At 38.2% G+C, this 62,427-nt stretch overlaps 1 protein-coding gene and 1 pseudogene across 1 annotated transcript; both read right to left on the reverse strand.

The window, feature by feature from the left end:
* Positions 1-17,300: 17,300 nt before the first annotated feature.
* Positions 17,301-21,351, reverse strand: LOC120106869 (protein SUPPRESSOR OF MAX2 1-like). Its single transcript, XM_039119968.1, has 3 exons — positions 20,038-21,351; positions 19,261-19,534; positions 17,301-19,175 (listed from the first exon to the last, which is right to left on the reverse strand). The coding sequence occupies exons 1-3, from the start codon at positions 21,282-21,284 to the stop codon at positions 17,541-17,543; spliced, it is 3,156 nt and encodes a 1,051-aa protein (XP_038975896.1). The 5' UTR covers positions 21,285-21,351; the 3' UTR covers positions 17,301-17,540.
* Positions 21,352-37,272: 15,921 nt separating this feature from the next.
* On the reverse strand, positions 37,273-59,519 carry LOC120103990 (annotated as a pseudogene).
* Positions 59,520-62,427: the final 2,908 nt, after the last annotated feature.

Below are 62,427 nucleotides of genomic sequence, written 5' to 3' on the forward strand. Positions count from 1 at the left end.
GATTTTGAGTCATGGGAAGCCTAAGGTGGGTCTGAAGTCTTGGAAGCGTCTCAACTTCCCCTTTGGCTTGTCACAAAGCTTAGCTTGTCTTTTTTTGGGTGGACAGGGAATGCAAGGAAAGGATGTCCGTTGAATCTTCCCCAAAAAAAGCGTGAGTGGGGTGAAGACCGCCCACTGTTAAAACACGGAGAAGGCCGAAAGTTTAGAGTTTGAGGCTTGGCGTAGACGCAAACTTTCTTTCCTTTTTTCCATTGCGTGTCCGAGAGGCAATAACCAGTAAAGAACTTTAATCCAATTTTAAAGAGGCAGCTCTAGTGAAAACTGACCTCCCAACATGTCCTGAACATTCTAGAGTAGCATGAAATGTTACCATTCCAATGGACTCACTTCATACCTTACTTATTTTAAAAGTGCTTTTGCAATTCAATACTGACCTCCCAACATGTCCTGAACGTTCTAGAGCAGCCTGAATCTTTATTTTGATAGAAGCGGCTCCTAAGACGAACTCACTAAGGGCCTTTTTTTAACCCACTGTAGAGAAGGCTACTATAGAATGTTCAGTCGCCTAAGGGTTGGGTCGGCTCTGCACAAAGATATATAGTAAGTGGACTGTTAATATTTTTGCATTTCATTTGTTCAATTATCTCATGATATATACATATATAGTTGGTTCGTACAGGAAACACATTTTTCCATAGTTGGAGTGAACTTGAATATAGCGACTCCAACAAGCTAAGATCCAGACCAAATCGGTAAAGAGTTGGGTTAAAGTTTACGGCCAAAATTTTGGATCCAGATCCCAATTCTGCACATCAACAAACCTAGTGGCAAAAGGAACTATCATTAATGCCCAAGCTAAACCCGAACTCAAATATAACCATGCCATAGATTATAAACTAAACTCCTAAATTAGTGGGCCAAGCCTAGGAGAATGTGAAAGCTGGCCCAATTCATTGCCACTCCTGACTCCAGGCCAAGCCATTCATGAAGGCGTTAAGGTGGAAATGCGCCTTTACGCTTTTAATGGCCTGAGAGGCATGAAGAACAGCATGCAGGATTAAAAAGCCGAACGAGACACGAGAATAGTGGGGAGGAGAAGCTCAAAACTAGCCAAACAAAGGCATCGTACCGTAAAAGATAGATAGATAAAAAGCTGAGCACCTCGGCCCCGTTAAACGTGCCCCCCCCCCCACCCTCCTTAAGATTCTCTCCCCTGCTCTACTCGGACGCTTCTCCTTTTTAGGCTACATCCCTCTTGTCTCCACATGCTGTGGGTTCGGGACTTGTATTTCGATAAAATATTCTATCCTTTCTGTAGCACTCGAGGAGAGCAGAGATAGATTTCCTGAGGATAGATTCGTGCCCTCCCTTGCCGCTTTCCCAACCCAAGTTGCTGCAGCCTTGCAGGGAGAAAAGGTTGGAGCAACATTGTTATGTTCCTTTCTCTGTCCTTGCCTGTGTATGGTTCGGCCAAAAGCTACTTTCTCTCACTTTTTTTTCTTTCTTTCCTTTTACTTTCTCGTGCCACCTTTTCTTGTACCCTTCCGTGGCCTGAAGTCCTCCGTCCTAATCAATATCACAAGAAAATGGAGCTCTGCAGATAATTAAGTGGGTAGCTTAACTTGAACAGCACTGTACAGCTATGGTAATTGCGACCCTTGATGCTGATTTAAATAGAAGAAAAATCCCATCTGAAGTTTAAACTGAAATGTATCTATCGATTCACATGAATAAAAATCTTAGAGTCGTAACACAAACACATTAATCTTCTGTATCTCTTAAGTAATTATTTGGATGAGGCGTTTACACTGTATATAAGCTAGGATCGGTTCTTATATTCACAAGCCAGATTTATCTTTGCTATATAAAATATATGGTTGACAATTAGCTGAAGAATCCTAGCAAAGGTTGTATCAGTACAGGAGGCATGCCTTTTGTCTTTTAGGAGGTAGTAAAACAGACTGCTACCTTAACTTTTAGGTTGAGGTAGCGTGGCTATAGACTTGTCTGAATCACAGAATAAATTGACTTAAGGTAAAAAGAAAGTACATGATAATTTCTATCTTAACGTTATCAGTAACTATATACATACATACATACATACATACATATATACATACATACATACATACATATATATATATATATATATATATATATATATATATATATATGTATGTATGTATGTATGTATGTATGTATGTATGTATGTATGTATGTATGCATGCATGCATGCATGTATGTATGTATGTATGTATTATATACATGCATATGCGGACACACGCATACATTTGTATTTAGAGCCTATTTGACATTCTTCCAATTCATGCTTTTTAGTTTTCATTTTTTAAAACATGGAAACTGTGCCAAAAACTTGTTTGATTACCCATCCTGTTTTTTTATTTTTAAAATATTTTTCATATTTTTTCAAAAAAAAAGTGAAAACTCTCTCATTTTTTTGAAAATCGCCACCGTCCTTATTGGCCCTGCCACCACTTGTTGCTATACTGTTGCAACAGTTAAACAATTATTGTCAGCTGTTCACACCATCATCCATTGCTGCTACAATCAAAATGAATACCAAACAAGTTTTGAATTTTAGTTTCAAAAGAAAAGAAACTAATTTTGGTTTTCATGAAAATTGAAGACCGAGATTTTAAAACTAAAACTGATGCCAAATAGAATCTTATTTATTTATTTTGAGTAATACCTAAAATTTAAACCCTAAAAATATTTATTTATTTATTGATTTAATTGGTTATAAAATACTTATACATATTAATTTACATGCATAGATAATTAGTCTCGTCCAAGAAAAGAAGTATCCATCATTTGTAGACCACTTGATATACCCCGGGGTTCTCTGTTTTTTGTTTTAATTTTTCAAGAACTTTTGTCGACTCCAGACAAAGATTCGTGAATAAATTGTAAAAAACTGATACTTGATAATAATTTTGTTGATTGCTTAACTATCAATACACACCCTCCAAGAGTCATTCTTCTTGGAGTAAAGGCGCACAAGGACACCACATGGGAGCTCATTGGGTAGGTCCTCAAGGACCTTGTCCTCAAAAAGTTGGATATAATTGCCAAGCGCTTCCGTTTGGCTTTAATTGAAAGATGCCTGACTTTTTTGGCCACCAAGCCAAAGGCAAAACTGCGGGTGGAAAGAACTTAGAGATTGGTATGCTTCTTTGATTTAGGCTTTGCCTTTTTCTTCAACTCTTCATGGTTCTTGTAATGAGCACAATCTTTTTCTTATTCAGAGTAAGTGCAATTGTTGTCCAAACAATGGTAGGTGACATCATCATCATAGAGCCAAGGGTGATCAAGGCAATGAGTTGTACCATGCTTTATCCTACTACCCCACAATATTCTATCTAATGGACATGGGGCACTTCGATTGACCAGGATAGGTCGGTCGTTGGCCCAAGCGACTCGGTAGGGTTAAGGGTGTAGGAAGATCTTGCGAACAAATTTGTCCATAAGCCTTTTGAGGCCACACTCATGGTGCTACTATTGATTAAAATATTTGCAAAAGAAAAGAAAAACAAAAAAAGAAAAAAATAATTTTATTTTTCTATTTCGTCATATTCGGTACATCTCAAGAGTTATATATACTCGTATATATACTCCATAGGCCGATATAATATCATGCTAATAAAAAAAATAATACTCACTGATACAAGTTGTTATGTGATTCCTAAAATTACTATAACAAGATCATGCTAACAAAGAAAAATAATACTAATCGATACAGGATCATGCTAACAAAGAAAAATAATATGAGATGATACTGGTTGTTACGTAATTTCTAAAATTATTTTAACATCTCTTCTCAAACTCAAGATGGTACTATAAGTGTCAACTTGAGTTTGGAAACTAGATCACGAATGTATCTAAAAACTGACGTACTAGATCAAAAGATGAAGTAGCAGCTTAGAAGCTGAAGTGGCAGACTGATGTGTTTGACTAATTTGATAGATTGACTGCCTGATAGATGCAGCGAGAAGACACATAGAAGATGACAGTTGCAGTGAGTACAGAGATCAAAGAGAAGGCAACCGAAGGTCAACGATTCTTGTAAATGAAGGCACCATTGAAGAGGAGCAATCGGCTTCGAATTGGAGGATGAAGGAGCCGAAAGCAGCAAATAAAATCGAAGATGGAGAGAATGGGGCCGAGCGACGGTGAGGAGAGACGACCGTAGATCCAAAGCTGAGGAGAAAAGTAGTAGAGAGGAGTTGCAGATCCATAGAAAATAAAGGATCTTTGGGTAGTAATCTACCAGAAATAGAGGATATGCAGAACTACTAATGAGATCAATATTGATTCATTAGAAAATAAAGGATTTGCAAAGAAATAGAGGATCTGCGGAATCCACCAAAAAATAGAGGATTTTTGGCTGTTAATTTACACAAAAATAGAGATCGATAGATCGGCAATATGGGTCTTCAAAGCTTCTAGACATAGCAACGACGACCACAACAAAGGTGGAAGAGATGGTGGCAGTAGATTAGGTGATCGGTGGCTCTGATAGCAAGTTAAAATATTTGTAGAAGAAGAAAAAAATAAAAAAAGAGAGAAAAATAATTTTATTTCTCTGTTCTATCACATTCGGTACATCACAAGGATTATATATACTCGTATACATACCCCATAGGCTGATATAAATAATACTCACTGATATAAGTTGTTATATGATTCCTAAAATTACTCTAACAAGATCATGTTAATAAAGAAAAATAATTTTGACTGATACAAGGTTACGCTAACAAAAAAAAAAAAATACGGCGATCCCTAAAATTATTCTAACACTACTCCACAATATGCTATCTAAATGACATGGGGCACTTCGATTGACCAGGATAGGTTGGTTGTTAGCCCAAGCGACTCGGTAGGGTTAAGGGTGTGGGAAGATCTTGAGTATATATTTGTCCATGAGCCTTTTAAGGCCACATTCATGGTGCTACTATTGATGATGATTATGATTGAGCATTTTAGATATTAGTATAATTTTAGAGATCACGTAACAACCTGTATCATCCATAATATTTTTTTATTATCGCGATCCTATATCAACCTATATTATTTTAGAAATTACGTAACAACGTGTATCACCCATAATATTTTTCTTTGTTAGTGCGATCCTATATCAGCCTATATTATTTTTTTATATAAAGTCTGCACATGAGTATATATAACTCCTGAGATGTATCAAATGTGACGGAACAGAAAAATATTTTTTTTTCACTTCTTTTTTTTGTTTTCTTTTTTCTGTAAATATTTTAACATAGTATCAGAGCTACCGATCATCTAATCTGTCACCACTATGTCTTCCATCTTTGTTATGGTCGTCGTTGCTATGTCTAAAAGCTTTGAAGACCTCCATTGTCGATCTATCGATCTTTATTCTCGAGTGAACAATATTCGAAGATCTTCTGTTTTTCGGTGGATCTGCAGATCCTCTATTTTTTACAGATCCTTTATTTTCTAGTGAATCAACATTCGAAGATCTCATTAGTAAATATGCATATCGTCTATTTATGATAGATTAATACTCGAAGATCATTTATTTTCTAATAGATCCACAGCTCCTTTTTACCACTTTTCTTCTTAGCATTAGATCTCCGGTCGTCTCTTCTCACTGTCACTCGGCCCCTTTATCTCTATCTCTGATTTCATTTGCTATCTCCAGTTCTTTCACTATCTAGTTCGAGATCTCTTGATCCTTTTTCATGGTGCCACCATTCACGAGAATCGTCGATCTTCGGTTGCCTTCTCTTTGAGCTTCGTCCTCGCTGCAACTATCATTTTCTATATATTTTCTCGTTGCCACATCATCAGACAAGCCAATCAGCTGCATCGTCTGTCGCGTTAGTCAAACACATCGATATGCATATTAGTTTGTTATGTTAGTCGGTCATGTTAATGGACACATTAGTCTATTGCGCCAGTTAACTATGCCAGCATTGCCAAACACATCAATTTGTTGTGTTAGATTCATGATCTGTCATATCAGTTTCTAAGCTGCTATATCAGCTTTTGTTCTGCCATATCAAATTTTTTATTGTCACATCAGTTTGACATATCAGTCTGCCATATTGGATTTTGAGTTGTTATGTCAACTCCTAATCTGCTATATCAGCTTATGAGCTGCTATAACAGCTTATGTTCTGCCACATCGGGCTTTATGCTGCCATATCAGCTCTTGATCTATCACCACATTAGCTTCTGAGCTACTATGTTAGCTCCTAGTCTATCACATCAGCTTCCGAGTTGCTATTTCAGCTCTTAATTTAATACATCAATTTTTGGGTACATTCGTGATCTAGTTTTCAAACTCAAGTTGGTACCTACAATACTATTTAAGTTTGAAGGAGGATGTTAACATAATTTTAGGGATCACGCAACAACCTGCATCGCCCATAATATTTTTTTTATTAGCGTGATCCTATATTAACCTATATTACTTTTTCTTGTTAGCATGATCCTATTAGAGTAATTTTAGGAGTCAAGTAATAACTTGTATTACCCATAGTATTTTTCTTTGTTAGCATGATCCTATATCAGCCTATATTATTTTTCTTATATGATGTCTATGCATGAGTATATATAACCCTTGAGATGTACCGAATGTGATTGAATAGAGGAATAAAATTCTTTCTCTTTTTTTTTCTTTTTTTTCTTTTTTTTATTTTTCTCTTCTTCTACATATATATTAATACTGGTAGACAACATAAAGGTAGGAGATGATGTTATGCCTCCAATCTATCTTCTGTTCTTCCCGAGGGGCAGCTAGGACTTGATGGAGAACAAGGCTGTAGAAGCCATCCTAGTTTGCATCATTAATATGAAATCTATCTTGTGGCTCATTAGGTTTTTGCTAGCTAGAGTAGACTCAGGTTCTTTATCTTCTTTATGACCTTGACGTATCTCGTTATGCTCTTCACAACCTGGTCGATAGTAGCCAGTTGAGAGTTCAGGTTGGACACTGCAGAACAATGTGACCAAACACTTGATACTTGAAAAATTGGATCTTGCTTGGTGGGGCCCGTTGTGACCGGGTCTTCCATGCTTTTAGCAATAGGCTTAGAGGCACCATTTTTGCTGAAAGGTGGTGTCGTGGGCTTGGGGTGAATTGAGGGTGTTCACTTTGGCTATGTTAGTTCAAGTGCATAGAGTAGCGAACATTGGGTTCCCGGTCATTGTTGGCCTGAACTAGGGTTGTTGCTGCAGGTGGCACAATATGTTGTGTCTACTATTGATCGATAATTTTGTTGGAGCCGTCTCAAGACTTCAAGCTAATCGACGTTGAAGTTGGCATTTTTGCTGGTTGGATTCATGGTTGGTGAGGTTAATTTGTTGCTGAGGCCAAGCTCTTGTAAGATATAGGGCACTTTGGAGGTGCATGCATGAATCACAATTCACAGACACTCGATCGAGGTAGCTTTCCTTGCTTGTTGGGAGCTGCTAGCTACTGCATGCTAGCTTTTGATGGTGGAACTGGGGCTGTCAAAAGGTTATGATGGTGAGCTCATGGCATTAGAAAAATTGCCGATGGTGAACTCCCAAGCGTCGGGTTGACTACTGCTGTTCATGAGGTTGATGCCTGCAAGGTTATGCCAGTCAGGGGCGGCCCAAGCCTTAGGCGACCTAGGCGGTCGCCCAAGGCCCCGGCTCGAGAGAAGGCCCCCACGCGACGGCATCCTAGGCTTCTAGCCTCCCAGCTCCCGCTCCTAGCTACAGTGTCCGTAGAGCAGAGGTAAGGCCGCAGGAGCCAACGGCTACCTCGACAAGATGCGGGTGCTCCACTCCTCAATCCTGATCCCATATGCCCATCGGACATCGCCCATCATTCCTCTCTGGCTCTCTTTAAAATCCTCATCGTGCTCCACTCCTCCTCCACTCCTCAATCCTCTTCTATTCTGTTTCGTGACTGCCGGGGTGGCTGGGTCGTCTCCTCCGCGGCTCGTGCCTCCGCCAGTCCGCTTCCCCGGCCCCCGGCATCCCACGACGGTCCCTGCATCCAGGCGGTCCCGCCGCCCACGACCTCCTCGCCTCCCTCCCGGGCCCCCGGCTTCCGTGAGGCCGTGACCCCGTCGGCCCGTCCGGCTCAATCCAGCGAGCCAGCGAGGTCGTCTCCTCCGCCTAAGCGCCTCCCCGGCCGCCGCCTCCCCGGCATTCCGGCGATCCTGCGAGGCTACGACCTCCTCGCCTCCCTCCCGGGCCCTCGGCCCCCGGCTCTCGCCTCCCGTGGGCCGTGACGAGTGAGGCAGTGCCGCAGTGACCTCCACATCTCCACCTTCTCGCTAGTCGTCTCCCTCCCCAGCCCCGGCTCCCGTGACCCCGTCAGGCCGTCACTCCCGTGACCTCCTCCGCTCCTCGCCCCCGGCCCCGACTCCCGTGAGGCCGTGACCTCCTTGCCTCCCTCCCCGGCCCTGGCTCCCGTAGTCCCGTGACCCCGGTGGGCCCGGCCGTCCCCTCACCGCCTCACGTCTGTCTTACTGTCTATGAGACCAGTCTGTCAGTCTGTGATACAGTGACAGTGAGTCAGTGGCACGACATACGGTGTGATTCTTCTAATCCCCCTTTGTTGTTTGATTATATTTCAACATCCAGCGTTTAATTCCCCTAATTCTGTTACAATTTCTATAATTTTGTTTTTTCTCTTTTATAATTTTGCATCGCAAAAAGCTAGATGGATTATTTTTAAATAAATTTTTAAAATATTTTATACTAATTAAAAATTTATTATTATTATTATTATTATTATTATTATTATTTTAAAAAAGTCCTCAGAGTTCATCCTAGGCCCCCAAATGCATTGGGCCACCCCGGATGCCAGGGAGTTGGGATTGTTGGATGATGCTGATGATGGTGGCCAGTCTGCCATCAGTAGGGTTCTGATAATCACTATTCGACCGTCAATACCCTCGGGATACATGTAAAACCTGATTGAAAGGAAACCAAGTTGGTAGCAGAAATATTGAACCACTTTATCTTGGCTGGGCATGGCTGCAAGATCAAGTTTGCAGCCAGGGCAGTGGGTGCGTGGTGAGGGATACCTACGAGTGCATGGAAAGCTGAGGTATCATAAATCCAAGGGGGACCCAAACAAGCCCTCAAACTACCTTAGATATGACAAGAAGTTATAATTGCTCTCAACTTGCGGAAGAATAAAGTTCGACTCCAAGCAGTACACCTTATCACACTTGAAGCTGGAATTGAAAGTTTTGAAAAAAAAAAAAAAAAAAAGTTTTGAAAACAATTTGGATTAATTCGAAGGCAGATAGAAGTTTGAAAGCAAAGTAGGTTTTATAATAACTAATTATTACTTATCCAATAATAAGAATTTGATACAAACTGGAAATTATAAATACTAACTAAGCGTGCCAGCATTACAAAATAATCAAGGCCTTAAAAGAAAAAAATGCTACCAAGAAGAGACTAAAAGTGATCTCAGTCTAATACCAGAAGGCTAACATAGATTGGAGGGCGTGGTTCAAGCTTCGGAGTTTCTTAGCGGAAGACTAAGTAAGCATATATAATTAAAACAAAACTTAAACATAGAATTTTGAAAGCGATTTCAAATTTGTAAATCAAAGGATAAGGCTTTATATGCTAGAAACGAAACTAGAAAAATTGATAATTAATAGTATATAATAATTAATATGCACATATATTCAGTATTCTGTTTCCAACTTCTTGGTTTGATCTATTAAAGTGATAATAATGAAGGTCACCCTACTTAGCATGGCTGCCACCATCATGTCTACCAATCAGTTCCGATCACAATCAGGGGTGGACCCTTGCATTTAAATCAACCAAGATATGGGTGATCTATGCTACAGGCGGGATGAAAAGTCCTCTCCAGGAGATACAACGCATATGGACTTCAGGAGTCATTATATAAATCATAGTACATCATAATTTAAGCTAGGTCAAGCAACATGTAGGGTTTGAGCTTGGACATCAAGCATCCTCCAATCTAGACCCAAGAAGAAATAGTTAATTTCTAAGAGCTTTCTAGGCCAAGAAATATACAACTCAATCCTGGACAAGTTACACCCATACTGATAGAAGCGACCATACATGTCAATAGCATGTAGAGTCTGGGCCTTGCATGATTGTAACTAATCACAGCATGGTTTTTCTATCGAAAAAAAAAGAAAAAAAATCACAGCAAATGTTGGTTCATTGGAAGAAAATTTTCAGCAGTACTAACTTCCCACTTTGTTTCACTTGCATATCTAGTAACATTGCTTCATTCTCTCATAGTTAACTCCCCCACCAATATGAAGAAGCTAATTAAGAGAAAGTGACAATTAGATCAAGCTCAGCAACCATCACATGGGCATCGATCGACCAGGCTAGAAGTCAAGGTTGCCGAGTACTAAATTCCAAGTCATTTTGGTGTGACGTCCATTTGATCCACTCAACATTTTTGCCATTGTCCCAGTCACTGATGGGTGATTCATATTCCAAACAAATATTTACTCATAGGTTTGTACCATGTTATCCCACACAGAACAAACATGTTGATGTTTACCGATCGAACATGGCAGTAGAAGTCTCCAAGTTAAAAGATCGAAATGTGAAAGGAGGAAGGAGAAATAGGGAGAGGAGAAAAGGCAATGAATGGAAGCACATGGAAAGTGGTTGTGGATGGGTCCCTTCGCTTTTTGGTTTGATAAAGCCTTGGAGAGTGGCTTGTCTTGTTTGATAGCTCCGACCTTTTACACTGTTGGGTGAGTGGTCGCGCTCTCTCTCTCTCTCTCTCTCTCTCTCTCTCTCTCTCTCTCTCTCTCTCTCTCTCTCTCTCTCTCTGTGTGTGTGTGTGTGTGGGGCGGGGGGTTGGCCCAAGCTTCACGGCGGAGTGATGGCTGGTGCCCCCATTTCAAGCATTCATGGTAGTGAAAAGGAAGGGGATGTAAACCTCCAGACGCATCCTGACTTCCGCTTGCTTCGCTCAGATATTTACGTACATGAACATGACTCTTGTTGCTGAAAATTGCCTGTGAAATTTAAAAGGGTACCTTGGAAGGAGAGGTTCATTCAAATGCCAGCCACAATGTACCACAAGTTGTGTGGAAATATGAGGTCAAAAAAATTGAATAAACTAAACCATACGAGCGTAAATATAACCATGAGAGTTAGCAAATAAAATATTTAATAATAGACCAGAAAGATTTATTGTAAAGCCTTATAAAGTAGTTTTGGTATAATTGGCCACATAGAACACTGGCTGTGCTGCACTATTGGCTTTCCTACATATATATTCTTTTCTTTTAGGTTCAATTCTTGCATGCCCCATTCACCTTGACAGTTCTTCCACCATCATCTCCCATACCACATTTTTATACAAGGAAGTGGTTCTGGTATTTGAGCTAAGCAACTATTTCGTCATGCAGATTTGGAAGCTGCGTCCATTAAAAGTCAGTGAGAACTGGTATATATAGATCCTTTTGAAGAAATGCAGTCAATCAGTGTTTGAATTGTAGACATGAACTGCAATTTGGAGGGGATCAGAAACACCATGGAATCATCAACAGGTTCTATCAAAGCAGGACAACTGATTTTGATGTTTGAACTACATATCGACATCATGATTTGCAAGAGAAGTGGCTACAGCAAAATATGATGGGAACCTCACCGGATCCGTGAGCAAAGTAAATTATCCAATCTATATGACCAAGCTCCAAAGCCCAAGCAATGATTAATCAGTGGAATACATACTAATGGATTGGCATATATTTCACTTCATCCAAGTTCCAACATGCTGCTAAGGTGAAACAAGTCTGAACCAAAATGACTAACTTGTCAAAATTGACCACGTTCCGTTAGCAATTTTCAATTTAAGATTGGCATATATGGATGTCATGATAGAGTTGTGGACAATAGGTTTGGATCTTTAGAACTAGCTATCTCAATGGTTTGCAACCTCTTGATATAGGGTTCCAACCTTGAAATGAAGAAGATGATGGGAATGATCTCAACGCAATGTTTAAGTGGCATTAAGGGAACATTCAATGTCTTCAACAGACGTCCAAGAGAGGCTGACCGTGACAACTTTCTACTTCCCAAACTTGAACAACATATTAACTCTTGAAACCCCACCCTAGAAACAACATTGAAATGCCCAAAACGCCATCTCTTAGTTGTAGCATCCTCACATATTTTTTACGTCCCTCTCCCTCTCTCTCTTTCTATATGGCCGGTGATGTATACTCGCCGACTTCCTAATATATATGTTTAGCTTATTTGATACATACTGAACACTGATATAATACACACCTCTAGGTAAATCGATACATCATTTCTAGCATATGCGTTTTATTAGCACATACTATAAGGTCAGATGATACACACTAAGGCCCTGTTTGGGGGAGCTGTTGGCAGTAGAGCTGTTGGAAGTAGAGCTGTTGGAAGTAGAGCTGTCTGAAGTAGAGCTGTTATAAAAAGCTGTTTGCTGTTTGGTAACTACATTCGTAAAGTGCTGTGGTACTTTGTTTTATGTTGGGTAAACAAACTGAGAAAGTACTTTTGTATGACAAAATTACCATAAAGGACATTGCATAGTATTATACAACATAACATAATAAAACATAACCTAAATTAATACATAAATATACGATATAGTATAATATTATTGTAATATAAAATAATATTATGTTAATATAGCATAATAGTAATATAATTATTAGAGTAAATTAATATTTGGTAATATAACATAATATTAAATTATTTAACATAACATATTAATGTATTATGATATAATGTAATATATATTATATTTATAGTATAATACAATAATAAAAGTATAAATTATTATAATTATTAGTATAAATTAATTTCTCATAATATAACATAATATTAAATTATTTAAAATAACATATTAATGTATTATAATGTAATGTAATATAATACAATATTTATAGTATAATACAATAATAAAGGTATAAAATATTATAATTATTATTATAAATTAATTTTTCATAATATAACATAATATTAAATTATTTAAAATAACATATTAATGTATTATAATGTAATGTAAAATAATATAATATTTATAGTATAATACAATAATAAAGGTATAAAATATTATAATTATTAGTATAAATTAATTTTCTATAATATAACATAATATTAAATTATTTAACATAACATATTAATGTATTATGATATAATATAATATGATATTATATTTATAGTATAATAAAAAAATAAAGGTATAAAATATTATAATTATTAGTATAAATTAATTTTTCATAATATAACATAATATTAAATTATTTAATATAACATATTAATGTATTATGATATAATATAATATGATATTATATTTATAGTATAATAAAAAATAAAGGTATAAAATATTATAATTATTAGTATAAAATAATTTTCCATAATAATTTCCCATAAAATAATTTTCTGCGGTCCAGGGGCTCTTCTTCGTGGTCCACGCTCGAGGAGAACCTCAGCGCGGGCCGCGAGGTTGATGATAAAAAAAAAAAACAATAGATTGATTTTGGAAGGTATGGAAAAGGATTAAAATTTTTTTCTTCTAAAATATGGTTCAAGAGATGCATACAAAAATTGAAAAGAAAAATACTTTTTCTTACGGAAGGGAGTCTGACGGCTAGGGTTCTTGGCTACAGCAGATTTTTAGATTTATAAAGGGACAAACTATGTAATTATGTTATTTTAATATGGGTATTTTTGTCAAAAATACAGCTTTCCGAAAAAGCTGAAACAGCTTCCTTCCAAAAGCTTCAAATTGGAGCTTCCTCCTAAAAGCTGTTTTCAGCTTCCCGCAAAAGCTGAAACAGCTTTTTGAAAAATTTACCAAACACAGTTTTTCATCTAAAAGTACTTTTGGAGGGCCAGAAAGTGCTTTCTGGCCCTCCAAAAGCTCCCCCAAACAGGGCCTAAGCAAATTAGTTATCTAACAAGCCAATACATATTTCTAGGCAAATTGATATATAGTTTTCAGAACATGGTGTTCATCGGTACATGTACACAGTTTTCTAGCTTTATCTAATAAAACAAATTATAAGCATACGATTTTTTGGATTCTATGAATTTGTAAGTGCAAAGATCCTAAAAAAGATAAGAAGGATTTGGAGGAGGAGAAAGAGACTCAAAAAGAGAAGGAAAATCTCAAGGGTGGGATGTCGACTTGATAAGGAAGAGGATAGATGAAGAGACTTGACGGGGAAAAAAAAGGATGTGGATGGTCTTTTTTTGCGGGCGACTCTCTTGGCACATGTATTTTTTTTTTCTTTTTTATTTTTTTAAGTTATAGGATTGACGGATCACCTTAGTAAAAGGAGTCATGTTCTTATTTGACTTTTGGATTTCCGCTTTAAAGATGAACGCTAGAGAAAATATGGCAGCATGAGAGTGCGGACCCATTTGATATTCTATAGTGCCCGTCTCATATGATTTTTGTTCGGATACCCTCCTTAACAAATATTAATTGCTATGTATGTGGAGAGAATGTGCAAAAAGGCAATGGTGTCTGACGCAGTGGTGTTTGCATGCCAAAAGGTTTTTGTGGGGAAAGTTTGTTGCATTTTACCTAACCAATAGTGCACCCATTTTGGCCCTGTTTTTACTCCCTAAACATCCCTAAACCCTGAAGAATGGTGCTATCACAACCCAACACTCTGCCTTTCTCTTAATGCTTGTCCTACATGAAGCCAAGGGCCAACTTAATGGACTTCCTTTCGTGCTCTTCTGTAGAGCCCACAACATGCTATTCACTGTCTTACACTAACATTTCATTAATAACATATTAGTTGGGTCACCAAACCCTACTTACCCGTATAATATAATCCTACATTACTCACGAATGCGTCTGTTGCAGTTGGAATAACTCAAGGGGAGGGAAAGGAGACACTCTCCCATGTTTGAGGCCTGAAAGATAAACATTGGAGCTGATATAATGTAGTCACTTGGTTTGAGAGGAAAAGGTGAATCTTTAAAGGCGACTCCAGCCAGTGGGAAGAGAGAGATAGGATTAGTTAGTGCCCTTCTCCACGCGGGTCCGTACCCGCAAAAAGAAGAGACGCATGCATTGCAAGCGCTCCCTTTTTGGCTAGGTGTGGAAGAGCTAAGCACTTTTTGTCTTGGCTTCATCATTGTTGATTTGTTTTTAATTTAAAGATGGCATTAGGTTCATGCTTTGGGCTAACAGCCAGTCAACTTTTTTTTAAAAACAAGAATTGATATTTTACTTGCAATAGCTGGTGGGTAGAGGATATATGGATACCTTAAGAAGAATGTTAAGTCAGGCTAAGGAAGTGGCTCTTGTAAAGAGGTGAGTGGTGAAGATCTAGGGCTCGTTTGGTTCGCAGGAAAAGGAGGGGGAAAAGTGTGGTCAACGGAAAAGTAATGAAATGCTTCTTGTTTGGTTGGAGTTTTCAAAGGAGAGAGATGGAAAAGTTGTATTCCCATGGAAATATGATTTCCACATTTCATGGGAAAGTCTTTCCCATGAGAAACATGGGAAAGTTACTTTCCCATGAGGTGGGAATCACTCCTTTTTTATTTTTTTCCAAAAAGACCCTTCAGCATTAAAGAAGCATTAAAGACCTAATTTTTATTAAGGGCATAATAGGAATTATACTTAACTTTCCTAGGAAAGTGGATGGTCAACCAAATATAAGCACTTTGGAAATTTGTCACTTTCCCATGGTTAACCAAACATGCCAAAAGTACTTTCCTAGGTATCCTCTTCCTAGGAATCTGATTCCCAGGAATCATATTCCTAGGAGGGAAAATACTTTCCGCGAACCAAACGAGCCTCTAATGACTTTGAGAGAGGAAATTGGGCTTCCATTATGCAGTTTATAGATGGGGAATGTCACAAATAAAAACTGCATAAAAGTCATCCTCCTCCACACCATCTAATCCATGTTAAAGCATGACAAGTAGGATGTCCAAAAGAACATTGTTAACCATCTGTCCTCAATTTTTTTATCATCTGACACTATATGTTTGGTTAGTAGTTGAAAATCAGAATCGAAATGGATTGAAATGAGAATCGGAATGACCATATTCTCCGATACATTTGATTTGTGATTGGAATCAGAAGTGAAATGGCCGATAGAAATATTTTTGGAAAATCAACTAGATTGAGGGATATTTTTAAGTAAACTTAGTAAAATAGGATCCGAGAGGAAAGCTAGGATCGGGGTATATTTCTATTCTATCCAGAATGAGAATGGATATGGGACTTTTCTCAATCAAACGGTTGGAGTGGTAGTCATTTATTCCTATTTTTATTTCAGAGTCTAACTCTTTCAATCAAATATGTTCTATATTAACTCAGTATTTATGCTAAGTTTAGAAGTCTAGTTTTCTTGTTATGCATTTTGCTGTCAATATCTTGTACCAGTTTAAAAATATTGATTTATGAGTGCATGGGTTAGAATATACTGTACATTGTCTTATTTATGAAAAACTAATGGGTATATCCTCTCAAAACAAGAAAAAGCAGTGGACATAGCTTCAAGTAGTGATAGATCGCGCGCGAGCGAGAGAGAGAGATTTCTCACAGATTGGTTTGGAAGATGGGTGATCTTTAGGTAGTATATATTTTTCGGAAGGCGAACCGGCCAGCAGACTGGGTTGCTTCCTTCGTCGTCCGGCACTTTGGAAAGTTCCTCTCGACTTTTATAGGAGATATTCCTTATCTATTGTACTCTTTACTTTCTATTGATTTGGCAGGATGTATTCACATTAAAGTTATATAAATTGCCGCTTTTATAAAAAAGAAAGAAAAAAAAAAGAAAAGAAAAGAAGAAGAGGAGGAGGAGGAGAAGGAGGAGGAGGAGGAGGAGAGAGAGAGAGAGAGAGAGAGAGAGAGAGAGAGAGATGGTTGGGGTTTTAAAATGAGTTAGAAGCACGGACGTCAAAGAATATTTTGATGGGCCCAAATGGGAATAATTAGCTCCAAGGCTCTACTAATCAATCCATAACAAGAGTATCCATTTGGTTAGGATGTCACCATTAATACTGTTGAGGGCACATGACGACAGTTTTCATGATTGATTGATCCCAACCATCTAATCAATCAAAAATTTCCTTGAGGACCATTCATATCCCAATCAAAGTACCACGAATAGAGAGAGAGAAAGAGAGAGATGTTCTCTAAATAATCCAACAACCCAGCATGGGATCTTGCACCAGCTTTACTCGACTTACATCCACGTAAATACCTACGTGTCAGACAGGAGGATCCCTCTGTATCCAAAGTGCATGAGACACGGGTATAGTTAAAAGTCGTATAGTTAAAAGTCGTTCCATTTTATTATTAACCATCAGCACAATCACTATAACATTGGACCAGTGATGTTTAAAATAAATAATGCACATAAAAATAAGTTTCCTCTAATCTATATTCTTATTTTAAACTATATGACTTAAAATTTCCCCTTCCCAACCTATCGCTGGTTAGCACTCGGATTTCTACCCTCATATATTTACAAATCGCTCCCTGACAAACTTTTGTGCCTCAATCATGCCCTCTACAGCCCATCTACATTGACCATCACTGAGCTCGGTAGCAAATCTCCGGCAGCATTACCCCTCTGCATTCGAGCACCAGTCTTCACCGACGATAACCGCACGGTAGCTCCGTCGTTCGAACTGTTCTTCAATTGTTGAATGCTGGGAACCAACACCCTCTCCGCCCACTCCTCGAATGCAGCGGTGGTGGCTCCGCCAAGCCAAACTCCGCCGACCAACTGATCGAGCGCGTCTTCATCGACCTGCATGGATCGCCCATCGCCCATGATCTCCCTGAATTTTTTGGTGATAGATTCTGAGATCCTCCTCCTCATTGGGCTGAAGTCAACAGGCTTGAACACGATGGCATTGTCGACCAATTCCATCAGCTCTGTGGCATTTGATGGCGTCGAACACCTGACGGCCAGCCGTTCTGCCTCGTTCTCATGCTCCACCGTGAGGTCGCTAGAGTTCCGGGAGCCCTCACAAGCATCATCATCAATGCCAACGCCCAAGTTCAAGTCGAGCGACAGGACAAGTCCAGCAGACTCCTTCCTCGCTTTGGTGTTCCGCTCATCCTTCAGCGACCAATCCGCTCGACGCTTTCCGGTCTTCTCCCCTGGGGAGAACTCCAGTTGCCGTCCTGAATTTACCGAGTCCAATACCTTCTCCTCGCACCGGAGAAGGAAATCCTGCGACCTCTTGAGTTCTTCGGGCAACCAATTGGAGGTGAGGAGAAAGATCCCACCACCCAAACTGACCTCCCGGCCGTAGGAGTCCGGGAGCCGGCCTCTTTCAATTGCTCTCTGGATGGTTCCCCGAGCCAGTGTATCAGCATAGTCGATGTCCTCGAGCACAAAGACGGCGAATGGATTCCGCTGGATGGCTTCAGCGAGCCGGTCCGGCGCTGTCTTACCTCGGAGTTTCGCGTTGGATTCTCCATCACCGCCTTCAGTTCGTGGGCTGCCGAGACCAATGGTGATCGGTCCGGTGCCATATAATAGTTCGGACAGGGCATAAGCCATCTTCCTCTTCCCAACCTTGTCAGGGCCGAGAAACAGTAGCCATGTATCGGCCTTGGGTCCAAGGCCACGCCGTTTTCCATTGCCAGACCTGCACTGCATCACAGTACTGGCGACTGAAGAGGCCGCCTCAGGCTGCCATTCAGTACTCTCCATTAGGCCCTTGAAGAGCCTCTTGAGAGAATCGGTCTCGGAATTGCCTACTGTTTTATCTCTCGGTTGGTCGGGGATCGGACCCTGCATGCACCCTGGGAAGCCTTTGACACGCTCTCTATGAGTTTTCTCCAATGAGTTACCGAGAGCCTTCGACTGCCCGAGAACTAGGTCAGTCTTCACCGGGCTGCCGGGCGGGCTCATAGGGCGCTCCGACGATGAGTTTATCTGAAGGCCGTGATCGCGGCTCATCTGAACGGGGGCGATGCTTCGAGGAGAAAGCGTTGATCCTGTCTGGAAAGTTTGTTGGGGACGAACACTAGGGGTATTTGCGCTTAGCAATGGAAAAGTGGGAGCCAAAGGCTTCTCGGAGGAGGCGGCCGGCGGGTGGGAGTTCCGGTGGAGGCGGACGCATGTCATCCGCCATTTATTCAGCAATTCTTCTGTCCTCTGCTTCCACCTGAGCTCTTGCGCCCTGGTCTGTAGATAAAAAACTGCAGCTTTAGAAATATTTTAGGAGATGCGATTCATAAACATGGATTAGAGTGTGGCAATGCATGAAAACCTGAGGCTGGTCTGATGTCGGCTTTGTGCAGCTGGGTGTCCCAAGCTGCAACCAATGAGGCAATGCCTGCCTGCTTTCTGGTCTGGATTCAGTTGAGGACTTCTCGACCTCACTGGCTCCGAGCTTGGCGAGCTCACGCTCGTAATTCTCTCTGCAAAGTTTGCAGAGGCTTATTTGGTGGGAGGAATTGGTGCGCTCCAGGCTCATGGGCTGGAAACCCTTCAATGGCGAGAGAGACTCGACTGAGCTGCTTAGAATTCCATTGCCTCCAAATCTAAGACGTCACAGTTGAACGATAGATCAGTGCCGCTAAGCTTTGTAAGCATCATGCTTCTCTTGGAATCAAATGAGTAACAAAAAAACAGGGGAAGAGAAGCAGAGCAGCAAAGCAGTCTGAAAATTTGTATCCTACAATTGACCCATGAACAGTAAATTGTTTCCTAATACCATTAGCTTCATATCAACGAGCAAATTTCGAAAGAACCTGCACTGATTCTGGTCGTCTTTCTTCTTTTTTTTTTCAAAAAAACAAAAAGTCCCGACAATGAAGCAAGCCCCTATATGTTTTTGATTTTCCTTTTCCTTCTCTTATATAGGATTTCTTGTTCCTTCTTTTAGATTGAGTCAAAAAAGCATCAGCTAGCAACTGAATCCATTCGACAAAAAATCCTGCTACGTTTCAAGCAGCAATAAAGTAGAGATGAAAACCAAAACCATGCATGAACTAAAGGCTAATGAAGAAGATCAAAACAGGGAGCGAGTGCAGGCGATTCACACCTCGGGAACAAACCGGTAAGCGGCGATCTTGGTGCGACGGGCACGGCCTGGAGGTCCCATTCAACCTCCATGGAGGGGAAGTAGACCTGGCACCTCAGGTATGTTGCGCAAGTCGCCGTCCCGACAACCCACAACCGTCCGCCATTACTGCTACCCTCTCCAAACCTCTGCAGAAGCCTCCCCATCTCCGCCACCACCTCCCGGCCTATCTCCGAGACGACCTGCCGCTGCTGCAGCTGAATTGGGCCTGAGCTGACTGACTCCCCGTACCCACCGGGGCCCTCCACCAGCCATTTCAGGTCCCCCAGATCAAGAATCACACCTCCCCCGCCATTAATGGCGGAAGCCTGGATCCGGGATTCGACCAAGCCGCCCAATTCCCTGATCTTGGAGGGGATCAGGGACCGATCCGAGGAGGAGAATTCCCTCTCCAAGGTGACGACGTGGGCCAGCTGAAGAGCCGGCAGGGCATGGCTGCCGAGTTCCCGCCTTTCGATCATCAGCAGAACCTCTCTCTTCGCGGCATCCGGGTCGGAGTCCCCAACGAGGACCGGATTGTGCTTGTTGGTTCTTGTCAGTATCTCCAGCACCTTCTTCACCTCCCCCCTCCTCTGTGGCTGCTGCTGCTGCTGCTGGAGGCGGGGGCTGACATAGAGGTTCCGGGAGGGGGGGCGGGGGCCGGGACTCAATCCAAGGCCGGCCGGGGTAGCGGCGGAGGAAGGGAAATTGGCGACGGGGGACAGGGAGGCGAGGGACTGCTCGATGGCAGCCTTGACGGCGGGGCTGGAGAAGCTGGCCTCGCGCATGACGCGGCTGACGGAGGGATCGTCGAGGATGGAGACGACGAGCTGCTCAAGCTCGACCTTGACGGCGAGGAGGGGAGGCTGCTGCTGCTCGGGGCACCCGCGGCGCTGGTGGGCCTGGGCGCGCTTGAGGGCGGCCATGAGGGCATTGGAGAGCGGCGGGTCCGGGACGGGATCGGCGCCAGAGGAGGCTGGGAGGCGGTCGAGGGCGACGGAGAAGCAGAGCTCGAGGGCGCGGCACTGTAGCGGGTGGGAGGAGAGCGGGTGGGAGCGGGCGCAGGCCTGGCGGAGGAGCCCAGAGGGGGCAGCCAGGAGGGTGGCGGCGACATGCAGCGGCGTCGTCTGGCCGTGCCTCCGCCGGGACGCCTCCGCGATGGCCCGGTTGAGCACCGCCGCCGCCTCCGTCGTCAGCGTCTGCTGGATCGTCGCCAGCCCCGCCCTCATCTTTCTTTCTACTTCTCTCTCTCTACTTCTTCAAAGAAGGAAAACTAAATACATATATATATATATATATATATATATATATATAAATATATATATATATTAGATTTTAAGGCTGTAGAGAAAGAAAGCTGGTGAAAGATATGGAAGGATTCATTCATTCATTTTGCTGGGGGTTTTCTTTTCTTTGTTTCCGTTATTCGAAGAGGAGGAAATAGAGAGGAGGGTAGGAGAGTGGGCGTCCACAGGAAGAAGAACAAGAAACGCGTTTTTTCTTTTGATTTTTTTTTTTTTCCACCTTCGTTTTGGAGAGTTTCGGTGGGGATTTGTGGGCAGAGAGAGGGGAGTGGGGTTGGGATGGTTTGATCGTGAGCTGGTGAGAAAAGGAGAGGGAGGAAGGAATTAGGCTGTGGAAAGAGAGATGCAAGAATATCTGCTTGGCTATTTATGAGATAGCAAGGCGTTCTCCCATTTCTCCGCCTCGGTTTACCCTGCCAAGAGTTTTATTTAAAACCTTCTAATATTTTAAAAAATAAGTTTTTATATTTTCTATGAACACCTTATTTAAAGCAAGTTCTAGCTAACTGCTCTTGTTTTCTTAGACCGTACTTTCAAAAAAATCTAATCTGAGAGATAAATTCTCAATTTCGCTTATTTATTAAATTAATGAGCCTTTTTTTCCAAAATGTTAGTCTCTCCCAACCTTATCAATCAGTCACTCAAAGCTGACCCACAATTGACTACGAATATCTGCTTTTTGCTGCCTGAAAAAACGTCACCACATCGCCCTTTTCCCACTTCCAATCTGCCTTTCTTTCCTGATGCCTTCTCCTGGGGTTAGCTTTTATCATTACTTTACTAGTTTTCAATACTATATTATTGTTATATTAACTTTTCTTGTCCAACAAATTGTTTAACTTTACTGCCTCATTTCTCTGTACCTTTTTTTATATTTCAAATCTAATATATATATATATATATATATATATATTTGTATGTGTTACATTTTTTTCGTACTTTCAAGTTTTCACTAAAGTTGGCCAAAGACAAAGCTAGGGGAAAGAAATCATCAGCATCATTATTCGCAGTCCCACAGCACCATAACGCGCACGCCCGCCCGCTTTTTGCTCTCTTTCCTCCCTCCTACGCGTCTCTCGAGTCGTTGGGTGGTGTGTAAAGGCAGCAGCGAGTTCAACCGGCTCTTTTATTCTTTACTACAAACCCCTCACCTTCTTCATTACCACTTTCCCTTCTTCCTCGGCCTATTTACTCTGTCCCTGCGAAAAGTTCCACTTTTCTAGTCATCTACTAACCAGACCTAACAACTTAATTAGCTGCTGTAATAGCTATTAATTAGGATGGATGATGACATTTCCTATGAGCAAGGTAACTAGGAGAAAATGGTTGCTGGACTCATAATTAGGCTAGTTGATTTGACCCTTCTGGCACCATAGAAGATTGCATGTCTTGAAGCTCAAATGGTATTGTTGAGTATACATTTGATCTTTTAATTTGGATTTTGGATGGAACCGCTTGATTAGTTGTTTTGCTATTAGCAAAGAGTACGGGTGGATTCGAATATGACAACTCCTGTAAAGTTCCCCGACCAATATCTACCATTTGCATTGCATAGATAGATAGGATTCCGCAAGTGGCCCCAAGAAGGGATGACACCTAGATTTGCATGAATCACTACCTAGAGGGAGCAGGGCAAGTGGCAGAAAATTTCAAATGCAACGGAATGATGCCTTGGAAATACCAAGTTATATTTCATAGTAGATAAAAGATAAGTGATATTGTCTCAATTCTTTCAAAAAAAAAGGTCCAGTAATACTCTGATAAATGCTCCAACAAGTTGGTAGGACACCTTGTTACAAAGAATAAAAAAAGTTAATGCCACACCTACTCAATATGGTATGCTGTAGAGTAGTTCACATCATCAAGATGCTACGAAGGATCACATGCAGTTGCATATCTTGAAGTCCAAATAACATTAAAATTTGATATCCATTTAAAATATCTAAATTGAAATACGGCTTTGTTAAATTATTTATGGAAATGCATTTATTGCCATTGCAAAGAATGATGGCTTCAACCCCAAAAAATACAGGTCGTTTTGCATTTAGAAAGGGATAAGATTCCACAAGTCCAGGTGGAGGCACCACATCAAAATGAACTTTTCTGATTCTTTTCCACCAAATTTCGAAGCGGTGATAAAATTGGTCGATGCTTTTTTATAATGACGGATGAAATTCAAATTAGACGACACTTTAAAGCATAATAGAGAAAAAAAAAAAAAGGGAATAAAGCCAATCCTCTGCCTTTTTCCTCCCTAATCCCCCTGCCTTTCTCTCTCTCTCGCACGCGGAGAACAAAGCCCAACCCTTTCACCCAGCCGCCATCATCCCAGCCCACCCCATCCCCCCTCTTTCCTCTTCGATCCAACTTGGCTACCCCTTTCCCCCCAAAGCCCCCACCGAGCTTCGGATCCCCCTCCCCCTTCGAGCTTCGAGGATAACCCCGTGCCTTCGGGAAAGGTGTTCTATCCCTCCGAGCTGAGGATACGGTGGTGGCGGGCGGACTATGGTCCGACGAGATGAGCGACCATGGATGCAGGCAGATGGAGGCAGAGTTCGTGAGTTTCAAGGCCCTGCCCATCTCGTAAGTTTCATCTCCTCCTCTCCTCTCCATCCACCCTTGCAGCCCCATCTCCCTCCAAGAACTCCTCCTCCTTTGACCCTCCCCTCATCGGAGGCCCAGGCTGCGGCTCGTGGCAGAGGAGAAACTGGATCAGGCCGTGGCCCATCGCAAGAAAGGAAAGAGCAGGGCTACTGCTTCCACTGCGTCCCCGAGGAACGATCGAAGGGCTTGGAGGCGGCTACAGAAGGAGATCATGAGAGAGCAGAGGGAGTTGGGTCCTCCGGAAGACGACGTTGGGAGGGCAAGAAAGTGGAGGCTGAGCCGGCCAAAGGTTACCCACAAGGAGAGGTTGAGTTTCGTGGCTTCCATCCCTTCTCCCGGTTCATTACCAAGTATGTTCTGATTCTTTAATTTTTCCTTCTAGTTCTTGAGTTTTGATCATGGGTGGGTATGCATCAAGATATAAAATCTGAAGCTCGTGGATGCATCATCGATCAAATGATTGATGGGTTGTTGAACAATAGAAATTTTATATTCCGCTAATGTAGATGTGGATGTCCCTCTTCCCTCTTCCCTCTTGCCCTAAATCATAGAAAATAATTTTTTTAAAAAAAGTTTAAGGCTAAAGCCGTCACTTATAAGCGTCGGCTTTGAGGCTTTTAGTGATGCTTTTAAGCGTTGCTAGAAAGCGTCGCTAAAAACCGACCTTTTACAACGTTTTTTAAAAGTATTGGAAAAAAAATTTTCCACTTAGAAATCGCCGACGCTTCGGCAACGCTTTATATAGGGTCGGGCGGATCTTTGCCGACGCTTATAAGCATCGGTAAAGGATGTAAAAAATGCCCAAAAAAATCGCTTTTTTTGTAGTGAGGTAATCATGTGTAGTCTTATATATGACTACCTAGAGACCGTAGGATGAGTGGTATAGGGTATGTTTCCTTTTTTTCTTGTTAATCCCTCAAAAGTACTAAATAACATTTATGAGAAATACTGAATAAAAGATATGTGATATTTTTCTAAAATTTTTAAAAGTTAAATTGTTTTATGATACTTTGAGAATGCTAAAGCAGAATATGCCAATACCAACTCTTCAACATAATTACTCGATTTAGTTCCTCAAGAATAGTTTGCAGCATCACATAACACTAAGAGTGACCAGGTCACTTATAACTGCATATGTGCGAGTCCATATATACATAGCATCATTACAAATGCCATAAATTAAACTTTGATATTTATTTGCAAAAATATAAAAAGAAGATATTTTGTTGAATTATTGATGGAAATGAATAACTATTGCAAAGCTTATTGGTTTGAATAAGAGAGTCCTATAAAGTCCGTCTATCAATATTTCCCATTCTATGTTAATTTTCACATTTATGGAGGAATATAATTTGTCAAGGTACAGTGGACTTGCATGGGTTTTTCCTCATCAAGTAGGCTAAGACAATAAGTGGCAAAGTGGCTTGCCATACAACAGGGAACATGTTTTTTTTGTGCTAATCACCTTCTTTCTCCTTTTCTTTATTTTTTTTATTGAAGTTCTAACACCTCAAAAATATGAGTCGTACTTATTAATATTATTAGATAAAAAAGGATATATGTTTTTGCTAATTTTTAAGAAAATAAAAAGTAGTTGCTTTCGTAAGCTTATATAGAGACTGAGCACTTTAGAGCTATCTATTAATGCTCCCTAATATTTCTCATAGAATAATCAATTTAGCTTCATTCCCAATATCAAGTGTTGTTTGATTAGCTTTATTTTCTTTTAATGAAAGATTAATTCGGCTTGTTTACCTGCAAATTATTAATGTAAGATAAAATTCATTGGCAAATAGCAACATGAATTATTTCAAGGAAACAATGAAAGAATTATCCATGAGAAATATTTTAGAAAAGCATCGTCCAGAATTTGAATGCAAAACCTCTTCTCAATGGGAGAAACATTGGACACTGGGCTATTGCCTGTTTGCAAAATCCAACAAAATATTAGCCACAAATGATAATTTGATCCTATAAATTCCATTGGAGTATATTACCGATACATAGCCTACATGGTAAAGGAGAGAAAGTTTCTTCTCGACACACAAAGTATTTTGTGTGAATTATATTCCTGACTTGGACCATTTTTATATTGTGATATGGTCTGTCTATTATCACCAATTGGAACCAGTCTTGGGTCACTATATTGGGAGTCACCATTTCTTCATAGCATCTTTGGACTGTATACAATTGGTAATTAGCCTACAAGAAGTTATTGTCTTTATACTATAAACACTAAGATATTGGAATATAGCATTTTTAGAACTTAGAAGTGGGATTCTTTTTTTAATTAAAAGAAACTTTAGCTAGCATGCATAGAACATAAAACCATTTTTTTTTAAAATTTCTACATTTCTGACATGCTAATATAATATTGGTTCATGATACACTTTTTTGGAGTTGCCTTGCTCGTCGTACAAATTGAACAAAATGTCCAAAAAGAGGAATGGAAAAAAGTAAAAATAATTCTTCTACATTTAAAGTAATGATTCCATGTACTTACAAGCATGACTTGCCAGCACGATGACAAAACCCTAATGGAATTACATGCACCTCACCATCTTTGTTGTTATTAACTCTTCATTTCTTTATCTCTTAAGGCTTTGAGAGAAACTTCTGTCTAAATACATCCTACTTGCTTTTTACTATACTATTAAACAAAGAGAAATAGGAAAAGTGCAAACATAAAAATAAGAGTCTATTTATTAACTTCCATATTTGATTAAAAAAAATATTTGATATAAGAGATCACAACGATCTATGCATCTCCTCACTTGTTTAGAATTAGTAGAGAGGTTTCGCTAATAAAAAAAAAAATATAAATAAGATAAAAGTTAATAGAGCTGGTAAGTAATCAAAATGTTACAAATGACACCAATTGTTGCGATAAATAGCATAACATTATTTACAAGCATGACTTGCCACCATGATGATAAAACCCTAAGGGATAGAATTGTACCCCACCATGTTTGTTGTTATTAACTCTTCATCTCTTTATCTCTTATGGCTTTGAGAGAAACTTCTGTCTAAATACATCCTACTTGCTTTTTACCATTAAACAAAGAGAAATAGGAAAAGTGAAAACATAAAAATAGGAGATCACAACAATCTATTCATCTCCTCACTTTACTTGTTTAGAATTAGTAGAGTGGTTTCACTAAAAATAAAAAATAAAAATAATATAAAAGTTAATAGAGCTGGTAAGTAATCAAAATGTTACAAATGGCACCAATTGTTACAATAAATAGCATAACATTATGTTAAGAAAAATACCAGCATTTACATCTGTTCTATCTTTTCTCCTCAAGTGTGAATATAGTGTCAAGAATACATAGTGATAATTAAAAAAATGATAATATTTATGATACATGATCAATAGAAATCTCATAATACTTATAATTACAGAGCCTTGAGAGAGAGAGAGAGAGAGATTTTATTATTATTCCCTAGCCCAATCTCCTTGCATTCTACCATTTATCTAATTTTCTTGTTTTTATTAAATTATTAACCATTTAGCTGATTGACTAGTCATTGTAATATTAACTGAATATACATTGATCAGCCAAGGATTAAGTAGTTGAGATACAGAAATCTATTAGAGTCATGTGGCTTAGTTCATGAAGTTAGGGTTAGGGTACACAAATATATTAGCTAGTAGTTGTAGAATGGCACGCTATGTAGAATAGATCGACCGTGCCGGCCCAAAATCTAGCACGAAAACCAAACAAATAATAGAAAAGAATCAGCCACACGAAAAAGCTCTCTCTCACTCCTCACCAAGAAGAACAACTCTCATTCTCTCATTTTCTCTCTTTTCTCACATCCCTCTCCTTTTCTCAAGCCACTCTTCTTTTCTGAAGCCAAACCAAAGGTGACACCAAAGGTCCTTTTAAATAGAGTGGAATATTTGATTCATACTCAAATTCAATACCCACTAAAAGATAAGACTTATCACTACTAAATGATAAGGATAAGACCTGTCACTACTAAAGGATAAGGATAAGGATAAGATTTATTACTACTAAAGAATAATGATAAGACTTATCACTACTAAAGAATAAGAAATCTAGTAGAATAAAACTAGCAATGATTCTCAATACTTCTCCTTATTAGGAAGTCCATATTGACAACATTGAACTTATCAATGTCGTCCCCCTCATTGCAAAGTCCATACTGACAATGTTGAACTTATCAATGTTGTGAAATGCCACAGCAGTCATTGCCAATATTGCTGCAGTAATAATAATATGTAATAACTTGTCAAACCAATAATTGAATAGTAAAACTCCTTGGCCGGTTTGTCTTTTTCGATGCATATGTTGAAATCAATGGTGTCTTTCAACATGTCTCAGGGGCATAAACTCCATGATCACTATATCGAGATTTTATAGAACGTCTAGCTTATGCCAACGAACATCAAATTACTATTTGCAAGCAATGTAAGCATCTACCATTACCTCCTCTTGAGCAGTTTCAAGTATCTACGTATAAATTACTCCTACATATAAAATCAAATCTATGCATAGTCCTCTAATAGCTCGAACTTTGGAGCAGCTTCAAAATCAATTGGTATACTAAAAACTTGTCGAGGTATAACATGAATCATCTCCATCAAGCATATCTTCTTCCTGCTTTATTATTAAAACTATTCAAAATTAGTTAGCTTTTCAACCTCATGGCTAACCAAATCTCTATAAAAAATGCACATATCTTGGATAGCTTCGACACAAGACTCTTTTGCATTATTTGATTTCTTAGTACAGATATCTATAGATGGATAAGCTGTAGTATCCTTTGACTCTTTCTAAGCAATTTCAGAAACAACTGGTTCTTCATTCATAACCTCTTTTTAAACTTGATATAATATCTACCTGATCAAGCTCTTTCTATTCCATATTTTCTTCTTGATCTGGTTGATTTTTGTGCTGATCAATTTTGTCATACTTTGAGTCTTCCGAACTTGAACCAGACTCTAATTGATCAAGCTCTCTCTGATTCAAATCTTCATCTTTAAACCAATTATGATCTTCTTCTGAATTTCTAGGAAAGCCTGGAACCAAAATTCACTCTTCAGGTAATCTTTTTTTAAAGATGTCTCACCTTGCTTGAATTTAAATGGAAGGCTGCAAGAATATCCCACACTTTCTTTGGCTTTTGTATATCTTAAATATGGAGATAATTTTTTGTATCAACTGAAACTTGAATAATCTATAACACCTTTTTTGATTTTAGATTCTACTTTCTTCTTGCAACCTCATTGTTGAGAATATCTGTTGGCATAATCTTTGACTTATCCAAGATATCCCATAAATCTTATTCTATCAAATGAGACTTGACAATAGCCTTCCAAATTGGATAATAGGTATTGTTCAACTTTTTTATCCAATTGCTAGAGATGATAGTAGCTTCAGCCATAATGATATATCTCTGAAATCACTAAATAGGAGTTCACATGCTTGCACCGCTGCATAGCGAATTACTAGAAGCTCTTCAACTATGCCGAGCTACAAACATACGAATAACCAATCTCAAAGCCTATGACTCTGATACCATATAGAACGTCATATTATGCGAAGTAGATTGACCGTGCCGATCTAAGATCTAGAATAAATACCAAATAAATAGCAGAAAAGATATGCTAGAAGAAAAATAATTAGGAGAGAGAAAAAATACTTTATTAAAAAAATGAGCCACACAAAAAAGTTCTCGCTCACTTCTCACCAAGAAGGACAACTCTCACTCTCTTTTTATCTCTCTTTTCTCACGCCACTCTCCTTTTCTCAAGCCATAGCAAATGAGACACCAACAGTCCCCTTAAATAGAAGAGAATATTTAATTCCTACTCAAATTCAACACCTACTAAAAGATAAGACTTATCACTACTAAATGATAAGGATGTGACTTATCACTATTAGAGAATAAGGATATGACTTATCATTACTAAAGGATAAAAATTTTTGTAGAACAAAATTAGCAATGATTCTTAATAGTAGTGCTGGGGTTAAAGTACAGTAATAGAGGTAGATATAGAGTAGATCAGAGGTGACCTTGAAGTCGAATACCTTGAAAGCTCCAAATTAAAGGAACAAGGCCTTGGTGCGTGAGATGAGGGCATCATTAGGGTTTAGAACCCAGCTTTTAGGGTAGGGTTTAGGGTCTTAGCCTTGAAACAAAGGAGCAAGATATCATAAAACTAAATAGGTATGCAAAGGCAAAGGAGCAGGAGCAAACATTGACTGAGAAGAAATGATGGATGGGTTTGAGAAAGGAATGAGAAGGTGAGAGGAAAGGTGGGGAGGAGAGGAGAGATGAACTAAAGCTCAAGAGGTGGAAGCAAACCTTATAACTCAACCATAAATCTATTACCACTTACATGGGCCCCACAACAACTACACCAAAAGCATGATTTTGGCTAACTCCTTCAGCTGGGGTTCACTTACACCAAGTCGTAGGTAACCAAATAGGCCCTCAAAAAAATTCCTTAGGCACATTGTGCCTATTGATTCCTTAAAAAAAGTGCTGATACGTACTAACCAGCTATACCTACATCTTTTTACAAAGTCATGGTGTTTATAATTGATAAATATATAGTAATCAAAAGCATCATGCCATCTATACTAGGTTACTAATGTCGACTGGCACTTCTATTAGTTAGTAGGGCCGTCAAAGTTATGATTTTTAGTTAATCAACTTTGCTTTCAGTGGACATGGCCAGCAAGCCGAAGGAAATATATCTGTTGGCACTGAGAGAGCTCTGATTATTGGCTGAACTATGACTACTTAAAATATTTTTCTGGGCAACATCATCTGGAATAAAAAAGATATAGTGAAGAGCATGATTATTCTAGGGCTAATCAGATACTATGCGGCTAATAGCTTGAGATACAAAGGGACTAGTTTTAACTAAGAATGATTGTAAAATTCTATGAACAAGAATGCCAAACGCTCAAAAATCGTATAGAGATCATGATTAAGAATAGACGCAGCGTACTCCCACTATAAGTTCTTGAATTCAAAAGATAAGAAGGCATCCACAACTAGAGCCATAGAGAAAAAGCTCATGTAGGCCTCCCTTTACAAAAGTAGTAGTTGCAGTCGTTGCTTTGAAGGGGGGGGATGGGAACTTCCCTTGAGAATTCTCTTTCCCTTGTCCTCCTCTACCAAACCATATCCAAACCATCATATTTTAGTGATTCCTTTCCCATCCCAAAAGCCATGACTGACCTCACCATTCCAACTCCCACCACCTTTAGTGATCCTTGAAGGACCACACTTCTCTAACCATCATTTATCCCCTTAACCTTCTTGTCCTATCTCTCTTTGCCATCCTCATGGTAGCTGATGATTGAATGAGCAGGACCAATGCCTGGTGGACACAATTGGAGGAATTCTCAACAAGGATTATGAGATTGTTGAGAAAGCAGGAAAGCAAAGCAATGGAACAAATTATATGCATGGGCTTGACTTGAGGTGCAACATGCCTAGTTGATTGGATATCATTAGACATGAGGGTCCCTCAAGGCTTTTCACTATTATAAGTAACCACCTCCACCACCACAAACCCTATAATCATCATGCACAAATCAAGGCCAAGCTTTAAGCAACATGCACAATCTATTGTGAGAAGGGCTGAAGGGGGCTTGAATAGGTTTTGATATCCTCTTGCACCCACAGAGTGGCTGGAATTGAGAAAGTAGATTTGCTTTAAGAAACATAATTAGTTTGGCACTTCGAAACGCCAATCAAGCAACGAGAAAACCATTCGTTCCTTTTGGGAATAAAGGAGCTGCATTAATTCATTAAAACTCGTATGAAAAGTGGTCTTGGACACGGACAATTGCAAAGTGGAATGCACCCCAAAAGGCTTGCTTTTTCACGCAAAGGCAACCCCCTTCCATGTGGCTTTTGTGTCTTGGGATTCCTTAAAACTCGCCGGCAAAAGAAACCCCCCACTTGCACAGAAGAAGATTTTTCGGCTGACGTAGAAAGCTTATAGGAACACTACGTTAGACCATATCTTAAACTAATGGAACAGCAATTGCCCCTCCACTGAGGTTTAGAGCTTGGAAAAGTTATACGAGATATATGAGATATTTCATCTATCAAATGCTCTTAAACGATTTGAACAGAACAAGACTAGTTTAAGAAGTTATGGTCACCCTTTTGGTTTGTATATTTTCTAACAAAAATATGCTACAGAAGTTAAGAAAACATCAAATTTACTACGAAATGATATACTTGAAATCTTTTTTTTTTTTTTTTTTTTTTGGGGGGGGGGGGGGGGGGGGGGGGGGGGGGGGCACTTATGGATGATGTGTATCCTGATAGATGATGTGAGCCATTGTTTAAAATGTTTCACCATCATTAAATGTTAGTTATTTCTCTCGGACAAAAAATTCTCTTAGTTATTCCTTAGGAATATCTGGTCATCCTCTCTAGATAGATAGATAGATAGACACACGTGCATAATGTTTACATGCACACATGCATAATGTTTACATGCACACATGCATGCAAGAGATTGTGATTATCTGGAACATGATTCAATCTATTATGGAAACAACAAGATCTTGTAACATGTCAAAGAACATTAATAACAATTGTTGGACATGGTCCCTAATCTATACCAAGACTTTGGGTGGGACTTGCAAAAGTTATGTGAATCCAAATTCAGCAGTATGCATGCAAAATTCAAGAAAAGATTAGCTTCAAGCAACATCGAGCATCAACATACCACTTGATCTACCCTTTAGGAAGTTGATATTATGTTCTTAAATACTTCTAAAATTCAATCATATTCTTTCCTTTCAGCTATTCCTATCATGAGTTATGATTTGATGAAACATTAGATTAAAGGATCGCGCAATGGGACAAGGTAGAAAGTGAATCATGAGATGATAAGAGAAAAAGATTGACTAAAAACATGCAGACAGAAAAAGTTGGTGAATGGTTCTTTTCCATATTTCATATGTGAACAAACTTTATGGGGTGTAAAAAATGAAAAACCGATTTTGTATAGCTGACTCAAAATAGGAGATAGTCAAGCACCACTCTGGTCAAAGGGCAAGCCTTAGCACAACATTAAGATTGCTCCATATGTTCTATGTATCATAAGTTCGAAACACAAAAATAGCCCCTCCATACATAGGGTTACGGATGCATGTATCTGACCCTCGTCAAATTCTATAGTGGCGGGAGGAATGCCCAATTTTAGGGGCGCCGGTCACAGTCAAAGGCCTTTCTTCTTTTGGAGGAAGAAAATATCAAATTTCATATCTTTCTATGTCCCACCCTACCATTGGGGACTCCAGACTTCCTCAAAGGTTCAAACCAACCCATGGACATTTGACTGGGCAAACCCTATTCCTAGTAGATACGCATGTATTCATGTAGTTAGGAGGCCTATGAATGAAAGTCATTTCCAAGTAATTGCTTCTCCAAAAAACCCATAGGCCTAATCTGAGAAAAGAAGAAGCATAGCATATGTTTAAAAACATATTTGCCGATCCAGAATTGCTACAAAATTATGGGCAAATGCACATTGTCATAAGAGAGATTTTTTTTAATATGGTCATATGGTGCGGCGTTTTAAACGTCCTTCTTTACTTGGAGGGATGCTCATAAATTATATATACAATAATGCAAGGAATCCAACACTAGGTCAAGGAGAAGAAATCAGGTTTGAGTACCTGATCTACAGCTTCTCTAAGCTTTGGTAGATCATAATCTCCCTACATAGATAGGATAACGAATGCAGGGGGAAAGATTTGGTAATCATCCCCTGTACTAAGAAGCAAAATGCCTCTAGGACCAGTTTTTACATGGTTGGATCTCCCGGTATAAGTTATATATCTTTATATCTCTTGCCGAAAGAAATAGATGAAAAAAAAAGAGAATTGGAAAGGCCAAAGCAATTACAAATCATCTAAAAGACCGAGAAATGTAGCTCAGTCAGAGACGAGCTAGGGATCCGGCCCACAGGCGTGACGCTGTACCATGGGCTGCCCCTTGTCGTGATCTTCTTGGAGAATCCCGCGGTACGCCCTCCTTTCTCTCCAAAGGAGAGACTTGAGAATCCATTAGGTTTGAGGGGGGAAAAATAAAGAAAAGGAAAATTGCAGCCAGGAGTGGCTCAATGCATTTGGAGACCTAAGGCGAACTCAAAAGCCCCAACATAAATACATTTGGAGGCCTCAATACATAAATAAGGAAAGAGATAATAAATTTCTTTAGATAAAAAATACGTCCTAACATAAATGCATTTGGGGCCTCAATGTATTTAAACGTTTGCCTTAGAACTTACTCTAATAAATGCATGTAGGGGCTGGGGCCTAAGGTGACCGCTTCAATTGCCTATGGGTTGAGCCAGTTCTAATTACCGCCTACCCTCTGTGCGCCAACGTGGTCGAGCCCATCACGGCCATTGGTTCATATAATGGTATATCGAGATACATGTTTGATAAATGGAGCTCACTGAAGAAATTATTATGTGTACTGTGTATATCGGCATGATTGTGCATGCAGCCAATTATGACAGCTGATTTCTATAATGATTCCTCGAGATTTCTGCTCCGTGAATGAGATCCATAGAAATCAGTGGTCATTGCATGCACGGCCATATGATTGATACAATGTGGACAATAATTTCTAAAAATCAGCAGCCGTGTGCACGGCCATGGGATGAATGCAGTGCAAACAACAAATTCTTCAAAAGTAGAGAGGACGAATGGTGCCATTGTCCTACGGCCAACGCCTTATATGGCTAGATGAGGTACTATGTGGCCCTCTTCCCCACCATGTCCACGGTCCACGGATTTGAGGGATGGAAGGAGAGCACCAATCAATCGTACGGTGGAGACTTATTGATAGGCTCAGTGTATTTGCACCCCCATTAACCTAGGATGCTCTTTCTGATCCCAACTATTTTTGGCGAACTCTAATTATTTTGAGGGGAGGAGCTAGAGTTCCAGTATCCAGGTACGCTGTTCGCATGATATCCTGTGCTGGGTCGGAAATGTAAAGGCTGCCCCATTGCATGGTTAACATATTTGTGTAGTCACATACCTTTAATATCCAGATACTCTATGCGTACGATAGATATCCTGTGTACAGCGAATGGAAATGTTAGGCCTGCACGGATAGCTGGTAACGTAGTACTTCACATTCAATTGAAAAGGTGCTGCTATATATAGAAAAAAGAAGAAGCCATACATCCAATAATCTCCAGATTTCCAAGAGGTCAGAAGAAATTTAACAGTGATTTCTCATATCTGAAGATCATGTGATATCGGGATCAACAGCCTCTCCCACTTCCTCTTGCCTCTGTTTTTGTGTTTTATTTCTTAACCTAGTGTTCAGTATTGGAATAATATGATGGCCGTCCCATTAGAATCTTCCTTTTATATTCAGTGTTTCATGTGCACATCATATTCAAGCATGGATCATGTTTAAGATGGTTGCTGCCGCGGGTGTTGTACCTCGGTGGGAGCTAAAGAGAGCAAAAGGGATTATGGACAGGCACTGGGATGAACCAGCCCATCAATCCTACATTTTTTGGACCATAGAACGAGGATTTTGTCGAGTTACAAAACAGATCTCTCTATTCGTTTTTGCATAAAAAGGAGACACGTTTTATTTTTGACAAAAACAAATCATTCAAAATCATTATACGCCTATTCCTAAATGAATGCATATATTTTCAAAGCATGCGAGTTGAGAATGGATGCACACATATTGTTTGCACATGTAGCAATGTTCTTGTATTGGTTGAAGAGGCTTACATGCAATAGTCACATAAAGTCCAAAGTCACCATATCTAGGAAAAATCAATGGATTTTTCTTGCAAAATTTTTCAGATAATAACAATAGAAACAATAATAACAAATATTACAGTAATGTCACTGTTGCAAGGTCAAAGGCTGCCACAGTACTTGCTACCTCTCCCCACCTCTTCTGCCTTAGCCAATTCCTTCTTACTCTCAAAATAAAGGGGAAAAAAAAAACATTATCCAAAAGATGATGATTTCCAGTGTCTAAATCTGATGTGCAGCAATAATCTCTGCTTTTTTTTTTCTTCCTCTTAGAGACCTATCAATCCACATGACAAGTGTGTGCATAAATGAACCTCCTAATTCATGAAGCTCCTGCTGTTGCGAGGCCTAGAGAGCGTCAAATATATCAAACATCAACCTAGCTTGCGAAGAAGCTGTTTTCATATGTCAAACCCTTGAACCCCGGTCACAATGGAGCCTTACTATTGCACCAATACTTGCCCTCATACAATGTACCTTAGAATTCTTGGATTTACCCAGAACTGCAAGATTATGGACCTCCTAGAGCTCGAGGACAGCAATCTGGGATCAAACAAAGTAGACTGCAAATGAAAAAAATCAAGCTCCAGAAGTTCCAACGCAGGTCAAGAGGATTGCAAATAAAAATGCAAGCTTGTAGATCAGCAACCTGGGATCAAACAAAGTGGATTGCAAATAAAAAAGCAAGCTTAAGGAGTACCAAATCAAGTCAGGGCGATTAACCTGACCTATCATAAGGGAATGAGGAAGGACAAATCTTCAACAATTAATCAGAAGAGTTGTGAGATTCACATGCTCATTGAATGTATCCATGTTTTCCATGGACATTGGTCAATTAATGACAAACAAGGGAAACTAGAAGGAAAGCCATTAGTTATTGACAAAGGCTATGAATCTTTCAGAGGTTGGCTTTTCCATTCATAAAAAGTTCCTCCTCCTTCCAATTATTGGTTGCAAACTCAAACGTCATCCACAAAATAATGCTAGAATATAAAATATTTTATTTCAACTCTCTCTTCAAAGGAATGACTCCAACGACGTCACCTTCCATATGTAAAATTAGGCTTGCATGAAAAAAATTGTTACAGAATGAAAATGAGCGCATCAACACATTACTAATCTTGGGTAAAAACTCCTAGTCGTTGAACAAGAACAACAATCACGGCCCACCGAATGACACAAACTAATTCAAAAACGAAGCACCAACTAGACTGATTAGGCATAAAAAGATCAGATTATGATCGCTTCAAATAATATATGCTATGTTTTCACGTCAGAGCTCCCTCCATCTCAGGATTTTACAAATAATAAAATTGCAACATATGACTACTTGTTTCTCTAAAACCCCTTTTATGGTGTAAATTCATAAATGAAACCCAAGTACAAAAATGTTTAAAATTTCCAAAGATCTTCCTCTGCTGATAAGAGCAATCAACTCATAACATTTTTTAAAAAAAGAAATTTAAGACACTAGCAACATCAAGAAAGCAGAGAAAAGGAAAAAAAAAAGAAAGCTACACAATATGTGAATTTCAGAAACCAACTTCTAATTATTTATGTCACAAACTCTATAGTTTAGCATTATCTATTTCATCTCTCATCCTTTTACATAATAAAAAGGCCAACAGTGCCATATATTTTATGATGCCCTTGCCAAGACATCAAGCAGACAGTTATTCAACCCAAATTTAATTGAAACGGCTGAAGTATCTACTGCAGTAGCTGCTTCTGAAAGCTTTCACCTCAATAGCTACTTGTGATCTGTGTTATTGAAGAATACGTTCCTATGGCTGCACTGACAATGCCCAATGCAACAATTGCAATGCTCACAATGACCTGAAATTCATGAGCATGCAGAAAGATGAATAGAAGCATTATCACAGCATACATTTTTCTCCACCTATGCTCCAAACAATCTTATAACTGACAAGGTTTGAAAACTTGGTTTTGAATTCAATTCGGAAGTTTCGGTGGTTTTGGCAGAACTAGCTCCAGCATTTGGAGTTCCAGTCATCAAAATCAGAAAAATCTCAAAAATGTTGAAAAAAGTAGAAAAAGAAGTCAAGAAAAATATAGCATAGCAATTTATGATATGTAAATTCATTATTTGTGTGGTTTCAATAGTTTTGAGTTGCATATGATTAAAACTACATGGGTATATGGGTATCTTGTATTGCCATATATTATAGAGCAATTACTTCTTGAGCTTCAATTGTTAAAAAATTATTATATTTAGCAATGCAAAAGTTTTTCAATGCCGAGTGCATTGAAATTTCTTCATCATCATTTTTTTAGTATAATTCATAAATTTATTGAATTTGGATTTTCCCTCACATTTTTAAGGTTAATTGACTATTTAATTTAAGTAATTATAAATAAAATACTTATTTTATTTTAAAAAAAAGTCATTAATATGAATGGTGGTGTCTCCTGTCTAGTTGTTTGTATTGGTCCTTTTATTAATAATAAGGTCCTTTTCAAGGGTAATGCCCATGTTCAGGGTTACAGTTATTATCTGTATCCTCGTTAAAATCAAGAAAAAGATGAAAACTACCAAAAGTTGACACTTGATAGTCTATATGCCTAAAGAAATAAATAAATAACCCTATTTTAATGATAAACATCAAAAAAGGACATTAGCAAAGCATCCAGTCAAAACCACCTAAAAAAGTGGACCAAAACCAATCGGTTTTAACCAAAACTAATTGAAACTATTGAAACTGAAACTCAAAACTAGGGGTCGATGTAGGTTCGTTTCAGCGAAAACCGATTAAAGAGGACCAAACATTAAGTTAATGAATCCCTTTAATCTACCGATCATTCACTCTGAAAGCATCTTAGCATGACAAAAATATTAATGTGATAACATGTCTACTACTATTGAAACTGAAACTCAAAACTAGGGGTCGATGTAGGTTCATTTCAGCGAAAACCGATTAAAGAGGACCAAACATTAAGTTAATGAATCCCTTTAATCTACAGATCATTCACTCTGAAAGCATCTTAGCATGACAAAAATATTAATGTGATAACATGTCTACTTTGAAAAGGTCCCAAAGTTTTCCTCCATAGGGGGGAACTCTCGTGAAGGCTCAAACCAAAATAACTCCATACCTACCTGCAAATGGGTAGCTTTGTTCCTTGCAATCTTTAAGAAGCAGAGAGCTGGCATTATGACTGCCTGCAAAGAATACATTATTAGATTGCTTATGCTCTCGCTAGACTCTTGTTTCTTCCGGTATAACAAAGGTGACGATTTATGATCCTTTCACTAAATCTGATTGATTTTTTGATAATAAACATTGTCATGATTGCTTGTTCATTAAAGAATTCTTTCCCACAAAGCTGAAAAGATGTAGGAAAAAGAGTCATAGAGAAGAAGAAATAATATAATACAGAAGACTACCCAAACAATGTATTAGCTATGAATGTAGCTTAGGTTTTTGCACATATATAAATGGAAAATGCTAGATAGTCTTTACGCTGATTCAGTTGGACATAGACTGGCGTTATTATAAATTTCGTGCCGAACAACGATAAGTCATATACAATTTACAGTAGAAAACAGATACTATCCAGTCAATTCATAATAATGACCAACATGAATTATACTACTACTCACAGTCTGCCTTTTAAAACCTTCTTCCGAATCAAAATAAGCATTATGATATCCTCTATAACAACTTCTGCGATTTTTTTTCTCCAAAATATAACCATTTGCAGGTTGGCCCTGACATATCCTTGTTTTCCCGTTCATTTATATGAGATGTTACAGTTTTTATTAAAAATAATCTTTAAGAAATCAAGTATCACAATTTATGTCAAAGTACAAGTTGCCACTAGTGCAGCTAAGACCCAACCTTATTCCACCAAAAAAAAACAAAAAAAGAGCCAAGTCTTAAAAAAATGCAGTACAGTTCTAGCACATATTATCATTTGTATTTAAGCAGAATGACATATTTGCAGTTTCTCAACATGCATTGTCATGCATATGATGTAGTCTCCAAAAATTGCTTCCAAAAAAAACTGCATACTCATCCTGCATGACTATTTACATAAAGATAAAGTTAAAAGAAATACCACAAGTATACTAAGGAGGGATCCAATCAAAGCCATCACAAGTCCTGCACAAAACGGCATGATCGACTGCAACTGAGATAGTGAGAAACAAAATTTATGGAACGCAAAAAAGAAATCAACTAAAAAAAGGCAGCCTATCAACTACAGTTAATAATAAACCGAAACAAAACTATGCCCTGGTACAACCATTAATCATAATAGAATGATCAGCAAATTGATAATCTGATTAACATATACTACAATAACCTTTGCATAGCATGAAAATGTAAGCAACAGGACAGGCATATAGAATGATAAAAATAACCAATTGACGGAGATAAGAATGCATCATTTTGAACTGTTCCACATCCAAATCAAGCGCCATACACCTATGGGTTAGGCATGGTTCCAGAGATAGACCCACATAATTTTTCGGATTTAGATCTACCAAAGGTTTGGCCAACTGAACCTTACCCAGTCTGGTCATTTAAAAGTAAGGGTGTAGGTTTGATTTTCATGGACCCTGATGGGGGAAATATGGGACATCTTGACCTCGGTTTAAACGGACTTCTTTGACCTCGGTATTAACGGAGGTGAATAATTTGGTGAAAACCGAGATGCCACCCTGCTCGTGCTAATAAAGACCAGCAGTTATAGCGATACTGCAGTCAACGTATGATCAGTATAATTGCTGCCACGTGCTACTCACACAGAACGATTACCACGTTGGTAATGTGCAGCCAACCGTTACTCTGCAGTTAAGGCACAACACGCCAAATCAGATAACAGATCAGTATTCTAACCATATATAAAAGGATGGCCTGGGATCCTCAGGTAAGCTTATTTTGGATATTACTTTCTATAAAATTTCTCCCTTCTATACTGTTGCTCTACTATTCTGACTTAAGCATCGGAGGGTCCATTGCTAGAAACTTTCCGACAAGTAGACTTCTTGCAGGTTAGCCTCGAAGGCGACCAAATCTTCTTCACCTCGGTCTCATCCAACCTCATTCAGATTGGTTCTTACCGACCTCAAAGTGGGCCGAGCAAAGTCCTGGCCTCGGCTCAGAAGTTAGCGGCAACAAACCCTACTCAACCTGAGCCCAACCCAATTCATGTGTGACAGTTTACACTATAGATAATATATATTTTACATTACCTTTCTTATAGAACTTATCAATTATACTTTTGACTTTATCTCATCATTGAATAATTTACAAGCATGAAGAGAATTGAGCTTTCCAAAAAAAAATTGTTACCTGCTCATGACACAAATCTGGTCCTGATCCATACCCAATCCAACCCAGACCTTGTCCAACTCAGACCCAATCTCTAGCCGATCCGATCCCTACCTAATTCCACCTTAACCCAACCCAATCCTATTAATGGATGGAGAGTGGATGGATCCAAATGTAGACCCAAACCCCTCAACAACTTGTTTCTAGATGAGACAATATCCGAACCTGACTTGACCCAATAGCACTCCTAATCCCATCTGCCTCTTGTTGAAGCCTCTCAAAAGCCCACCATGGTTGCAACTTAATCCCCAAGCCTCCTTTCTCTTTGAACCACCCACCTCCTAAGAATTCCAGTTACTTATGAAGAAGAAACCCCCTGCTTTCAATGATCATGTTCCATCATTTCTTTTTTTCCCTCAGAACCACCAACTGCATTCAACACTATATCAGACTTGTAGCCCTCTCTTCTTACCCTCCAACAACCTTTCCTATCCCCACCCCTTCCCAACACCGCACTTTGAAGTTTGAACCCAATTTCTTATTAGGCACAGGACTAGGCTTGGGTCCTCTCTACCTCATGAAACTGAATTTCAGGTTCAGAACTTATAAGATATACACAACTAGGTTCATGATGATTTAGTACACAATTCAAACGCAATTACCCCTGTTCACAGGAAGCAGCAGGTCAGCTACTATGATATGTGATTGGATCCACCTAGCTAGTCAATAGGTCAGCGCATAAGCTTTATCAAATATTCTTTTGAACATTTAGTCAAACATCTGGCTGGCAAAAATGTTTGATAGCATTCATTGAAAAAAAGTGTTTGCCAAGGAAAAAGGTCACATGAGAGGTCAAGCTACAACTAGCTGATCACAACAGCCTAAAGCAAGCAGGCCATGTTGAAAACAAGGCAGTAAATTATATTAATAACCATCCACTGAAAGCAGAAAAGAACGTCTTAAGGTTCTTCTTTCTCAAAAGTGTAACTACTGGATTGTTCACTTTTGACCTCAAACATTACTTATAGAAATTAGTTGAACTCAACGAAGCTTAATTGAAAAAATTAGGTGATAATTTCTGGGAGCTACAAAGGATATGACAGAGGTCAAGTTCATATATTACATACTTTGAAAACCATGAAAATCATACTTAGAGGCCCTTTATACATTCACCCTGCTGAAATGCCTTAGGGACCTTTTTGCGTAATCCAGCAGGATTTGGCCGGATTTTCCAGGCTAGATTTGTGGATTCGCCAGCCTACGAGGTTGAGTTGCTATCAACCCAAAATCCCCCATCCCAAAGAAAAAAAAGAGAGAGAGAGACCTATGTGGGTCTTTTTTCTTCCTGCAATTTTCGACATTTTCCCTCATCATTGCCAATCCACCACCCTCTTCCTCTCTTCCCTTCTTCCTTCCCCCCTGCATCCGTTCTCTCTCAAATTCCTGCATGTTATTCCTACAGGAATACCCAACAGGTCCTTTATGGTATGTACATGCCCAAGGATTGAATATCATGGCTATACGCAAGGGCAAGGCAATGGAATTGCCCTGAGCTGGGTCGTTTCAAGTTCTGATTTGTTTCAAATTCAAGTTTGGTCAAAAACCCATCAACTTGGATCTAGCTCATTTCTAATCAGGTTGAAAAATGTAAGCCCAAAGTCAATCCCTTTATTTCATATGGACCCATATTAGACCCAAAAACCCAATGAAGAAAATTGCTAAACTTAAACTGTAATGCAAGATAAATAAAAATACTGAAATAATAAAAACATAAAAGTATCATAGAAAAAACCATATCTAAAGAGATCTAAACAGTCATTTTCCTAACAATAATCAATGGAATATTCATATCCTTTAAAAACAAAACCACAAGTATCACAGTATACAAGGGAATAGTCATATAATAAGAGGCTAAACTACCGGACAAATCACGATATTGGTAGAAAAAAAAAATTTAAAAAAAAGACCAATCAATATAAGGGGAGGGAGTCATGGAGGTGGAGCCTATTCCCTTTGATATAGACATGTGGAAGAACTGCTTGATGCTAGGATTTATGTGTGGAGATATGGGCATGTGTCTTCTCCTTTGTGTTTTGTCTCAATCCTATGGCTTAAAATTGGGTCCGAGATGCTAGTTTTAATGCAGCCAAGAGAAAGAGGGGTAAATTTAAGGCTGGCTGAATGAACTAGAATAACAGGGTAGAGAGAACCCAATGACACTACAAATCCCTAATCTGACTCCCCTTTCCTTATTCCATGGTCCAGCCTTTTGAGTTTTCCATCTTGTCTGTCCCCTTTATCTGAAGCAAATCGAGCCTTTCTGTCATTAGAGGTGCTCTGACACCCTGGACTAAAAAGGGCTTGCCAATTGGGTCCTAAAGCTAATTCACCCATGGTAACCCAAAAGCTCTGCAGGCTAATCTCATATTCTACCAGATTATAAAAGAACTCCGCCCTAGCCCATCTTGGATTAGTGCTGGAGGGTTGGCAGGCCTTGGCTGAATTTCCATCCTTTCACCTATTTGTACACCCTTTCACCTAAGCCATTCATGATTAAGCCATCTATTTGTATACCCTTTCACCTAAGCCATTCAGGATTCCTGATGTGTAATGTTTTCACCCCTCTTATTTGCAACTTCTCCCAAAATACCCACATGAAAGCATATGCATAAAATATCAATATGCAAGCATACAAGACAAATACTAGCATGCATCTAAATGGGGGCACCAAAATGGGACCTTGCCTCGTCCTTCAAACGTCTCGGACTTAAATTCCCATAATGAAACATGTCCATTTTCTTAGTAGTAGCCCTAAAGTGGCAATCCGAGTGGAGTCGGGTCAATGCGAGTTGGGTCAATGCAGGGCGGGGTCACAAAATTTGTCAAACCAAACCTAACTTGTTTATTAAACATGTCATAAATTCAGATCTGAACCCGATCTGCATAACCTGTTTATTAACAAGTCGAATTAGGTTAAATAGGTTAATCGGGTTATGTGAGTTTTTAATAGATTAAATGGATTTAAACGAGTTAAATAGGTTAAGAAGGTCAGGTTAACAGAAAGAAACAAGTTAAATAGATTTTAAATGGATTAAATAGGTCTTAACATGTTAATGGGTCATGTCATGACCTGACCTAATATTAAATAGGTCAAAATGAGTTAAACAGGTCAAATGTTTAAACCTAAACTTGACCTATTTAATAAATAGGTCAAGGCAAATTGACCCATTTATGACCCAAACCCATTTATGTCAAACCAGAACATGCTTAAAATGGGTCATTTGCAGCAGGTCAAAAATTGCCACCCCTAAGTGGCCCTTCTAAGGGTGTTCTTGCATGAGTTGCTCTCTAGTAACATTGATTAAAATTATGCAACTAACAAGATATGTCTCCCTTTCGGAGAGCTACGAGGCGGGCTCTTCTCTTGTCCAAAGTTGCCTTATTTAGGATTTCATTCTTATCACACAAAGCTGATTTTTAGGATGATAGCCAGTAATATAGGATCATCAAAACTTCGATTTGACACCTTTCCATCTGCAAATCTAGCCCAGTATGCTTGGGACCAAAGACTGTTGTGTCGGAACCGAGGTCCGACGCTTGCCCAACAGCACGGATTGGTGCAGCCCGTGCCGTTCCATGTCGAGGCCAATACCGACATGTAGAGGGGGCAAAGGAGAGGGAGAATGCGAGAGGCAAAGAGAGAAAAGGGGAAGAGGAGGGTGGCAGAGGCCGAGAAGGCAACAGAGGGTTGGCGAGCCGTGCGGAGGAGGCGCAAGAAGGGCACCGCCTCAGGAAGGAGGTTTGCGACTTCACTTTTTTTTTTAATCAGCAAGAGATTTGCCGACTTCACTTAAAATTGCAAAAATAAAATGGCCCCCTCTAAAAGCCGTGTTTCAAACGAAATAAGAAAACTGAAAGCGAAGCCCTCCTTCGCCTCTCTGCACGCTCCTAGCCTTCGTTGGCCGGCCTCCACCTCCCTCTCTCTTCCTTCCTCTCCCTCTCCTTCCGCCCATGCTCTCTTTTTCTTTTCCACTCTTTTTCTCCTTCTCCTCCATCGCCGGTTTCTCGTTTTGGTTTGCCGAAACCGTCAGATTTTGCAGCGATACGCCCCAAACCAGGCGGTTCCGTCGACCATGCCTGGGACACATGTTGCAGGTCATGGTTGAAGTATAATGGTCGCAAGTGCTGACATGTATTTTTGATAGCTTGCAAAATAAAAAATGCAAAAGGAAGATAAAAGAATTTGTTTGCTTCAATATACTTTCTTGTAAACACATCCTAGAAGCCGTGTCATAGGGACTCAATTTTGCAACAACTCCCAAAAGGAGGCATTTTAAGTGTATCAGATTCATGTGAACTAAAATAATTAAATATTATTGACCATTTCATAAAACCACGTCTCATGCATTACATGCATTTTAGACTCCTACACCAGATGGATTAAAAATTATTTTATGTAGTACACAACAGGAAAAACTAATTATCCTACCTTTGTTAATTGTTATGACATTATTTTGAACTTTCTAATGAAAAGCACATGGAAAGAAAATAATCTGAGAACTTGATGCGTGAAGCAAGTTAGTTGCATGTTGAGAAGCAAAGATAAAAGATAACTGCAATATAAGAGTATCTACGTGATAACAAAGAAGGCTTAGACAAAGAATACTCTGTACTTTCATGTTAGATCCCACTCCTGGCTATCTATATATAAAAACAGTAGAATAACAATATCATACTCATAATTATTTCATAATGCTTTTAAATATTTCAGATAGATAATAAAAAATAAGAGCCTATTAAGCATGCTATTATTATTAACGAGGCCATATAGGCAAGGTTCGCCGTCTCGATACAGACCCTGTACTGGTGTCACACTAGCATAGTGTCGGTACAGTACATGGTTTTTTGGTTGTACCAATGTCGCTACGCACGGTAACGTCCGATTCAATACGGTACGGCATACCATGCTTGCAGGTCTTAGATGGTCACTAAGGTCCCTTGGAATTCCCATAAATTGAAAACATTTCAAGGCATTACAAACTATAGATATCAAAAATACAAAAGGAAGTGCAAGAAGAAGAATCCGTAACAAGGACTGCCAGTTCATGGGGGCATCAGTTTGAATGAGACATTCTTATTGCCTCAAAAGAATGAAATAAAGTATTTCATCTAATTAATATCGCCTTTGGTTTCAACTTTATTCTGTATGATGTTAACTATAAGATCAACAGCTAACATAAGCCTTTTTATAATCAAATATCGTAAGAATAAACAAGAACACAAAAGCAAAATGATCCTCAAACCTTTCTATTTCAAATGTCTTAATAATAAGCATAAACCAAAAGAATCCCCAGCTGTGATAATAATTTATTAGGAAGCATAGAAACTAATGTATTGCATGTATCTTGCAGCACAGACATGTTGAATGTACCAGATCTAAAGCATGGCATGTACCTGCATGCAAAATTTGGTTTCTACTCATAGGCTGTGTGAGGTTCATGTCCTAGGGAATATTGCAGTCAAATACTTGCTCCTGATGTCTGGTACTATCATAGCAACCAATCAAAAATTCAAGTCCTAGGGAGAATATGATTATTCTTCTATCTGTGCAACAATGTACCTAACCAACATCTACATCAGCAGCCTTTGTCCTTCCTACCTAGAGATCCACGCAAACTCTTACACAGCTTGGGGCATAAGATTTGTCATTGTATAAAACCTGATCTTCTCAAGATCGTTACTGTTACATATTGAATATCATCTCATTTCACTCTGCAAATTCAGCATGTCTGCTTCTTCTTGTCTATAGATATAACTTTGTTACTATACCCCTTTCCATTTGTTTTCACTTCCAGTCAGCAGATAAAATATATATTTTGTGGTCAAAAAAGAAAAACTCTCTAGAATAGGATACATGTGATTGAGGGAACAGATCTTTAGAAAAAGGCTTATAATAAGGTATTGCTTGTCATTCCTTTGCTACTTGTTAAGTGTGCTGTCATATGTCTCTTATTTATATTAGTTGCAAATGGACTCCCCGTACATGTGTTAACCTGTACACAGAGTGATTCCATTTTGACTATATGTATATGGCCCATGCTTCATCTCAATTTTTATATTTCACTTATAAATAACAAGAATATTGTCCAAACTCGAACAAAATAACTGCCAAGCAATATAGCCTTTATATTCTAGAGACCGATACAGGTATGAGTAGAAATCAGATCTTTGTTCAAACACTAACTGAAATAACATACCAAAGAAGGGCAGAAGGAAGGCAATGCATACTGTTGAAATGACAGAGCAGTTTCTAAGTAACATGGAGCACCAAACTTCATTTGCAGGTTCCCACAGGAAGCAGCTCCTCTAAACTCCTGGCTAGTGGATTTAGCAATTAGCCGCATATTGTTCATAGCTAAGGATAAAATAGCTGTAGAGATATAACGTAACAGAGACAGGCAACCAAACACAAAGCATGCATGTTTGCAAAACATGCACAGACCAAAAAATAACAAAGAGTAGATGCTTTATGGTTCAAATTCTTGAAGCCAGAAAGGATACTTGGTCAAAGGATTGACCACCTGATAATGAGGATAGAATTAGATTGTTAGGATAAAATTTGTATAAAGAAAAATTTAGAAACAAGATAAATTTACACTAATCGACCAGACATTTTACCGTTGTCCATAAGGCAACTTTTGCAAAAAGGAATGTTTTGGCAAATTCAAAGTTATTTGAGAGAGTATGCTTTCACCAAAGATGAGATATCCGATGGTGGCAAAAGAGCCGTAGATTGCTGCGCACAGAGTGAAACTGTTTCCCAGTAGACAGAAAGAAGAATTTTCAGGAAATGAACAGCGCACATATACCTACATAGTCTCAACCACTTAATGCCCTGATTCTAAAATTTTATGATGCCATACCTTATTAACAATGCCTTGTTGAATTTTGTGCGATCAGACATTGACCAGTAAATATTGGGAACACTGCATGTCCGGAGAAACAAAACCATATACACCAATAGCAAAGGAAGACCACTCCACTTCACCGCATTACCAGTCAGATGGAACCCAGTTCCTTCCGTGGTACCATAAGGAGTACTGAGAGGAAAATCAGCATAGTGACAAACACACCACCAGCTGCAGAGAAATTATTTGTAAAAAATTTATAGATATTACAATACAGAATAACTTAACAGTACATGTCCATGAAACATGATAAGTTGGACCTGAAAGGTAAGAGATGACTCTAAGATCTCGCAGCCAAACAGTTGGTAAAACAAGCAAAGCAGCCAACATTCCAAAAAGTGCAAAGAGTCAACGTGTATCCCAGCCAAATCAAACCGCACCAGGAAAGATCCTTGTGAGATTATCACCTTCTAATATAATAAATTCCACGCAATATGACTGCATTCATGGAATAAGAAAAATATGGTAAATTTGCAGATTGGTTCATAAATCTGACCATCAACAGATAGCAGAAATCAAATGATTTGCTCTCCTAGGATCAGAATTTGATCTCCACTTACATATAATTCTGTGTATAATGCAACCTGCATCATGAACATAAGAGCATTAAGACACTACAAACAAAATACGGGAAACAATTATAGTAGTTCCCTCAGTTACAGATGCTATTGCTGTAATCTTATAGCAAAACACTTGATATGCAAAGGGCAGAAATCACCAACTATAACCACAAGAAACACAAAGACTGATTTTAAGTCAGAAGAAAACTGAATTGATAGTCTGCAATTTATTATTAATTGTGCAGTTCAAATTTGCAAGATCCCCCAAAGACTAACAGATTGTTTTTCGCAATGATTATAGCTCTCACCTTTTGGTATTACTTGCCAAAATCTTGATGCATTAATTCTTCCAAGATAAAAACTAAGGGTCGGTGTATTACAGGCACAAATAAATACTGAAATGCATAGTGCCTCTTTTATCTTCAAGCTGCAGTCCATGACTAATCCATCATATTTTTGCTGCTTCACTTTTCTTTTAGATAAAAATAAATACCAATCAAAAGAACTAAGTTAAACCAACATGGAATTCCCTCAGGTAAGGTGGGGTTAAGTAGGAGAATATGCCAACTTCCAAAGAACGACATCAATAGATCTGAACATTTTGATGAACCATTCTAGAGACAGATAGTATTTCTAAACATTTACTAGGGTCAGGATAAACATGGAACAATCTCCATTGTGAAGTTAGTAAGAATGAGAACTAGAATGACTATAATACTATTTGCACCAAACCTTTCAGCACTATAGTAAACATGTGACTACCATGCCTGGTGATAGTTTTCAAGCTTTTGTAATCTCTAGATGCAATTTTTCACATTTTTATCCAAATTTTTATACTGACTTATATGAGAAGGCTAACTTTGGAACATTGAAGGACCTCCATGAATAATCAACATTTTCGTTATACTCTTCAAAAAGTTTCCATTGGCTGAATTCAACCAGTTCATGAAGAACCTTTTACAATGCTGGATGTTCACAATTCATTTTCTCTTCTAACTTATTTTCAATCTATTAATCTGTTTCCAAATTAATTTTTCCTATTTCTGCATCACCATTTTTGTGGGCAAGCAATCTTTAAACATGATTGCCACTAATACTATTCCCAAAATTAGCAATATTTTATATATGCCTATTTTATAAGTTGCAAGGTCAATACTATTCAGTTTGTACCATAATGCATCATTGGGTATATACCATGCTACAGACTCATCAGCTATGTTGACTAACCACTAGAACCCAACAGCTTAATCTATTAGGAAAGGGTTCAGCAATGTATACCAAGCCTTAACATCCCACCTTCATGTGTGGCTCCAACCACGCACATTAGACATGAATGAGTCACAAATAATTCAAGATAACAAATCGAGAATGATTTAAGTAACAAGCAGGAATGAGTCGAGAAGAAATGACTCAAGATAATAAATGGGTGGTATTAACAAAATTATCCTATAAATAGGGATTTGAATTCATGACCTTTGGCTCTAATATCATTTTAACCACTGAACCCAAAAGTTTAAGCTATTAGTGAAGGGATCAAAAATGTATATCGGGCTTTAACAAGATGATGTACAGCCTCCTCATCATAGGGAATGTATATATCAATGTTATTGCATATTTGATCAAGGCACTAGTATACACATTTACCTATTATAGGGAATGCATATGTGAAAACACAGTAGCCATCAAAGAAATTGTTCTCATCATTGTCGTCATCAAAGCCCTTTTCCCATCAAATATAGGATTCATATAGCAGAAACAATAAGTTGAGAAGGGCTACATGGGCGAGTCAAAAAAAATCTAATCCAAGACAAATTTAGATGAGAGAAGAATCTATCAAGCCAAAAAGTAGGCAAGGGAGGGGAACTACTCTATTGGCCATAATTTAAACTCATGCAATTAAGAAACCACATTCAAAATTCCAATAGAATTTGGAAGAGCTTAAATAAAGGAGGGAAAAAGATGTGGTAACCTTTGATATACAAACATATATCTATATCTAAGACCATGGATAGCGGAGATGGACCGAACTGCCCAGTTCGGCCCGAACCGAGCTGACCCGATGGGAAACCGGGGTCGAGTTCGAACATCGAGATTGGTTCTGGCCATGAACCAGTCCAAACCGACTGAAAAACGTCCAAACCAGACCGTACTGGCTGGAAGTCTGGAACTGTTCAGAACCGGCTAGTTCCGTTTGAACTCGGTGCGAACTGGAACCGAGTCGACCCAGTTCTGAATCGGGCTCTCTCCCTTCTCCTTTGTACTGATGATAAAATAATGTTGGAAAGGCCTCGCCGCCCTTCTCCTTTGTATTGGGGATAAAATGATGTTGGAAAGGCCTCGGGCTTTCCCAACATCATTTCTAAGTGCTAGGAGAGGCGGAAAAAATTTCTTCCTTCCCCTCACGGCAAACTTCACACTAATTCAGCACTTCAAAGGAAGATCCAAGCCTAAATAAGGTGTGCTTCCTCTTTTCTATCTTATTTTCTCAAATTTTTTTGGGGAAGGATTAAAAAAATAGCTCGAAATTTGCAAATAAGGAGAGATCATGCCAAAATTTTCGATTTGGATTTGATTTTATTATATGTTGTAGGTCTATGCACATCTCCACGATGAAATTTAATTTTTAATTATATATATTTTTTAAAATTAGAAATATATTTTGGATTAAAAAATAAAAAATATATAAAAAGTAAAAAATAAAATAATATAAATCAGAAATGTATTTTGAGGCATGCAAGATCTCTATAGCAAAATTTGGTGTCCATTTATTTAAATTTTGATGCGGTCATGCGCATAGTGGCCTAGGCCTAAATTTGAAAAAAATTGAGAAATTAGTAGCCTTTGATATATGCCCACAAGCCTAGAAATATATATGTAGCATCCATTATTAGGTTCTACATGGATCTGAGCTGAAATTATTTTTTTAAAATACGTATTTAAAATTTATTTTTAAATTTTAAAAATAATTAAATATATAAATAATATTAAAATTAAGAAAATTAGTAGTACATATTACATAATTCAGAAGTAATTTCTGAAGTAGAAAACATATTTTTTTGAATTTATGATATTTAAACATATTTAAAAATTTAAAATTATTAAAATATATAAATAAATAATATAATATAAAAATTTAGATTATGTATTAGATATATAAGATGCATTTTCTGGGCTAAAAATATCTTCAGCGTAATAAAATTCTGCTATTTTTAAATAATTGATAAACTGACGTCATTGATAAAACTGCGAGAATGAAACCATCAAGAAAAAAGAAGTCAGAGCGTAACATTGGTTGGGATCATTGCTGCTCGCGGGTCACTATTGGAAGTGCAACTGGTATAACACAAAATTCGTGGGAGGGATAACCAGATTGTTACTCCGACATATCTATGTATCAAAAATGTCCACAGAAGATTCGGCAGTGATGAAGAAGCACTTGGTTGATTTCATAGCAGCGAAAGAGAGAGTTTCCAAAAAGAAAGCAAAGGTGGACCTCCATGCGACAAGCAATATTCCTATAACTCCATGGAGTTAGAGAAGATGTCCACTCCAGATGACGAGGCACAGATTTAGGTGTCATGCAGGCGAGCCTGAATGATCAGTGCAGCAGGATGAGGTAGCCAGGCATAGGGCTCGATTTGGGCCCCATATTATGAGTCGAGCTCCAGTTCTGCGATCAGCAGGGTCCAGAATTTAGGAGGACCTCAGTCAGGAAGGTCGTCAGCAGAGGCGGTGGCGGTATTGCATCTATGCTAGGAGCTTTTGGTAGCAAAGAGAAGCCATCTAGAGAGATTCCACCAGGAGCAGCAATTCATGATTTAGATCTACGTGGCTTCTCCAGTAGAAATTCAAAGCAGCAGAGGGTTGACACATTGCTGAAGAAAGATATGTGGCAAGCTTTTGGATTCTGGTTCCACTTCAACCACATTTCAGTGAATGTGGCAGACAATACATATATAGGTCTACCATTTTTGCCATACAAGCTGCCAGTCCCGGTGTAAATCCTCCAAATCCAAATAATATCTACGATAAGCTTCTTGATAGTAATAAGGAGCTAAAAAAATGAATTGCCTCATTACAAGGGCAAGTGGCCCATATGGACTGACGATGATATGTGATGGTTGGATCGATCCTATCAGACGGAGCATTATCAACTTTCTGACATATTGTGATACGAAGACTTCTTCCATAAGTCGTTTGATACTTCTGATCAAGTGCACAATGCCATGTACATCCTCAAACTGATAGAAGAGGTGATTAATTAGGTAAGAGAGAAGAATATCGTGCAGATTATCACTGATAATGGGCCACAATATAAGGCCACCGAAGAGATCTTAATGGAGCGGCGACCACCATATTTCTCTGGACCCTATGTGCTGCACATTGTATTGATATTATGTTGATGGACATTGCGATTCTTTGGACTGTAGCAAACAATGGAGACAACCTAAATCATCATTAATATATTTATAACCATATATAGGTCCTTTATCACTGATGAAGGGATATGCAGGAGAAGAGATCTTGAGACCCAAGAGCCTCACGATTTGCTACCCAAACTTGTTGCACTTGATAGTCTTCTTGAAAAGAAAGTAGCCCTATGTTAGATATTTATTAGTTTCGAAGTGGAAAAAAAGTAGTTATACGAGGGGTTGGCACTAAAGGGAGCATTGTTGAGGACTTGGTGATGAGACAGACATTCTGGCAACGGACCACTATGATAGTGAAGGCTATCAGACCATTCTAGCGGCAGACAGTGAGAATACCCTCAAATGGGTTTCTTGTATCACATGATGGAGAGGGCAAAAATTCATATCATGGATGTAAATCTAACATATGCCCACGAGTACATCGACATCATTGAGTGGCGGTGGAACTACCAAATGGATAGGACTTGCATTTAGCAGGTAAGAAAGAATATTAAATTAGACTGCTCCTATACTTGTACAATTTTACTAAGACAATATAATTGTATCGGCAGCATATTATCCGAACCCTCGATTTCAGTAGACCGTAGCTGAAATTGATATGGATGACGAGCTTCTAGCCGCTCTTTGTAATATGATTTACAAGATGGAGCTTGATCTAGAAATCCCGGCTTATGTCTAGGAGAGGTTAGTTAACTTAAGTGACATGTGTAAGTTAATCGGTATCTTCAATTATTAATATATAATAATACGGTTCTTTTTCACACACCAAATATTTAGAAAGGCACCGACAGTTGTTGTAAGAAAAGTATGAATCCAGATATGTTATACATCAGGAGGATATTAACCTAACGGTTACTAATATGGTACTATCTTATATATAATTTTCTTCAATATTTTTTGCAACCGAATGGTGGATTCATTTTGGTTTGTCTGTGTAAAATCTTAAGCGACTAGCTATCTGGATCCTCTTCCAGACGGTCTCCTCGAGTGGTTGTGAGCGTAACTAGTCTACCTTCGCCCTCATCCACGACAAGCAGAAGAACCGTTTGACACAGAAGCACCTCAACGATCTTGAAAATGTTCACCACAATCTGAGGTTGAGGCTGAAGTGCATTCAGGAGGAAGTAGAACTAAAGTACACACATCCTATCCATAGTGCTTTCGTTGATGATGAGAATGATCCTATATCGGATGACTTGTAGGCTAGCAGCAGGAACCGGAGCTTGATGGGCGAGGATCACCTCCACGACCAGCCAGTTTCGTAGCCAGCGAGGCTAAGATTAATGGAGAGCAATGGGCAGAGATCAACATTCTACGCATCTTTTCAATTGATCAGCCACAACCACGGGGGAGCTGGTCACCACATGACTCTTTGTCTGAGATATCCTCTCAAAATATGATCGAGAGATGCTTAGACAAGGCCACTACGCTATCTAGTCGACTCGATCAGGAGGAAGACATATATCCTCCTAACATAGTCAGATAGAGAGAAGCATGAAGAGTAAGCAGGCAGCGAGTGCAAGAAGGGTAAGAAGACAGCTGTCCGGCATACCAAAAAAGAAAAAGAAAAAGCACCTACAGCCCCAAAGGAGAGTGTCGAGGATGAGTCAGTTTACTCGATTTAGAGACAAGGAGCAGCAGGAAGAGAGTGGAGGACATAAAACATTTATGAAACAGCCGCAGGGTGGTCTTTGATTCACCGGTGAGTCTTAATTTACGCATGCTACATAGGATAGGGACCACGATGCACGATTTGGTGAAGCCCGCAAGGATCCATTGCATATAGGAGACGAGCTTCTCGAGGTCATTCGGACACGATGCAGCTGTAAATGACCTTGCACGTAGAGTAAGATCTATAGACGTATCAGATTCCAAGTCGTATACTGAATCCTATTATCCATAGCCACAAGCAGCCTATAATCCATACGGATATAGATATGGTGCATCTGAGGCATCTTCCGATGGCTACTATCCTACGCAGCCCAAAACTCTTACAGGTCAAATTTTGTTGCTGACTTATTCGGATAGGCCCCTTCACAGTCGTTTTATCAACTAGAAGACATCTCTTACAGCCAAAGCTTTAGCGAAAATTCTAGAGTGCTTATAATTCGAAACGCATTTCTTATGGGATGACATATAAGACTACAACGTCGCTTGGTTAGAGGAGTGGGCTGATGTGCCTTCTGACTATGTTGATGATCCGGATATCTACGAGAGGCGCCACTCGATGAGATTTTAAATATTAGTATGTATGTTGTACTTTAAATACATATAATTAATTGCATTATTTTATATTTTTTATCTCACTACTTGATTTGAAGATATTTCATGTTGCTTTTTAGTATGCAACATCTCACTAATTATTTTATAATTTATATTATTTTAAAACATAAGATGCATCATTTAGGTTAAACCAAAATCATAAAATATCAAAAAATATCCAAAAAAAATCAAATTAGACTTAAAATCATTGAAAAGTTAAAAAACATTGAAACCAATTAAATCAACTTGAAAAAACTCTACCAAGAAAATTGAGCGTATTGGTACAGACCGGCACGCACTATCGTACCGACCCATCCGTCGACCGGTGCAGATCTCGGTACCGATTCGGCGGACCTTATCTAAGACAAATATAAATCAAAGAGCCAAAGAAACAACAAATGCCTAAATGCAACAAGAAAGTCATTTTGTGGATACTTTTTAATGCCTGTAACTTTAAATCCCAAATGTATAAAAGGTTAATAGATCGAGCTTTCACAGTTCATATTTATCTAGAAGTCATACAAAATTTTTCCAAAAGATGAATTGGTTTTCAAGCAGAGCATTCATATGTAGTATATGTTTTCACAAAGCTTGTTCATTTTAACATACTAGCAGTCTACCCTGAAAAGGGGATCTTCCAAATGTATCTTTGTGTTTCTCTCCAAATTTCCAAAGTATAATTTTATACCAGATGCCAGAGGTTCCTATCTGATGTCAACATACTTGCCTGCAAATCAGTCAGTTCAATTAATTTTCGACCTGTAAGTTAATTATACATTAACTAACCAAAGAGTTCCACTTTGTTACAATACAACTAGATCTTTAACACTTTATGCATGTCTAATGAAATTTGCCCCTCCCCCCTCTGGTTTATCTACCACATTTGATGATTGATAACTTTGGCTGGGCAAATCATTCAAACTATTATCAGTCTATTATTGGTTGCTAGGTCATATGGGAATTCAATCTCATTCTCCGGATCTGTAATAGAAACTAACTGTAGTCCAAAAAACCTTCAAGAAGAGAACATGCAACAGCTAGGTTATCGTGTGAACTATCTCTTTCCCAATCTCTAGATTCTGCTTTCACTTTTTCATTTGTAATATGAAAGTGCAAAGGAGAAACCCATTTTATGGCCACTCTAATTCCCATGTATATGCAAGCCCATGGAAAATGACTTTTTCTAATATGAAATCCAGAGATAGCACCATTACCATTACATTATGAAAAGCTTTAATGGATACCCTCAACCCCCATCGATCAGATTGTCTGGAGATCTGACAAATATTCTTACCTTTTAATCTCATCTTTTTTTGTTTTCTTTTCCTTTGCATTTTAGAGCGAACATGGAGAGGTACATACAAGAAGGAACATAGACATGCATCCAAGGAACCACTTGTGAGGTGTCTGAGAAGAGCAAATTAGGGGGTGGAGAGGTATGAACATAATTCCGACCCCAGGGGGCTTGCATTATAATATTGCTTGCATTATAGTTTATGCATAACATATCTTGTCATCAGATGTCCATTATGCTTAAGCCATTGTATCAAATTTTAGGCAAATGGTTTTCCAAGCTATTGTCAAAAGATCTAATGCATAGCCCATAAGCTTAAGACTTTGTTATAGGTTCATATTTTGCAGGGGATAATAAGTGTTGTACCCAAGTGCAATGCATATTTGAAGCTGGAAATATGTCTAAGGCTTTAATCATGCATGGGTATCATCACTTTGCAGAGGCATACTCAACATATAAGCTATTTTTTTAACCAGAAAGAGTCCAGCCAGGGTATGTTCTTCTTTCTCATTTCTGTAATTTTAAATTACTTAAGGCTTTAATAATGAGAACTTACAGATATAAAAAGCGCCCAAATCTCCCGAATGCAGCTTCCCCGATATCTGGGTAGCTTGAAATGCCATCTTTGCTCTCTAAACTGTATTTCATAAGAACGCCCGTATAAAAGCAGACAGCGGCAAAGAGAACCAAGAGTATCATACTAGCCCACCCAGCCTCTTTAACTGTTAATGGAGTAGAAAGAAGACCAACACCTACCAGTACATTAACTCCTGTCTCATAGCAAGAATATGAGAAGAAAAAACGAATTAAGTTACAGGTCAAAATGAGTAATTGGGAATATAAATTAAGTGTGTCAGCAATTAAATCAAGTCAGCGATACAACTAGTAACAATATGACAGATTCAGCAAAAAAGAATGAAACAGGGTTCATACAAAGTCTAAGAAGAATCACAACACACACACACACACACACACACAGAGAGAGACAGAGAGTGAGATATGACAATTAGTCAAGTAGATGAGTGTACCATTAAAGACAGTTTGAGTGACGCTACAACGATGTTCAATATACCCTTCTGCAGTATGCTGCACATGGAAAGAGACATGCTCATCTGCTGCTAAAGTGTTCTTCAAGCTCTTACCTGATTCTTGCTTTTCGAATGTGCTACCAGATATAAAAGGCAATCTCATGTCTGAGTTCAGTCCATCTTCAGCACAAGGTCAAAACTTGAGCATCTAGGACTCAAAGCAGACCCAAGGTATCCAAAGCTGGGGGTTGCAGTGATTGTGAAAGAATCAGTTGTTTCCCTGTCAGGGCCATCACATGGGAACCGAACCAATGGATGCATTAACAGAAATTCAGACATCTTAAGCATTAAAGCATCTTGAACATAGAAATAAATCCATATAGCCTATGGACAGCACCGAGATCCTTTTTGTTCAGCTACCAGTACAGATATTACTGGTACAAGGTGGTGATTTCATTAAACTCTAAAAAGAATTCAAATCTTGATGTCACATCTACGTATTCTTATCTATGTTTGTTTGGACTATATGCATATCCTGAGCTTAATTTGATAACCAATGAAACTTGACTTTGGAAATGCTATCTGAAAGCAAAATAATGAGGCAGCAAGAGATCAGAATGAAATTTCAAAATATGCCACTGAGTACACCCAAAAGCAAAAGGGAAACAAGCAAAAAACACACACAATTCCCAGAAACATTTATATTGACAAAAGATATAGTAAACCATAAAATAAATTCTTAATTTCTTCATATTTTTCCATTACTTTGCCAGATAACTTTAGTAATTTTAGTTGGTAGACGTGCTAAAATAAGAAAGGTGATGAGTTCTATAGGATCAGCATATAGCGTTCTTGGATTCTTTCCTGCATGGTCAATATACTACATTTAGAAGAATGCATAAGAATCGTGTAAGAATCGTTACTTACACAAGTGTTTTTATGTGTCGAAAATCCAGTCATAGAGGGGAACACATACATTGAATTATTTTAGCTCGAATAGTTCTAAAATAAGAAGGAACATGCTTCCTGGTTGCAGAATGTGTTAAAGAATCATCCTGGCATAATTTTTCCCGATCCCTTCCCACGAGTTTGACCGAGACTATTTCTCGAGTGACAAGTTCACATTTTTACCACTCCTTTCACTAATCCACACCCCTTTACCTGTGGTGGCTGGTGCTAACGTGCCAAAAACTCACCACTCCGTGCTATCCGTAAATGGGCGTTGCGGTGGGCTCTATTCTTTACCAGTTATAACAGGTCAAAGGGTTGGATTAGCTAAAGAAACAACATGAACGAAATAGCAATGGAAATCCCACCATCGGTAGGGGCCTCCGTGCTCCAGATCCAGAATTTAAACAACAGGAAGAACAACAACGATACTACTAAAAAAAAATCAAAAACAAGAAAGAAGAACGGTAAAAGAAAAGAGCAGAGATTGGTAACAGTTGCAGTGGATAAATAACTCGAAAAGAAGTCTCGGAGAGAAGAAGATGGAAGAAAGAATGGAGAAAGGAGGCCAAACTTGTAGCTTTGGGGCCATTTCCCAGAGTAGAACGGAGACGAGGGCTCCTCCTCCTGTTCTTCACAATCGCTGCCATCCCCAAATTCGCTCTTCACCACCACGCTGCCATCGCTGCCGTCCTCCATGAAAAGCTCCATGTCCTTCTCCGCCAAGGCCGCGGACGATTTCTCCATCCAAGAAGAAGAAGTCCTAACCCTAGCGACGCTCCGCTCCAAAGACTGCAAGCAAGAAAGAAGAATCGGGAGAGAACGAAACACGGGAGGAAAGTCCGGCTCTCTCTTTCCTTATAAGACGGCGAGGGCGGGGAGAGGCGGTGACGCGCGGGTACAACATATGTGGTCACGGGTTAGCGAGAGGAGATAGCGATCACCGTTCGAGAGAGTTTGGGATGCAGCGAATGGAGGGAATAAATATTAATTAATTAATCAAGAGTATTTAAACGCGCGTCTGCGAGATCAAGGGAACGGGAACATGGTCCCCCTTCGTCACGTGCTTGTTTTGTTTCTTGTTTTCTTATGGTAATATTTTTGCCACATGGTATTATTCTTTTTTTTAATATTATTCTGTTTTCCAAGCACTATTGGTGAGCGATAAACGCAAGTGCGTCCATCTGGGAAGGAAGAGCGTTGCCTAGGATCCTCCAAAAATTACTGTTTTTTTTGACTTTTTCTGAATGTGACTGTCTTAGAAAAAAATAAATAATAAAAATAAAAATGAAAGGCTTGCAGTTGGGTCCGACCTGGCCAATAAATAATCCTCCAACGAATTAATAAAAATACAAATCTAAAATTATATAATAAAAAAATAAAAAATATACAATAGACTGAAAAATAAATTATAAGTAGAATATATTTAATAATTAATGATCATTTCATGACATTGGCCGACACTTTAACCTGCCCGGTTGCTTCGACTGAAATGTAGTTTTTTATTTTTTATATATCAAATTTAAACAAGGCTCGATAAAAAATAATCAAGTAAAATTTTTTCTTGTATTTTCTAAAATAATTAAGAAGAATCTATTTTTAACGGCTTCTAATGTCTGGAAATTCTAAATTGATGGCTTCAAATATTTTCTAACTGCATCCCTGAAATTATCTGTATGTTTCTTAAGTGGGGACTGATAAAAGGTAAATAAGAAGATTTTCTATATTCTCTAAAATAATTAATAAAATTTTCTATATGTTCTAAAAAATTAAAAAATAAAATAAAATATATATTTTTAAAGATAAATTAAAATTAAAGATCAAACATACGATATTATGAAACTCATGATTTAATGCAAATTAATGGATCCATGATCGTTTTACCATTAAGCACTATTTCTGAATAATGAACTTCATATTTATGAAATTTGTATTTATATTATGAAAAGAATAAGAATTTTTTTGTATTTTCTAAAATAATTAATAAGATTTTCTGTATTTTCTAAAATAATCAAGAAATTTTGGAAATAAAAGATATTATGTTTCGGTGCATTATTGCTAGTACGCCTCTAACCCTTCACTAATTAAGTTCTTAGTTTCTATTTGAACGGTATTTGTTATACCAGTTATATTGCTGCATAGAACATGCAATTTTTAGACCATTATTTGATTTTTCTGGTCTATAGAATCAAGAAATTTTTGAAATAAAATAAATTATTTTCTGAGAAATTAAGGAAGCGGGCTTTCAAAAATATTTTTTTCTCTGAGAAATTTCTAAACTGACAGATTTGAATAATTTTTTTCCTCATAATTCTTTCTTAAAATTATTAATAAGATTCTCCTAATATTTGTAACATTTTTTGATGCATGGGAACTATAAAGGAACAACTTCAAATATTTTCTAAAATTTCTTCACCACTTATTTAATTTATGTGTTTCTTAAATAGAGCTCAAAAAACATAAATAGAAAGAGCTTTCATTTTTTTCTAAAATAACTAATAAGAGTTTCTACATTTCCTAAAATAATTCAAAAATATACTTCCTTAAAATATTTTTTTATTTTTTTCTATAAATGGGTGGCATGTCTTCTAGAGACTTGATATGGCCCACTTGAATCAAGAAATTTTGGAAATAAAAGATATTACGTTTCGGTGCATTATTGCTAGTATGCTTCTAATCCTTCACTAATTAAGTTCTTAGTTTCTATTTGAACAGTATTTGTTATATCAGTTATATTGCTGCATAGAACATGCAATTTTTAGACCATTATTTGATTTTTCTGGTCTATAGAATCAAGAAATTTTTGAAATAAAACAAATTATTTTCTGAGAAATTAAGGAAGTAGGCTTTCAAAAATATTTTTTTCTCTGAAAAATTTCTAAACGAACAGATTTGAATAAATTTTTTCTTCATAATTCTTTCTTAAAATTATTAATAAGATTCTCCTAATATTTGTAACATTTTTTTAATGTATGGGAACTATAAAGGAACAACTTCAAATATTTTCTAAAATTTCTTCACTACTTATTTAATTTATGTGTTTCTTAAATAGAGCTCGGAAAAACATAAATAGAAAGGGCTTTCTTTTTTTTCTAAAATAACTAATAAGAGTTTCTACATTTCCTAAAAAAATTAAAAAATATACTTCCTTATAATATTTTTTATTTTTTTCTATAAATGGGTGGCACATCTTCTAGAGACTTGATGTGGCCCACTTGAATCAAAAAGTTGGGAAATAAAGATATTATGTTTCGATGCATTATTGCTAGTACGCCTCCAACCCTTCACTAATTAAGTTCTTAGTTTCTATTTGAACAGTATTTGTTATACGAGTTATATTGCTGCATAGAACATACAATTTTTAGACCATTATTTGATTTTTCTGGTCTATAGAATCAAGAAATTTTTGAAATAAAACAAATTATTTTATGAGAAATTAAGGAAGTAGGCTTTCAAAAATATTTTTTTCTCTGAAAAATTTCTAAACGGACAGATTTGAATAAATTTTTTCTTCATAATTCTTTCTTAAAATTATTAATAAGATTCTCCTAATATTTGTAACATTTTTTGATGTATGGGAACTATAAAGGAACAACCTCAAATATTTTCTAAAATTTCTTCACTACTTATTTAATTTATGTGTTTCTTAAATAGAGCTCGGAAAAACATAAATAGAAAGGGCTTTCTTTTTTTTCTAAAATAACTAATAAGAGTTTCTACATTTCTTAAAAAATAAAAAATATACTTTCTTAAAATATTTTATATTTTTTTTATAAATAGGTTGTACGTCTTCTAGAGACTTGATGTGGCCCACTTGATCAAGTTTACCATAAATACAATCTTATCAGTAGTTTTTGTGATGGACTC

Source organism: Phoenix dactylifera, unplaced genomic scaffold, assembly GCF_009389715.1.
Source record: "Phoenix dactylifera cultivar Barhee BC4 unplaced genomic scaffold, palm_55x_up_171113_PBpolish2nd_filt_p 000670F, whole genome shotgun sequence".
Taxonomy (NCBI): Eukaryota; Viridiplantae; Streptophyta; class Magnoliopsida; order Arecales; family Arecaceae; genus Phoenix; species Phoenix dactylifera.

Excerpts from the sequence above, each read along its gene's own strand:
- LOC120106869 (XM_039119968.1), bottom strand. The coding sequence starts at position 21,284 with ATGAGGGCGGGGCTGGCGACGATCCAGCAGACGCTGACGACGGAGGCG. Across the intron at positions 19,535-20,037 it reads CTTACCGGTTTGTTCCCGAG|ATTTGGAGGCAATGGAATTC; the intron begins GTGTGAATCGCC and ends GTGACGTCTTAG. Across the intron at positions 19,176-19,260 it reads CGACATCAGACCAGCCTCAG|ACCAGGGCGCAAGAGCTCAG; the intron begins GTTTTCATGCAT and ends TTTTATCTACAG.